Raw genomic sequence first — 72,089 nt, 5'->3', positions numbered from 1 at the left:
TCTTTTGTAGTTTTTTTTTTAAAATAAAGGGGATAAGGGCAGTTTGGAGTTTTAAAATAAATGTTGGGTGCAAATCACAATTGATCTGGTGCAGGGAAAATTAGCCATACATTTTTGTGTTCTAGAAAAATATTTGTTTTTGTCTTTCTTCTTCTAATTGTTGTGTGAGCTATTGTGATGACGATCGTGTTGACAATGTTGGTGGCAACAATGGTAGGGTGCATTTGTGTTTGGATTGAGGTAAGGATTTATGGGGGAGGGGAGAGAGTGAATTAGAGAGAATGTGTGAGGTTGTTTTGATTGAGGAATGATAAAGTGAATTCGTGAGTATGATTTATTGAAACTTTTTAGTGATGTGATGTAATAGTTAGGAGAGAACTTACAAATTATTTTAAAAGTGTAAAATATAAGTTTACAAATTTACCCTTGTTATTACAAAATATTTTAATAATGGATTATTGTATATTTTTTTTTAAGGTTTGAGTTAATTTTTTTAATATATAATATTCATAATTACTCTTATTTTGTAATAAAAAATATTTTTGTATTAAATTCAAATAAATTTATTAAATATATTAAAATTTATGAAAATAATATTTATTATTATATACATTTGTTATTTTATATAACTATATATGTTTTGTTGGTATTATAATTTTATTTTATTATTTTTATTATTTATAATTATATGTTGTTATTAATAGTATAATTAAATATTTTTAGAGTTATTAAATAAATTTATCTAATATTTAATTTTGTATAGTGTATAGTATATATAATTATATTAATAATTATAATAATTATATTTTTGAAATGACCAATATCATTTCATGCACTATTGCAAACTTATGTTTTAAGGGTATTAACAATGTAAAACACACTTTTATCATACATGGACATCCCTCATAATCTGTGTATATATGAGAGGAAAGAAAAATTCATATAATTCGCTCCTTTATTTGCACTTTCACCTCCAAATATGTTGATCCAAACAAGAGATCTTCTCACTCTTCCATCCACGCTCCCACTACATCAATGGATCCAAACACAACACAAGGGAGGAGTGGACAGGAACAACTTGGTCATTTCAAGGTATATGGGGTGAAGGAAGTAATTTTTAATTTACAATTTAAAGAAAATAAAAACAAATTACAATTGAAAGAAAATACAATGAAATTAGTTTCAAGAATAAAAATCAAAATCAAAATAAAATTTTACTCTAGAAATATAAACAAGTAATTTATTTTAAAAACTAATACTGATGAAAATGATTTTCATTCATTATGCACTCATCACTTATAAATAATTGTCTGCTGGGTTAAATCTTTTAAATTAATCTTGAGGTGATTCATTATCATCACTAATATTTTTATTACTTAACATTTCATGGTACTCTTTATTGTCATTAATAAGAACAACTAGCTGTTATTGGAAAATAATTAACATAATTACAATCATATTGTTTATAATTTTTAACATTAATAATATTTACTTTTCTCCCTCATCAATAATTTAGTATTTTGAGAAGAAAGTGTGAAAAAAGTTGAGGATGTTTATTGGGATATGCTAGAGTGGAGATGTGAAGAAAATTGATTGAAATATGTGAGTGATGTGATGGTTATAAGAATATTTTAATTATTTTTAATTGTAAATGATAAAAATTACAAATTTACCCTTGTATATAAAAAAAGAAAAAATGATAATTAATTTTGTGTACATTTTATTCAATTATAAATAAAAAAATAAAATAATGCAAAATTTAAATAAATAAATAAAATATAAAATGTAAATATAATTATATTATTTTTTAATTTATTTAGTTAAATTAATGTATTTAGATAATTTTAATATTATTTATGATTATTTAAATTATATATATATATATTAATGCTCCAATAAAGGTAATGGAGCCAAAATTTGATTTATACATAATATAAATTAAATGTTAAAAGAATTGCATTCAAAATAATATCATTCTCTAAATAAGTACCATTAAAACTATGATAAAAATCTTAATATTAAATAGCTCTCAATGTTCAACGTGAAAAATAACAATAAAAAATATATATTTTTCTACTGTCAAAATACTAATTTCAAATAAAAACAAAATATTTTTTAATAGAAAAATAAATGTTAAAAAATACTTTTGTAAATAAAAGAATCTAAAAAAATAAAGGAATATTCTAAAAAGGGAAAAGAAAATTGAATGTTTTATGACTAATATGAAAAAAAACTCCTATAATCAATAAAAAAATAATAATTATATTAATTTGGTCGAGATTTAAAATGGATTTTAATTCAGATAAATTCATTCAAATGGATTCTCAATAGTAAAAATATGTAATTTATTTATTTAATTTTAAATAATATAATATAAATTTATTATTATCTTAATATTTCTATTTTAAATTAATGTACATAATTAATTTTCATGAAAGTAATTATATTATTTTTATTACTAATAAGATTTTCAAAACAATACAAATTATTATAAAAAAAAAAATAAGCAACACAATAACATAATAGATTATTTTTATAGTTAAAAACCTAACATAATAAATTATTCAAATACATAATCGATTACCCTCACTTTTACACAGAGTGCATAATCGATTATGGTTGAAAAAAATAACAGATAATCGATTATCCACTGTTTTTAACAGCATAATCGATTATGTACTCGATTCTTTTTCAGTCATAATCGATTATATGCTATACAAAACCAAGACAATGCTAACCTGAGACCAAACAACCACTACGAAACTCACTCCCCTACCACTTTGATGCATCACGAACTTCTCCAATCCTAGTGAACCACTACGAAACTCATTGTTCACTGTTGTGGTGTTGTGCATGGCATCCAGGCTCACGTGAAAGATAGCAAAAAGCAATGGTAACAATGTAAATGACACTATCCTACATGACTTTTATTACAAAAGTGGACTTTAAGCCTAACTCAACCCCATAAAACCGGCTCAATGGGGTGAGGTTTGCACCCATTTATATATTATGAAATGTCCTTATCTCTAGTCGATGTGGGATCTCCAACACACCCCCCTCACGCCGAGAGTGATAGATAGAAGCTCGTGCGTGGGACTTTATATTATGGGTGGTCCGATAGCGGGTGGCACGATAGGCCAAACAAATACTCGCTAGGATAGGCTCGAAAACATGCTCTGATACCATGTTACGAAGTGGACTTTAAGCCTAACTCAACCCCATAAAACCGGCTCATAGGGTTGAGGTTTGCACCCACTTATATACAATGAAAGGCTCTAATCTCTAATCGATGTGGGATCTCCAACACACCCCCCTCACGCCGAGACTACCAACTCGTGCGTGGGACTATATATTTTGGGTGGTCCGATAGCGGCCCGATAGCGGGTGGCCTGATAAGCCCAACAATTACTCGCTAGGATAGGCTCGAAATGACTCTGATACCATATTACAAAGTGGACTTTAAGCCTAACTCAACCCCATAAAACCGGCTCATAGGGTTGAGGTTTGCACCCACTTATATACTATGAAAGGCTCTCATCTCTAGTCGATGTGGGATCTCCAACACACCCCCCTCACGCCGAGACTGCCAACTCGTGCGTGGGACTATATATTATGGGTGGTCCGATAGCGGCCCGATAGCGGGTGGCACGATAGGCCCAAAACAAACACTCGCTAGGATAGGCTCGAAATGGCTCTGATACCATGTTAAGAAAGAGTGGCTCTGATACCATATTACAAAAGTGGAATTTAAGCCTAACTCAACCCCATAAAACCGGCTCAATGGGGTGAGGTTTGCACCCATTTATATATTATGAAATGTCCTTATCTCTAGTCGATGTGAGATCTCCAACACACCCCCCTCACGCCGAGACTACCAACTCGTGCGTGGGACTATATATTTTGGGTGGTCCGATAGCGGCCCGATAGCGGGTGACCTGATAAGCCCAACAATTACTCGCTAGGATAGACTCGAAATGACTCTGATACCATATTACAAAGTGGACTTTAAGCCTAACTCAACCCCATAAAACCGGCTCATAGGGTTGAGGTTTGCACCCACTTATATACTATGAAAGGCTCTCATCTCTAGTCGATGTGGGATCTCCAACAACTTTCTTCTTAATCTCCCCCACTTTCTCTTTCCTCTTCAGAGCAACAAAAGCACTCTCTACTTTCCCTTCACTCACACTCTCAACCTCACCCTTCAATAGAAGCAAACTGGGGTGGCACCAACAATCTGTCTACGGCTACAGTGCCACCCCCAGAAGCAAACAGGCACTAAGGCTTTGTTTGGATTAGGGAGTGGAAAGGAGGGAGTGAATTTGTGATGATTTGAAGGAAAAGTGTAAAAAAAGTTAGGGTGTTTGGATTAAGGTAAATAGAATGAAAAGTGTGGGGAAAATTTATAAAAGTTCGTAAATGATGTGATAAATATGATTAAAATTATATATTTTTTAATTGATAAAAATGTAAGTTTACAAATTTATTCTTATATTTAAAAATGGTTAAAAATTAATTTGATATATTTATTTATAAATTATAATTATTTTTAATTAAAATATTATTTAAATATTTATAATTATAAATATTTGTTAATTTTTTTATATTAAATAAAATTATTATTTTTATCTTTACTTTTTTTTAATTAATATAATTATTATATAAATTTATTTTTATTATTATTTATATTTATAATTTATTATATATAGTATTGATTAATTATGTTTTTTATAATAATTATTTTTTTATATTTAAATGATAATTATATTTTAAATAAAAATAAAAATAATTTAAGTTTAAAATAAAAGGGTAAAAAAGTAAATTCAAATTTATATATATATATATATATATATATATATATATATATATATATTTATAACTTTCTTTGCACCGTTGCAAAGAAAATTTTGGTTGAAAATTTTATTTTGATTCGTGTGTTATTTTGTTTTTATTAAGTGACTTTTTTCACTTTTCATTTTTAACAGTAATTCTTCGTCTTTCTTCACCTGAAAAGAAACACAGTTTAAGAGATAATAAAACTATGAGACGATAAAACTTGTAACCGACTTCATTCTCATAATAACCAATGAAATTTTAAATCTGCATAATATAAATCTCTTATCCTTTACAACATGAACAAACATTGGATAAAAACTCTCAAGTGAACCAATATCTATATGGATGGCAAGAGCAACTATTTTTGTGGAAACATGCTAACAAACCCTTATAATTTCTTCAATTATAGCTTTAAAGTTCCTTTAAAATTTTCATATATATATATATATATATATTATTACAAAACTTTGTCACTTTTGTTTCTGATCAATGACAATATAATTGAAATTGTAACTCAAACAATTCATGTTGCTAAACCAATAAATTTTTGTTATACCAAATAATAATAATTAAATATAAATTACGACAGACAACAGTAAATTTGGTTTGCATGTTTTCAATTGAACAACCCTTAAAATGGTTTATCACCTCGCGCTAAGCCGTTGACTGAAAAAGTTAACGTATATATCCATTCAATATTATAATAATAATAATATTATTATTATTATTAAATTTTTTTTCTTCAATATAATAAAGAAATGTGCAATATTAAATTAACGTAACAATAACAATTGAATTCATCAGTAACGCAAACAAACCGCATGTAACAGTTAGCCAATTAAAAATACTGCTAATCAAATATAACATTTCACAATAAAAGTTTAATACAGGAAGCGTTGCAATTAAATCATTATTGTTACAATAAAATTAAGTTAGTTATTACTATAATTATAATAATTAGGATAAATATGTTATTTTTAGTACTTTATATTTTAATGTTTTAGCATATTAATTAAGTTTTAAGAATATTAGATATTTTATGTTTTTCTAAAGTTTATTTTAGTTTTTTTTATTAACAGCAATGTTAACTAGGTTATTAGATTGATCTGTCTGACAACTTATTCAACCTTTTATATTTTAAAATAAAAATTATTTCTTTCAGCAAAAAGTTAATTAGGTTAGATGGCCATGTTTATTAATTTATTTCACGTTTTAATTGAAAGGATTAATAATCTTTTTAAGAACATTAAATATTATAACTAAGATGGACATGCTTATTAATTATTAGTCCATATTTTACAAGATAAAAGTCCTGTATTTATTAACTCTAGGTAAGTTCAAATAATAATAATAATAATAACGTTTATTATGAGTTAATCATACTATTAATTGGATTTAAGTATAATTTATTAGTCTGTCATATTCGAAGGTTGATTTATAGTATTAGTAACCGTCCAAATTTTATATATACAACAGTTCTAACAACAACTATTATTAATAAACAGTTTTTTACACAAAATTTATATATACATTTAACTCGACACCTGCATCATATGCAGCTTTCACAAAATATAATAGGTTAATTACATGCAAATTCCTATTGAAATATTAAGATATTAGAAAACAAAGAACTTTAAGTCTAATTTATTATGAAATTACTTATATAATTATATAATGTGTTATTTTTAATCTTCTAACACAAAAATTTAATAAACAATAAATTAATTGATGAAAGTTTTCTTATATTATTTTTTCTTTTTGAAAAAAAAATATAAAAAGTGGGAGTTAATCTTGTAATGAAGCAATTAAGATAAGAGTGTAAAATGCATATGATGATGATTGATGAGGATGAAAAGAAAAAGGGAAATGCAAGGCAGAGAGTGGAATTTTGGTTAACTGGGTCCAACTTTCTTCAACTTTAATTCATATGGATTTTTGTAATGAGCATAATAAGTCAAAAAGAAGGGTCATAATACAATCACTTTAATGAGTATCCAAAGCTTGTGAGGCACAACAGAAGCTTTTTCTCACACTGCTTACACATTAAGATCACAAAGTAATACCATCCATCATCATATATTTCTATGATGATGATCATGATCATGCAACAAATTAACATTTCAGTTTGATTATGCTTCTATTTCAAACCTTGAGCACTTGATAGAACCCATGGCTATGTCAATCTCTATTAGGTTTTCTTCTTCATTGAACTCTGCAAACAATTCCATAAGGCTTTGTTGGTTGAAAAGGGCCTCATGAGCTGATAACTCCCTCTTCTTCTGTTGCAAACTGCAGCAGTTGTTCTTCTTGTTGTTGTACTTGTTGGAGTCTTCTCTCTTCTGATTGTGCCCCACAAAGTGCCCACTTGGAAGTGCAATCTCTATGAGGCTGTCCTCATCAGAAATTGTCCCATCTGAGCACTCGGGTGTGTGATCTACTTCATCCTCCTCACAACTGGACAAGAACAACACTTCTTGCCACTCACTCTCTGAAGGGGCATCATCTTCATCATCAACATCAACATCAACATCACTAACTTGTTCTTCTTCACTTTCCTTTACATGTCTCACAGTTTCATGGTTGTGCATTGGGGTTGGGGCAACACTTTCCCTTCCATGTGGTCTCTTCTCCTCAGAAGTACAACCACTGAAACTCAAACTGAAACCACTCCACATGAAGACAAGAATGGAGAAAAGCAGTGTTAGAGATGTGAAGAAGATGAATCCAAGCAGTCTGTAACTGGAAAAAAGCAGCAAGAGAGCAAGAGGAGCCATCCTCCATGAGGTTGTGAAATTCCTGAACATGCAAAAACATGAAAGCATTTGGTATGCTACTTTGCTTTTCCACCACCCCATCAACTTCAAAAAGCCTACACTAGCTATGAGTATGACCCCCACAAAAGTGGTATTATCAGAGGAGAAAAAGCAGATAAATGAATCAATCAATAATAAAATAAATAAATAAATAAATAGTTAGTAAATAAATAAGAAAGAAGAGGTTTCACTTAGGAAGGAACATTTGTGATTGATATGCATGTTTGTTGAGATTAAGATTGAAGTAACAGAAAGAGAAATTAACTGAGGCATTAACCAAGGCTTAAGGGTTTTCAAGAGCAAGTTTCATGATGTACAGTGGAATATGTTGTTGACATCCTAAGCAAAATTAAAAAAAAGTGACAGTAAAACCAGATTTCAAAAACAGAAGGAAAAGATGAAACTAATTAACAATTGTTTTTGTTATCTTTCACAAGGCCTAGTACTGGCAAGTGGCTTAACCTACTATAGATTTACAGTTCCCAAGTGCTGCACAGAATTAAAAAAAACCAAAGTGAGTTTTTTAATTCCCACAACAGTTCAGTGGCTTACCCTGTCACTGATTCTCTTCAAAAATTGATCCAATTAGACTCACAATTTTATTATTTAATCACTGTTTAAAGGCTAGAAATAAGAGAAGCCATGTGCAGATATCTGAGCTCACCACATGGCATTTCCTCTCCAAATCCGATGCCATATTTTTTTATGAAAAGCAAAAGGATGTTCTCTATATTACAAACAAAATTACCCTAAGGGAATAGGGTTCCTTAAGCTATAAATAATTCAACCTATTCCTTCATGTTAAAGTTAAATTCATTTCAATTCATTCAGTCGTTTATTTATTTGTAAAAATGAGAATATAAACTAATTGGATTGGGTGAATGTTTCAATTCATTCATCTAATTCTTTTTTTTTATCTATAGTTTTTAAAGTCATACAAATCAAAATTTCTAATTTGTTAATGCTCAATATGAAGGGAATTCGAGTGTGATTGATTAGTAGCCTATATGATCAGAAAGAGCTCAATAAAGAAAAAGGAGAAATGCTGTTTAGTATATGAAAATTTGGTGATCATTTTCAAACTAAATTTCATAGTTTTCATTTTTTTTAAATTAATATTTGTTTGAAAAAAAAAAAATCTTCCAAGTCTCTATTTAATGTCTTAAGATTTTTAGTAAAAATGTGACATCAAAACTTGATTTATCAAAAGTCTTCGTCATATAAGATCCATCACAATATGTCTAATACTAATTTTGAGCCTCTCTTTTTCTTCTTAATCTTGACTTAAATTTTCTAAAGACCTGCATGAATAAAATTTGACTTCTAGAAATTGGAATGTCAATAAGTTTTAAAAGCTTACTACATATTTTGGCAGCTTTTTTTCTTAAACATGTCAGATAGAGAAATATAATAAAAAAAAATAGAGAGATGAAAAATTTAAAAGGATAAATTATAGTGATAAAGTTTTGGATAACGAAATTGACCAAAAACGAATATTTGTAATAAGACTCCACCAAGGGAACTAGGGAACAACTTTAGCAACTTTTACACAGAAATAAAAAAATTACTGTATTTAAAATGTTGCAATCTTTTTACATATTTTATAGATTTTTTTTGTTTGTTTTAATCAAAGTTATTTATCAGCCTATTATAAAGAGACTTGATGTTACTCACTGCCACAAACTAAGATATATGATTCCATGAAGGTCGTGGATACATTTATTAAATAGTTTTGTTCTTACACGAAATGAGTTTGATTTTCCTGGGTTGAAAAGAATGATATTCCTGAAGAGTTAAGTTTGAATCTTTAAGGATAGGTTATTGAGTTGCTAATAAATTTGAGAAGATTCACTTGAACAAAATTAATAATAGAATATATGAGTATTGAAGGAGTTAGAGAAATTAATAATGGAATATATGAGTATTAAGTGAACGAGGAAATTGAGTGAATATTTCTTTTAAAAACAATATGTATTTATAAACTTTTGGGTACTGAACTATCCAAAATATAATTGAGATAAAAATATAATTGAGATAAATAAGAGATATAGTTAGTTACTATTATAATCAATTACATTATTATATATTATTTAAATTATTTGAGTAGATAATATTTATATATTATTTTAAATATTTTAGATACGGGTAGTACATAAGACTCCAAACTCGGAATTCATAAATTTGAACATATATTTGAACTTTTAAAATGTTCAGCGTCTTAATCATATATTTGAAATTTTAAAATGTTTTCTTATCTGTATAAATTTGACCGTTGAAGCTTTGACACATATGTACTTGAATTTTTAGAACTTAGTATTGTTCATAATCTTTCTCGTGTAATACGCTTGAAAAGGAATCTCCAGATACTGAAGTCTTAATGCATCTTGATCACTTGTTTAACTTTGAATATTTTCTCTATTTGTATATCTTCATTCGTAAAAGCTTGATATTGCTTTAACCATTATTCATACAACTCAAGTACTATAGTATAATCCTTTTACCATTAGAGGCTTGAAAAAGCAACTTCTCATTTACATGTCTTTAAGTGCTATAAATTTTTTTTAAAAATATTTTGACTATTAAAATAAATAATAATCATCATTTTCACTAAACCTTATCTTCCATAATATATTTTCAAATATTTCTAAATCTATACAAGATTTAAACATTGAGAAATATTCCGACTTTAACCTAGATTTATTTCCTTAATATATTTTTGAAAAACGATTTAAGATAGTGATTAAATGTGTCTCTTTTTTTCGAAAACATTTTAGTTTAACATTATCATTTCGAAAACTTTCTAATATTATTTTAATCTTAATCTTTAAGGCATATCAATACTAATTTTTTTTAATAATCATATAGAATATATTTCATTAAAAAATCATTAAAACAATCAAGATTCACAATTTTTTAGGATTTTTTAGGATGCTTTGTTTTATTTTTAGAAATACGAAAACTTTTCATAAGTAATCAATAAGTTATTTTAATTGAAAACTTTGATTTGTATAAATTAATCTTATCTAATAAAGTCTGAAAATGTTCAAGCAATGTTAGAAAGTATTTTAGGAACATAGAAATCAAGTTTAGACACTCCTTGATGCGTTGAATGTCTAACGCGTAGAAGATGAAGTGTTTGTCTAATATGTAGAAAACAAAGTAACTCTAGCATGTTCATTAACATTATTTTGTCTAACTTGTCTTGTGCTTTGGAGTTGTCTAGTATGTTATGTTCCCAAATATCATCTGGCGATACTGTCTAGAACGTCTTTGCACTAGATCGTCTAGCGCGTCTATGCATAATTGGACTGTCTAATGGACCAGTGCTTTATAGTTTGACTATTATTTTCTTAATAGAGAGACTGTCTAATAACTTTTTTTAAATTTGTTTTAATTAAAGTTCTTTATCAACATATTATATGAGACTTGATGTCACTCACCAACACAAACTAAGATATATAATTCCATCAAGATCGTGGATAGATTTATTAAATAGTTTCGTTCTTACTTAAAATGAGTGTGGTTTTTCTAAGGCGAAAATACTGATATTTTTGGAAAGTCAAGTTCGAATATTTGAGGATTAGTTACCAAGTTTCTGATGAAGACTAAGGAGAAATTCAGCTATAGAAGATTCTCGAATGGTCAAGTTAGTAAGAGCTAGAGAAATTGTAGAATATGAGTATTGAAGTGAATGATTGAATTGAGTGAGTGTTTCCTTTGGGAACAATATGTATTTGTAGATTTTTAGACTTAGGATGAAATATCCAAAAGATAATTAAGGTAAGTAAGAGGTATAATTGGTTAGATAGTACTTGTGATTCAATCAGTTATAACCAATTATGTTATCATATATTTATTCAAGTTGATTGGATTATAGATAATATTTTATATATTATCTCTTAATATCTCGACCCCCAAACTCACAAAATCTATAAATGAGGTGCAAATGGACAAATCTAGTAGATGAACTATGAGTATAATTTTATTTACACTTAGTAGATTATTAAATTATAATAATGAATAAATTCATTGTTTTAATTCAGATTCATATAATTGAGTTTATTCGGGTCTTAATTTTTTTTTGTGTGTTTTTTATATTAGACTGTCTGAAGGAAGAGTCTACCTTTGTAAATGAGCAAAATATGCAAAAGTCCAATAAAACATACAATGTGTCAGAAACAGAATTGAAAACATTTTTTTTTTTCAAAATACAAGGAAAAAAAATCCGAGAGTTTTGGAAAGTTAGAAATTGAGAAACTATTAACAAAATTATAAACCAAAATATTTTCTCAAGATAATTGGAGCAGAAAAACCTATAAAAAGACACAAGCCTCAAGGAGAAGAGAGGAAGCTTCACAGGATTTTCTTAATTTCTTTTCTTCTTTTGTTTTTCCTCTGCACGGAAGACTAAATCTTTTTGGTTCATTCATCTGTAATTCCCCATTGAGTTCTCAGGTTTTGATCAATAAAAGTTGTTTTTTTTTTCCAATTCTCTATAGCAGTTCTTTTTATCTTCTAATCTCCTGGATAACTGTTTTTTGTGAGAGGTTGTACTTGAACACATGATTAATTGAGAATCTTTCTTATCTTAAACTTTGGTTTCTTAATTGGTTCGTATTGTTCTAATTAATTTCTTGGGTGCATGATTCAAGAGAGAGGAAGATAAACATTCATATAGAGTATACACATGGAACAAAGTGGATACCGATTAAACCAGTAACACATGTTTTATTGGTGAGTTTCAAGTTGAATCAAATTGACGTATGGAAGATTGAGAAAAGAATTCAATGAAGAATTCAATGACACATCTTTAGAGAACCTATGAAGAATTCAATGACGAAAGAACTTGGGATCAACTAGTTTTATTAATTGTTTTAATCTCTTTTATATTTTATGTTAAACAATCTCAATTCTTTTTTTTTTATCTTTATTGTTATTTCTAACTTTTCTTACCTGCAAATAAATTTTAAACACTAATTTATCGATTTCACTATTGAATTCGTTGGAAGATGACTTGGTGTTATCTAACCATTTCTATACTATTATTTCTATAGCATTAGACAAATCTATATTGGAATTACATCAAAACAACAACAATGAACGAGTTTTAGTCACAAGCCATTGAAGAAGATTTCAGAGTCTTGAATTGCAGGTGGTGGCACCAAAATTTGCTTCCTCAAACTCAAAGGTGCCATAGAAGAAACTAATCCCTCAATGGCATGCTATGAAGTCGGCAGTGTCTTTGTTTTTTGGATTTTTGAGAGTCTGCCAAAGTCTTTTCATAGAGTCCAGACGGTTTTCTAATTCTCTGTTGGTTTCAACCCAACCTAACTGATACCAAATTCTAATGATCAATTTGATATGGTAAACATTCACTTTAAATCCAACAGATTATGAGGGTAGAAAGTATGAATTACAATACATGACCCTAGGAACAAGGGTGTTATACAAACACAACAATAACCCTTGACCAAAGAGTTTTGTTTTCTACAACTCAACCTGCAACTATTTCCTTTCCGGAACTTCTCAGAAAATCGTCCGTTAACTTATTTCGAATTGAAAATGTATAAGCAAACAACAAGGGGTAAGTTACCTCTTAGACGACAATACACGTTGGCAATGACGGAATGAAGGCTCGTTGGAGAAAAAACTACGGAGGCATGGAGGTGTGGTGCGTTACTGTGAATAGTGAAATCTAACTTACATCATTTAATTGAAAGTCTCTAATATAAAAATTCATAATCTCTGTTAATATTTTCATTTTCATTTTATTTTAGCAGATTTCACAAAATTGTTTAATGAAATGTAAAACTGTAGCATATGACCGCTAATGAACAGATGACTCAAGATTGGATGTGCTATCTTCTGAAAAAATAGGCACAAAACTCTTATATTCATTTATTTTCCGCACATCTCAGGGTCATTATCTAGTTATTTCTTAATTAGTCAAGGGAGTAAAGGAAGAAAAATGTAAAAAAATAGCCAGCCACATATTCATTACATTGCATTTGACTATGTTTGCAGAATTCCTTTTTGCACAAGCATATCATAGACTCTGTCAACCTTGCTTGGCTCTACCTTGAAGAATTTGTGTGCATCAGATTTCTTGGTCACACTACCCTTCGAAATTTCTAATGACATGGTCTGCTGCATGTTAAGATAGTGTGACGGTAGTATTCTGATCTCATTACAAAGCTTTTTTTCCTGCGCGTTAATCATTTTCAGAAAACCAATAAGATGGAAGACTACTTTCTGACCACTAAGGATGACAGACTAATTCGTTTTACCACTCCTTCATCAATATAAATGCAATTTTGATACCCTTTTAATCCTTCATCAGAAGTTTCTGTCCTCCTAATATTTTTCTCCATGATTTCCATCTAACAGATTTTAGAAAATTCGTAATTTTAGTCCAATCCACAATTTTGCATACTTTTATTTCTTTTATCTTTAACAGTTTAATTAAATTATATCTTGATCTTATCTTAAAGAAATATACGAGGTCTAGAGTTTAATTAGAATATAATAAAAGAAATAAAATACGTTCAAAATAGAGGATTGGATCAAAATTGTGAATGTTCTAAAATATGAAAACAAAAATGATGAAAAAATATAGAGACTAAAATCACATATCAAGAATTAAAAGGGATCAAAATTACAGTTCTGTCAAAATTGTAAAAATAAAAAACCAATGGATGCTGAAAGAAACGGAACAGTAACTTAAATAGAGAAATGAAATGCTATCATACAAGGAGAGAATTCTCACCGATTCAGATAGAAATTCAGCCCCTGCAAATGCGCTAATATCCCACTCTTCTAGCGACCTTGTGATGGCTTGTATGGCAGTAGATGAATCATTGGAATCCGCATGTAAAGCTGCAGTCCCCTTTTGAAGACCCCGTGGGCTAATGTCAAGTTCTCCTTTGAGATTATTTGGCCTCTGTAATGTCTTACCACTTGTTCCAATATGACCACTTTCTTTACAGGAACTTGATTCAGCTTCCTTTGTCCTCTTTTCTTTGATAAATCGATAAGCATCACCAGCAGTTACACAGCCAGCAATTCGAGCTTCCTACATGATATTTCAAATGGAAATGACATCATAGTACAACACTTTAAGTCTTTAACCAAAATTAGTATAATTCGATCAAGGCTAAAAATCTGGAAACATCTCCCATTCTAAGTCACGAGCAGAAAACCACTCATTCTTTGGAACTCCATCAACACAGCTCCCTAAATTAACCAAAACATGTATCGTAGTCCATATTACCCCTCTCATGCATGTGCAGAAATCCCAGTTGACGAGTAGGGAGTAGTGCTAGTGAGTGCTTTACTGCATATGACCAATAGAGGTTTCTTGAATTTTAACCTTCCATAATGTGAATGAATATTGTTAAATGTAATCAAATACATAGGACTTAGCCCATCTCTTTGTATTTTTTTTGTATTTGAGACATATATATATATATATATATATATATATATATATACACACATATATATGTATGTAATGTTCGTATACTGTAATCAACATAGATTATTATTTGACTCTTCATCATATATCTGAACATGATATTTAGAGCCTAAATTAAATTTGTGCATTTTCAGTGGACCATATGTTCATTGGTGTAAATATTTTTTTGGAAATTAAGTCTCATTCCGATTTCTGGCCTCCTTCGCCACTCCTTTGGCTCTTTTCTGTCTTTTCACTGTTTCTGCCATTGCTATTGCATCACCACCACCGTCCAGTTCACCTTTGCCAAACGATCACTGCACTACTAGTCCTGCATCCAACAGAGTAGCGATATGCCCTCACGCTCATCATCTTCAGACGCATACTTAACCTCCTAGCTTTGCCGACCACTATGCATGGTGGCATGTCCGACCTCCTTCCGGCCGTGTTGTCCTTGTTACCGATCTGGTTTTACTTTTGTGATTGGAGCTCATTTGACGTTCCTCACCTATTTGGGGATGTTTTCTCTCTCCTCCAGTGAACCATAACTTCCCCTAGTGGTGCTCGGTCCTATTCTTCCATTTTTACTAATTACATCAATGCTCCCCTCCCCATTAACACGTTAGACGAAACCAATTATGATACTTGGGCTTTTTTATCTTAAGTTTTGGCTTAAGGGCCAAAATTATGTTGACTAACTCTAATGGCAGCCTCTAGTGATGAAAAAGATCGCCCTAACTGATCTTAGGTTCATCATAAATCCTGCAGCATCTTCAATTCGACTATCAATCTTTTACTCAGACAAATATTTTGTGCTCATGAAACATGTTCTAGCGTTTGGGAACAGGCTCGACTCGACTACTTTACACAAAAAATAACACTCAATGTCTCTTTAGTGTTTGTCAAAATCTCTTGAAAGTCGTTGCTCCCAGACATTGGGATGGTTTTCTGGTTGAATATTTGGGCAAAGTTTATGATCTCCTACATGACTTTAATGAATTGTTGCCTTCCGCTTCTACTCCTGCTCAAGAATTAGAACAACACCAGACTTTCTGTGTTGATGGCTCTTTATATGGATTTCTAGAAAAGTATTTCATAGTTCGTGATCAAGTTTTGGGATCCACAAATGTGATGACCTCTTCTAGAAAATTATTTTTTTAATAACAATCACACCAATTACATTTTCATCACCTCTGTTTGTAATAATTAAAACCTTTAAAATAAAGAAATAAAAATATGTTGAAGGAAGATTTTGAAGATATTTTTTCCTTATTAATATAAAGATATTGAGAATATTTTTATCCAAATAACATGCTATTTACAACCGAAAACTACTATCATTTGATTTTCACAATAAATGATAGGAGTTGATGACTGACTTTAAGTTCAGATAACAAAGATTGCACCTAGTGTATTTGTGTAGCTACAGCTGCCAGGCTTCTAAGCTCAGTTTCAACATTAGAGTGAGCTACCGGTGTTTGCATATTAGATCAACATGAAATTAATTTGAAACAAGACAGATACATGCCCCTGAGGTGGACCGTTGGTCATCACAGTAAGCATGCAGTGTAAAGGAAGTATGAGAAGTTGTTGGGTAAAGAAGCAGACCAAAATCAAGAGTACCCTTTAGATATCTACGTTACGTTTTCACTTGACTTTGGTCAATATCAGGTCGTGTGATGATAACATATTGGAGATTGTGTTTCATTACTATTTGAAGAACATATGTTGGTGTTTATACAAAAGAGTACTAGCTTGCTCTGCAAGCTTTGCTAACTAGACAATAGCTAACTGAACTACAGATCTAACCAACTGACAGCTCAGCATAACTGACTTCAGTTAGTAACATCAAATGCTGACTAGGCACTTACATTACTAAGTGCTTACAAGAGCTAGCATAGTTATACTTTATCAGTCCTCACTTTAGAACAGTTTTTGTATGAGAAATGTCAAATCTCATCATTTTGAACATCAAGGTGGTAAGTATTGAATTAACGGAAGACCGAGGGATAAAACTATATATTAAAGTAAAAGGATATCTATGCATTAAAATTGCTTTCACTCAAATTCATTTTAGGGATATACCACTAGAAAAGAAAGTAACTACAATATCTCTAGATAAAGATGGTGAGACCATCATAACGTGTAGAAGAATGTAATACCTGTAAATCCTGTATTCTTTTGACAAGCCTGTGTTCTTCAATTATATTTTTTAGAAAATCCTGATGCTCTTCCTTTGAGTGAAACCGCATGAAGACCTTGTAATGTTGACAAATTTGAAGCTCTTCAGGCAAGAGGGATTTCTCAAAAGGATCAGGATAAAGTAACTCCCTTTCAAGAATAAAATGCTTTCTTCGCTTCCGTTCATCTAACCTGCACAGAATATCATTCTTATGTAGGGGTGTTCAGAAAAAGCAGTTCTGTTAAACCAAACCATCAATATAAACCATTTTAGAAAAGCCAAATTAATCAAACTGATTTTGAACCCCAAATTCTCATTTTTCAAACTACCTTTTAGTGGATTGCTTCAAGTAAAAGGTTTGGTTGAAGAAAAACCAGTTTTGTGCCAAGCGAAGAACTTGTTGATGCCATCATCAGCAAAAGTGAAGAAGGAACCTAAGAACCATAGTATGTTCTTTATGACCTTGGGCCTGTATTGCTTGCCACAAGAGTATGCTGCTACCTGTGACCAGACTTTGGGATAACTAAAAATCCTACTATGACTTTCGCATCATCTACACTCTTTTGTATTCTTCAGAAAATAAACACGGAGACACATATTTAATTTAAAGGTGAAAACACTGCCTTGGTATCACAAAGTAATAATTCTAGAAACTTCATCTAAAATGCGAACATTGCCACCACATTGGATATACAATTGATAGGTGTTGGAAGTTGGATGGGGAACCCCCTCATCCACACAATATTGCCCAAGCATCTCCAACAACATTTAAAGACTATCAAATGGTGTGCAACATGCCTATCCACTAGTAACACTACCTCGGTGGCAGACATTGGTATTTCATCTGCTTGTATCTCTCAATCTCATTCTCTTGGTCCCTAGAGCAACTGATCATATATTTGCTAATTGTTTTCTTTTCTCCTCCTTTACTTGTGCCAATTTGCCTTGTATAACTGCTACCAATGGTTCACAAACACAAGCTTGCAGCATTGGTACTACCCAGCCCCTCTCATCCATTATAGTTGACTTTGTTCTTTATGTCCCTAATAGCCATTTTAATTTACTATTTGTTACCTGATTAATTCAATCTCATGATATTATCCTCACCTTCACTAAAAAACACCTAATCCCATGTTGATACTGCTTTTGGTTTTAAATATTTTGTTACCTATATTGATAATTATTTTAGATGTACTTGAACTTGGTTAATGAAGAATCTATATTTCAAATGTTTCTTAATGGAATCAAAACACAATTTGGTATATCCATACGTGCTTTTCGTAGTGACAGTGCTCGTGAATATCTATCTAACCAATTTCACAAGTTCATGACATTTAATGGTATTCTTCATCAAACTTCATATCCTCATACTTCTCAACAAAATACATCTTATTGAAACTACTCGGACACTTCTTCAGAGTCATCTTCCTCACCCTTTTCAGGAGATACTATCCTTGTAGCATGTTATCTCATTAATTGAATACCACCATTTGTCCTTGATGATCGGGTATCCCACTTTGCCCTTTTACCTCATTCCCCTCTACATACTTCCTCCACATGTTTTTGGTACCACATGTTTTATACATAACTTCACACCTGATCAAGAAATTTTTTCTCCTGAGCCATTCAAATATGTCTTTGTGGGATATCATAGCTCTCAAAAAGGGGATTAATATTTCTCTCTTGATCTTCATTGGTATTTTATGTCTATTGACGTCTTTCTTTGAGCTTGTTCCATATTATACAATTGTTCATTCTAATGACAACACAAGTAATTGCTTTCCCACTACCATCAATCTTCCTTCATGACTACAAGATAACTTTGCCATAACTCAAGATGTTTCTCCTGCACACTTTCAAACAAATCAATGTTGTTCACAGTTAGTTGATATTCCAGTACAAGACCCATCTTTGACGAATAATGATAAAGTGGAGGCTATGTCTTATTCTTCCTCGATACCATCTTCCCAACTAGATCTATTCACATCTAAAAATGATTGGCCCATTACTAATAAAAAAGTTATACGTTCTACCGTAACCTTTCTCTCCATTACACGAACCTTAATAGACTTGTTTGTCCTCATTATCTTCTATTCTAGTTTCTAAGTCTCCAAGTAAAGTTTTATCTCACCCAGAGTGATGACAAGCGATGATTGATGAGATGTGTGCCCTTCAAAGTAGTGGTATTTGAGAGTTGGTTCCTCTTCTAGCTGGCAAATCAATTGTTAGGTGTCGATAGTTGCATACTCTTAAAACAGGATCTAACGGTAACATTGATCACTATAAAGCTCGAGTGGTTGGCAAAGAATACACACAAATCTATAAGAAAAATTATACTGACACTTTCTCTCTTGTTTCCGAAATAACATCTATTCAACTTCCCTTTTCCATTGCAACTTGTCAAAACGATGTTGCTCATTACGAGAAGATTTTATTTCATCCTTGCTCTAATTTTATTCTTTATTATAGTAGTATCTTGCTATCAATACTAAGACTATGTATTTAAAATCAATCTCATAATTACGAGATTTGTTTTCACAGAATTGGCTCTCTATATTTCCTAAAATAACCAACAGGTTCGTGTATTAATTTTTCTTGTATAAAATACACACATAGGGTTGTTTATTTATAAATGAAAATAATAATAGAATAACATAAATTATGGGCTAAGCTGGTTACATTCAACACTCCCCCTTAAGCTGGTGCATATAAATAGTATGTAACCAAGCTTGTTATAAATATAATCAATTCTAGGTCAGCACAAAGATTTCGTGAAAATATCTGCTAACTCATCATTCAAATTAACAAACTTAGTCTTGATGTCTCCAAATACAATCTTTTCTTGAATGAAATGACAATCAATCGCAATGTTTGGTCCTTTCATGAAAGACGAGATTGGAGTTAATATGAAGGGCAACCTGATTATTACATGAGTGTGAATGACTTCTCCAAATTGCAATTCTTTAAGTAACAATTTAAACCAAATAAGCTCACAAGTAGCTTAGGCCATAACTCTATATTCTACTTTAGCACTAGATATTGCCACAACATTTTGTTTCTTACTCTTCCAAGAAATCAAATTATCACTAATAGAAACACAATATCCGAAAGTGGATCTTCTATTATAATTATTGTAACCATATAACAAACCTTTTCTAGAAGAACCTTTAATATACTTCAATATACAAATAATTACATTCCAATGATTAACACGTGGAGGAATTGACTCACCACACTAATTGAAAATGGAGTATCAGGACAAGAAACAGTAAGATAATTCAATTTTCCAACTAATCTTTTGTACTTCTATATTTTGCGAAGATGACATACCAATCCAAAAGACTCTCCCTAAGCAACAAAATCAAGAGACTGCTCCATATAAATTTCTTCCTGCAAATCCCCACTAAGAAAAACATTTTTGACATGTGGTTGATAAGGAGGCCATCTTTGAAGAGTTGTCATGGATACGAATAAGCAAACAAATGCCATCTTTGCCACTAGAGAAAACATATCACCATAGTCCAAACGAAAAAAATTGTGTATAACCTTTAGCCACAAGATGATCAATAGTACCATAAGGACCAACTTTGATAGCAAAAACCCACCTGCAACTAAAAACAGATTTCCCAGAAGATAAAGGAATAAGTTCCCAAGTTCCCCTGGTCTGAAAAACACTTATTTCATCAAGTATTACCTGAATCAACCAGGATGAGCTAAGTCATCACCTACAGACTTTGGAATGGATACAAAAGCAGACAAAAGGCAGGTATAAAAAGGTTGAGAATATTGTATCCCTTAAAAGAAAGAATTTGTGTGAAGCATACATAAGAGGGAAACTAATCCTATATTAATTTTCTTTATTCTTAAGGGTATCTAGAGCACAAGGTTAAGGTTCAATACCTTTCGATGAACCCATTGTTCACCGGTGTTTTCTAGCCACGTCACCGCTGTCGACACCATCATTCGACTCGCCTTGGCTAGGCAACCATCACGGAGATCCCAACGATCCGAGCTCGATGCGCTTCTCCTTGTGTTGGCATCATCGCTGCTTTCCGTCATGTGTCTGATATTGTTTCTGGCAGCCATTACCATCATTGCAACTACCATCCTAATCAGAGCTCATTTGATTATTTTATTTTCTCTCTCCTTTTCATCTATGGCTTCTTCCACTGCCACTATGCTTAATTAATCTATTTATACTAACTGTTGGGCCTATCGTGCCACCCGCTATCGGACCACCCAAAATATATAGTCTCACGCACGAGTTGGCAGTCTCGGCGTGAGGGAGGGTGTGTTGGAGATTCCACATCGACTAGAGATTAGAGCCTTTCATTGTATATAAGTGGGTGCAAACCTCAACCCTATGAGCCGGTTTTATGGGGTTGAGTTAGGCTTAAAGTCCACTTCGTAATATGGTATCAGAGCCATTTCGAGCCTATCCAAGCGAGTGTTTGTGTTGGGCCTATCGTGCCACCCGCTATCGGGCCGCTATCGGACCACCCATAATATATAGTCCCACGCACGAGTTGGTAGTCTCGGCGTGAGGTGGGTGTGTTGGAGATCCCACATCGACTAGAGATTAGAGCCTTTCATTTTATATAAGTGAGTGCAAACCTCACCCCATTGAGCCGGTTTTATGGGGTTGAGTTAGGCTTAAAAGTCCACTTCGTAATACTAACCATTGAAAAATTGGATGGAACTAGTTATGACACTTAGCCTCAGATATTAAATTATGGTTTAAGAGTCAAGATTATGTTAATCATCTTACCCTGGGTGTTCCCAATGTTGCTGAAAATAAGATTTTCGTTGGTTGAAAATTGATGCTCAATTATGTATTGTTATCAAATCTACCATTAACTCATCTTTAAAACAAATTTTTCGTGCTCATGAGATGCGTTCAGAAGTTTGGGAACAGATAAAATTATTAAACATCAAATTGGATAACAATGTATAATTGGTATATATTAATTTTCCTTGTTCTCAAACTTCTGAACACGTCTCATAAGCACAAAAAAATTGTTTTCGAGATGACTGAAGGGCACATTTGATAACAATGCATAATTGAGCATCAATTATCAACCAACGGAAAACCTCATTCTCATCGAACACACGGGGTAAAATGATTAACATAGCCTTGACTCATAAACCATAATTTAATATGAGACCCAAGTGTCATAATTAGTTCCATCCAATTGTCAATGAAGAGATGAAGAGTTACATAATTAGTATAAATAGAGATCAGGCATGGTGGTAGCGCAAGAAGTCATAGATGAAGAGGAGAGAAAAAATAAAAAAAAATTCTATAAAAAATCAAATGAGTTCCGATTAGGATGACGAGGGCAGATCCAGAAAGAGGACAACATGACGATTGTGACGATGGTAATCACCGCCGAAAATAGTGTCAAAAGCATCGTCGCGCAGCGACAATGACACATTAAAGGGATGCGCGTTAGAGTGTGTTGAAGCTTTGATTGCTGGATCTCTGTCGCGCGGTGGTCGCCTTGGCAAGAAGAGTTGAACAATGGTGTCACCGGCCCAATCGATGGCAACAACAATGGAGCATTGGTAATGGTGGCTGGAAAACACCGGTGAACAGTGGGTTCACCGGACAAAATTGAACCCTAATCCTATGCTCGAGATACCATATCAAGAATAGAAAAATAAATATAGGATTAATTTTCGTTATGTAAAATAAATATAGGGTTGTTTATTTATAGATGGAAATAATAACAGAAACTATGGGCTAAGATTCAACAAGTTCAATGGCCTCATTATTGTAATATAGTGGATTCATATATTATTCTTTCTGGATTTGAGATGGTATCAGAGCTCTTGATTTTTGGGAGTCTCAGACAATGTCTATACACCCTAAAACGCAGCCTTCACCCCTTGAACCATGTTGCAGCATTCATCGCTGCTCCACTGTGATCACTACTGCAGCCTTTATATCGACATAATCCACCAATATGGCTGAGATCATGAATGGAATTTGGGGATAGATACCAGACTTCTAGAGAATTGTAGAATGTCCAGCCCACAAGTATGTGCTCTCTAACATATTATGGTGAGTATCCATTTTCTTTTGGTCTTAATACTTCAGATACACATTTTTCTCACTATTGGATACTAGACTCTGGAGCCACTCATAATATGACCCCATTACCCAAATAGTTCTCCACATATTCTCCGTGTCCTAGCAACAAGAAAATTTCAACGGTAGATGGAAATCTTATAACTACAGCAAGACAAGGATAGGTCCAATTAAGCCCATCCATAACCTTAAAAAATGTCCTTCATGTCCCTATATTATTTGGGACAAATAATGTCCAAGGATTTTATTTTTGTACAAAAAATCACAAAAGATCTTTCATGTAATGTGATTTTTCATAGCAACTCTTGAATTTTACGGGACAAAAACTCAAGGAGGACGATTGAACATGCTAGAGAGTGGAATGACCTTTATTACATGGAGGACCCTAATCAACAATAGCCTTATTGGCTATGACATCCTTCATTTCAAGTTGTAAAATTGCTTTTCCCTTCCTTGTTTAAGAATTTAAAGGTGGAGAGTCTCTACTATGAGGTGTGTCAATTTGCTAAACACCAGGATGCCAACTTTCCCATTAGCAATAAAGGGAGTCTTGTCCCTTTTTATCTTGTTCATACTGATGTATAGGGTCCTGCTAATTTCCCTAACATCTCATGAGTTAAATGGTTTATAACTCTTAGTAAGTGGATTTATGCCCAATTTAACCGCACAAGATGCACTTGTAAGGTGAGGATTGAATCATACTCATCTTACAATTTGACTTTATTCCTAGTTGATGTGGGATCTACTGCATACTCTCTCACACAAAAGAATGAACATTTAGAGCAAGAGATTAAATATTTATTGGTGGTCTAACCAAAGCCCAATAACGGTGACATAATATTTTCAAAGAACTTGACTGGGATAGGTTATACCACCTTAGAAGTTTGGTTTATATCTAACTCAGTCTCACAAAATCAGCTTGTAAGGTGAGAATTGTACCCCAATTACATATTATAATATGGCCTTATTCCTAGTCGACGTGAGATCTCCAATAATTTGTTTTTATTTAGTTTGTCACAATGATTAAGAATCAATTTGGAGTCAATATTAAGAGAATTAGATATGATAATATCAAGGACTACTTTAATCTTTAGTTGAACTCTTTTTGCCAAGAAGTGGGGATAATCCACGAGTCTTCATGTGTTAACACACCTCAACAAAATGGGATTGGTGAAAGGAAAAATAGGCACTTAGAATAAACTAGAGCTATACTTTTTCAATATCCTGTTCCTAAGAAATTTTGGGAGAAACCCTTCTTAATGTCACTTATCTCATCAATAGATTACCCTCTAAAATTTCAGGACAAGGAGTCTCATGAAAGTCCTATTCTCATTCTACCCATACCTAGACCCTACAAATAAACTGCAACCTAGAATCTTTGGTTGTGTATCCTTTGTGCATGTTCATAGTAATGGAAAGGGAAAACTAGATCCTAGGGGTGTCAAATCTGTTTTTTTTAGGATACTAAACCACAAAAAGGGATATAAATGTTATCACCCGCCATCCAAAATATTGTGTCAAGAGATGTCACCTTCAATGAACAAGGGATCTAGTTCACGAATTCCCATCTTCAGGGGGAGAATATAAGAGGAAGATGAGTCTCTTAAGCTCCAAAATATGACATTTGAACCTGCACATGAACCTCCCGAACCTAAGAAACTGTACCTAAAACATTTGAACCTGCATCTGGACCTCCTAGACCTATAGAAACTGTACTTGAACCACTTGAATCTGCACCACAATTTGGACCTAAACCTGCATCTAAACCTGGTGAAGGTGGAAAATTTGGGGAAAATATGGTTTATTCAAGGAGAGAAAAAGCCATTTCAGAATTTGTCCATGTCCAAGAATCCAGCCTAGCATCATTACTTGGGGTAACTATTTCTAATCCTACAAATTCTGATAATTCTAATGAGTTTGTTTATGAAAATTCAGAAGTACAACTAGACCAAAACCTAGACCTTCCCATTGCCATTAGAAAGGGAACCAAAACATGCACCTAACAACCACTTTACCATCTACCAAATTTCCTATCCTTTGAAAATTTGATGTGAAGAATGATTGGGATTTGTAGCAATTCGATATGAAGAGGGCATTCCTACGACCTTGATGGAGAAATATAAATGGAGTTGAAGGACAAGTTGCTACTAGAACTGGTTGCAAGTTAAGAAAGGCTTTGTATGGGGTGAAACAATCCTCAAGAGCATGGTTTGGTAGATTCACGAAGGATGACACGTATTATGAAGTGGACTTTAAGCCTAACTCAACCTCATAAAACCGGCTTATAAGGTGAGGTTTGCACCCACTAAAATACTATGAAATGTCCTAATCTCTAGTCGATGTGGGATCTCCAACACACCCTCGTCACGTCGAGGCTACCAACTCATGCATGAGACTATATATTATGGGTGGTCCGATAACGGCCGATAGCGGGTGGCCTGATAAGCCCAACAAATAATCGCTAAGATAGGCTCGAAACCGGCTTATAAGGTGAGGTTTGCACCCACTTATACACTATGAAATGTCCTAATCTCTAGTTGATGTGGGATTTTCAACAAGTTTGCGTTACAAACAATGTTAAGGGGATCACACTCTATTCATCAAATCTTCAGTTTCAGGGGGAGTAACAATATTATTGGTGTATGTTGATGATATCATAGTAATTGGGGATGACAAAAAGGAGCAACAAATGTTAAGTTGATGCCTTGCCACATAATTTGAGATTAAGACATTAGGAAGATTTGGAAATTGTAGTGGCTAGTTCCAAAAAAGGAATCTTCATATCTCAACAAAAGTATATTATTGACTTGCTTAAAGAAACGGAGAAGGCAGCCTACAAACCAACTAGTTGGGAAGTGAAGAGGATGATATTGCAATGGACAAAGAAATGTATCAAAGACTTGTTGGCAGACTTATTTACTTACCTCATACTAGGCTAGACATTGCTTTTGTTATGAGTATAGTATGCCAATTTATGCACCAACCAAAGGAGACTCTACAAACTGCTCTTAGAATTGTTCAATATTTAAAAGGGACTATATGAAGAGGGATTTTATTTAAACGAAACAAAAGTGTAAGTCTTGAAGCATATACGAATGCAAACTCAGTTGTGGATAGGAGATTAACTACTGGATGTCGCACCTTCCTTGGTGGAAACCTAGTGACTTGGAAGAGCAAAAAACAAAATGGGGTAGGCAGATTAAATGCTAAGTAGAATTTCGAGCAATGGCCCAAGGATTATGTGACCTTCTATGGTTGAAGATTATATTGGAAGACTTGAAGCTAAAGTGGGATGAACTTATGAGGTTATATTGCGATAACAATTTTCTATTAGTATGGCCCACAACCCACTCCAACATGATATAACTAAACATATTGTGGTGGATAGACATTTTATTAAGGAAAAGCTGGACAATGGCTTGATTTGCAACCCATATGTGTCCACTCAAAATCAAAATGGAGACATACTCACCAAATGGTAGAACTGCATTAACTTTGAAGGAACTATATCCAAGTTGGGAATGGAGAACACTTACTCACCAGTTTGAGGGGGAGTGTCAAAACCATGTTGCTCATTATGTAGTTAGGAAGATTTTATTTTATCCTTACTATAATTTTATTCTTTATTACAGTAGTATCTTCCTATTAATACTAGGATTATGTATTCAAAATCAATCCTATGATTACCAGGATTTGTTTCCTAGAATTATCTCTCTACATTTCCTAAAAAAACTAATAGGCTTATGTATTGATAGATCCAATGGCCTCATTATTGTAATATAGTAGAAATATATTATACTTTTAAATCTAAGACAACTATTCGGCATTGGACTCTTTCAGCTTACCATAAAAAATGCATTTCTACATGATGACCTTGATGAAGAAGTCTACATGGAACAACTTCCTGAATTTTTTTGCTAAGAAAAAGTTATCTAATACAATAAGTCATCTACGCAAGTCCCTATATGGCCTCAAGCATTCACCCCATACATGATTTGAGCGTTTTCAGACTCTCATCCAACAATTTGGAATGATACAAAATGATGTAGATCATTCTCGGTTCTATTGCCATTCACCTAAGGATGTACCTGTATTGTACAACTGAAACAATATCTTGCTCAAAAGTTTCAAACAAAAGATCTTGGACACTTGAAGTATTTCCTTAGTAATAGAAGTGACACAATCCAAGGATGGTTTGGTCATATCTAAAAAAATGCTCTCGACATTCTAGAAAAAACAGGGATGATAAATGCTAAGCTAGTAGACATATCAATGGATCCAAGTGTCAAACTTGTACTTGACCAAGGAGAATCTCATATTGATGTTGGGAGATACAAAAGGCTAGTTGGTAAGCTAACTCATACATCACCTTTGTAGGGAGTGCAGTAAGTCAATTTTTAAACTCTCCTTGTTAAGACCATTGGGATACTTTCATACGGATCCTAAAGTATATTGAGAAGGCTCCTGGAAAAGGCCTCATTTATGAAAATAAAGGAAATACTCAAATTATTTGGTATTTTGATACTAATTGGGTAGGGACACCAATCAATGGACGCTCCACTTCAAGGTATTGTGTTCTTGTTTGAGGAAATTTTGTATCATGGAAAAATAAGAAACCAAATTTTGCGACAAGGTCAAGTCCAAAAGCATAATATAGGGTAATGGCATTAGTCACTTGTACGCTAATATGGCTAAAATAACTCCTCAAAGAGTTTAAATTTTAAGAAAGTTTCCAAATGTACCTTTTATGAGAAAACCCTGGCAACATTACATATTGCCTATAATCATATCTTTTATAAGAGGACCAAACATGTTGAGGTGGATTATCATTTCATAAGAGAAAAATTAGAGTCTAGAGACATCACCACTAGATTTATCAACTCTAATTAACAATTGGCTGACCTATTCACCATTTCTTTAAGAGGACTGAAGATTGTTATATTTGCCAGATACGATCTATATGCTCCAACTTGAGAGGGACTGTTATAATTGTAGAATTAAGAAACCAGTCTTATAAAATTAGGAATATTGTTATGATTATAGGAATACATAGCTAATCCTATAAAATCAAGAATATCTAGATTATTTATGTATTATTAGGAAATTTTTATTTATTCTAGTATATTTGTTATTAAAGGATATCAAATCTCTTTTTTTATTGTATTGATTCATTTTTCTTAATATAAATAAAGCACACATGTTGTCTTAAGAACATTTAATTCCAGCTTAATGTTTATGTCTTCCCTAAAGAATTTAACACACTACTTAGTGAACTTATTATCCCTCATTATGTTCCAGTTGTTTATTGCGACAATCTCAATGTAGTTAATCTTTCTCATAATCCCATTCTACATGCTAAAAGCATAAGGAACTTGATATTTTCTTCGTTCAAGATAGCATTTTCCAAGCAAATGATTGTTCAACATATTGTTGGCCATGATAAGTGGGAAGACATACTTACTAAGCCTTTATCTCCAACAAGATTTCTTTTGGTTAGATCCAAGCACGCCCTGGTTGATCTACAAAATATATCTTACCCACCTTGAGCTTGTAGGGGTGTTAGAGATATGTCTTTTTTCTATTTACTGTTAGTTCTAACTGACTTTTCTGCGTTTCCTTCATAACAGTTTCTGTAATTCTCTAATCTATATAGAAGTTTCTGCAACAGAGAACTACAACTCTTCTTTTGTATGTGCACGTTCATCTTTAGTATTAGTTCTTCATTATAATCACATGTATGAAGTAAGCTTGGTTTTCCAATTTTATTCATGATGATTGGAAATTACTTTGGCATTTCAATGAAGAGACTTAGCCAGGAAATGAAAAACAATATTTCGATCATGACATTACACCAATTTGTCAAAAAGAGAGCATAATTCATTAATCTTGTATCAAAACACCCCAACAAAATGAAATTGCTGAAAGAAAAAAATGGAAATCTCTTAGATCAAACTAGAGCACATTGTTCCAAAAATACAGTCCATAAAATTTTTGAAGGTATTCTAGCTGCAACAAACTTTATTAATTGGTTACCCTCTAGAATCATGGCATTCAAGAGTCCTATGGAAATTGAGATGTTTTAATTGTTCTCTCGAAATAGTACTTGTTAATTATTATCTTCATAATCATTCTTGCTAAAAATAAATCAATATGCTAAGTGGAAAAAAATACTAAAGCACATTCAGAAAATTTCCTTAGTGAGATGAGATTGCATTCATATTCCTAAAAACGAACACCTAAGTAAGAAATAGATAAAATAGAAACCAATGAAGATGCAATATTCAACTCATAATCAGGTAATCTTGGGGTAAAGATTAGAGACTATTTTGGATGGCTTGACAATTTTAAAATTTGCACAAACAGAATAATGTCTGATCTTTTTTATAATGAAAGAATTTTATTATGATAGATGTGAAAGTAAAAATATAGATATAATTTAATAATTACATAGAATTGTTCCAAGAGTACAATTTCTTCCAAGAGTAAAACTTAGGAATAATTTAATAAAACCTATATGGTTTTGCTTTATACATAAAAGTGAGAAGCTTTCTTCTTTCACAAAAAACAGTAGGTACTCGGATGTACCTTTTTAAATAGATATGGAGCACGTGCAGTTTCATTTGATGTTCAGCTTCAGTATCAGTGTTCCTAAATTCCATATCAGCCAACACTAGCTCAGCATCATTGTCGTATTCAACATCAAATTCCTCTCTCTTAAAACTGTATCCACTCAACTCTGTAATAGAAGGCCTATCTTCCCCTGATAATTTAGGTTTCTTCTCTCCAACGCTCCGATCTGCTTGAGACTCTCCTAAATGAAATGCAGTTTTCCACATATCAATGAAAGAATTATATTTATTAATTTCCCATCTGAGCAAGCAGCTGACAAGACAAACTATTTCTTTTAAACTATGAAGCATTTAAATATCATAGGACATAAGTACTGGAAATATGTAGGTTAAGATGAACATGGATTACTATTAGTTGGGCTCCATATTAAATAGGCCAATGTCAAAAAGAATATTAGTGAGAGATTAGATCTGAACTCAATTTGGTTAATATAATATTTGCCTCAAAAGGGTTAACAGACTAACACCACTAATGAGTGATACACAGAATATATAAACACATGCATATCTCAACCCTTTTATACCTGCCTTTCGTCTATTTCTTATGTATCCATTCCAAAATTTGTAGGTGATGCCTTAGCTCATCTTGGTTGGCGTCAGGCCATGCTTGATGAAATGAATGCGCTTCAGAATAATGGAACTTGGGAACTTGTTCCATTACCATCTAGGAAATCTGTTGTTAGTTGCAGGGGGACTTTTGCTATCAAAGTTGGTCCTAATGGTACTATTGATCGTCTCAAAGTTCGTCTTGTGGCTAAGGATTATACCCAAATTTTTGGTTTAGACTATGGTGATTCTTTTTCTCCAGTGGCAAAGATGGCTTCTATTCGCTTATTCATAGTTATGGCTACTCTTCAAGAATGGCCTCTTAATCAACTGGATGTCAAAAATGCTTTTCTTAATAGGGATTTGCAAGAATAAATTTATATGGAGCAACCTCCCGGTTTTGTTGCTCAAGAGGAGTCTTCTGGATTGGTATGTCGTCTTCGCAAATCCTTCTATGGCCTCAAGAAGTCTCCTAGGGCTTGGTTTGGAAAATTTAACAATGTTGTTCAATAGTTTGGTATGACTCGCAGTGAAGCAGATCATTCAATTTTTTATCGTCACTCGAGTGCTGGGTGTATCTATCTTGTAGTATATGTTGATGACATTGTTCTTACTGGAGAGCATGGGAACTTTGATGTTTCAAATCCATGATGAAGCTTGAAGTTGTGTTGCTTTTGGTTTGGGTTTAAATTAGAGTGTTTAGAATCTATGTAAAGATCAATTCATGACCCTTGCACAAAGCTTGCCAATCAGTTTTAAAAAGAAAAGTATTTTTCTAAGCAAAGAGAAAGACAACCGGTTGAATTATCGAAATAAACGGTTGTTTGTCACTTGGCTTGTTTAAAGGTTTTAAAACTGGTTTTGACTTGGTTATGTAACTACCTAATGAATTCAACCGGTTAAAACGAATTTTCAATCGGTTGATTGTAACATTGCCTAATAGTTTTTTGAAAACCTGTTAATCTGTTTTGGGTGTGATCAAAATTGCTTTGGCGCATAAATGCTGCTTTGAACGGCTAGTTTTTTAAGTGCTATAAATATAGCATTTCTTTCAAAACAAAATACACAAGTTCTTACACAGTTTGAAATCAAACAAAAGGAGATTGAGATTAGTTTTAAAAGAAGTTTTTCTAAATTTGCAAGATTGTTGTTTAGCTTTGCACTGGAACAAGATCTGATCATAGGACTTCCTGGTTTCTGTAATCTCAGGTGTTTTCTATTCCTTTCATGATTCTTGTAATTGTGCTTTCATAAACTTGTAAGTGTGTGTGAAATCCTGCAAAGTCAGAGGGTGTTCTGACTTGAGGTGTGTGGATGCAAAGAGGGTGAGTGGGTCTTGTGGTTTTCAAGGTCACCTCTTTGTGGTTGTGTTGTTGTAATCTGTAAGTGATTACTAGTGGAACCCAGTGGTTGTTCTGGGAACTGGATGTAGCTCAAGGTTGAGTGAACCAGTATAAAATTGGTTGTGTAAATCTCTCTCTCACACTCCTTATAACTGTTTGTTTTAATTCTGCTTTTGCTGCTGATATAAACAATCGATTAAAACGTAATTTCAATCGGTTAAAATTCCGTAAACAATTTCTATATCATTGTTTGATTGATTTCCTTAACTACTTATCTGTGATTGTTTGATAAAGGTTCATTCTTATTCAATCTTTGCGAAAATCTTTGATAAACAATTCACCCCCATCTTATTTAAGCCATCAATTCTTACACTTACAGGCAGTGATCCCTATGGCATCTCACAAGTAAAACAACACATTTGTCAACATTTTCAGACCAAAGATCATGGAAAACTCGGATATTTCTTGGGGATTGAGGTAGCACAATCCAATACTGGTATTGTTATCTCTCAAAGAAAATACGCATTGGATATTTTGGAGGAAATTGGGTTGATGAATTCGAAATATGTTGATACTCCCATGGATCCCAATGTCAAGCTTTTACCCAATCAGGGGGAGCCTCTTTCAAATCTTGAGAAGTACAGGAGATTAGTTGGAAAATTGAACTATCTCACTACTACTCATCCTGATATTTCCTTTGCAGTCAGTGTGATGAGTCAATTTCTTAATTTTCCATGTGAAGATCATTGGAATGCAGTCATTCGTATAGTGAAGTACATTAAAGGCTCCCCTGGAAAAGGTTTGTTATATGGTCATAATAACCATACAAAAGTCGTTTGTTATTCAGATGATGATTGTGAGCTTACATGGCTTAAATAGTTACTTAAAGAATTACAATTTGGAGAGGTCACTCAAATGACACTTATATGTGATAATCAGGTTGCTCTTCATATTAACTCAAATTCAATTTTTCATGAAATGACCAAACATATTGAGATTGATTGTCATTTCATTCAAGAAAAGATTATATCGGGAAATATCAAGACTGAGTTTGTTAATTCAAATAAACAATTAGTAGATATTTTTACTAAACCCTTACGAGGGCCTAAGATTGATTACATTTGTAACAAGCTGGGGAGCTTGAGGGGGAGTGTTAGACATTATTAGATATAATTAGATATTATTAGATATTATGGGATATTGTTAGATATTTCATATTTATGTAATGGACTTAGCCTATATGTTTCTTTTCCTATATAAACATAACCTTATGTGTTCAATATACACAAGGGATTTACCCTATTCTTTCTTTTCCTTTAATAGACTAAAATCTGGTTTGTTGTGTTGAGGATGTCATTTATCTAAAAAAATGTCTTCCCAAATTGGAGTTTCCCACTATGCAAGATAAGTGGATTTCGTTGCATCCTTCCTTTGGTCTCATCTGCGGTGTGATGATAAGTTGAAAAGGGAATTTAAACATTCAAATAACCTTGGACTTTCATTATTTTGGAGAACTGACCAAGAATAGTAAGGAAATGGAGCAAGAAAAATTTTCCATCGTCATGAAAAGTTTTGGTATTCCCGTTATCTCAAAGGTGGTAACTCGGGAACCAATATATTTAGGTCATGTTGATTGTAGTTCAAAAAAGTCACTGATAGATTGGGCTCTGCCATAAGCGCATCGCTAAATTCATAAAGTTCATACTAATAAATATGATCAACTCAAGCATTCTGGTTTTGATATTTTCAAACATCTGAAAGTCATTGTTATTGAGAAGCTGTTCTACATAAATGTTATAAAGACCTGTGGCAGTGTATCAAAAAAACAAGTTGAATGTAGTTGTCTTTTGCAGGGCAACAATTTTAACACCACTAAAGAATCAGATTATCATTCCTTGTTCATGGAGCTTTCTAGTTTATTATTAGATAGGACTTCTGAATTCCACTTGGAAAATTTCCTTCATATGCTAACCATGGCAGAATCTAGTTCCTCTAGAGCAAATAGAATTTTTAATTTTGATTAGCAAAAAAGTACCTAAACTTCCAGTTCAAGAACCTGTTTGGACTTTGTCTTTTGTTTCTTCACTTGCAGAGTCTGATAATTTGTAACCTTCAGATCATGTCCGATTAGCAAATGAACGGATCATTCCAAGAAGGAAGACTGGAGAATGCCCAAACTGGCCACCTGCTGATTGGAAAACTGCACCAGATTTCAGTTATGCACGGGCCAATGGTTTCAAGACCAAACCTGCTCAGATTAGCAGCTTTTCTGAAATGAAGGATAATAATTCTGGAAGCATAATTTCCCCACCATTTTGCGGTGAACAAGAATCATTTACTGTTGACTGGACTATTAAAGAAGATCCACAAGCAGGTTCAGTGGGGCAGTGTTGCATAATAATGTGAACTTTGAAGATTGTTGGAGATCCCACATCGACTAGAGATGAGGACAATTCATTGTATATAAGTGGGTGCAAACCTCACCCCATGAGCCGGTTTTATGGGGTTGAGTTAGGCTTAAAGTCCACTTCTTAATATGGTATCAGAGACATTTCAAGCCTATCCTAGCGAGTGTTTGTGTTGGGCCTATCGTGCCACCCGCTATCGGGTCGCTATCGGACCACCCATAATATATAGTCCCACGCACGAGTTAGCAGTCTCGACGTGACGGGGGTGTGTTGGAGATCCCACATCGACTAGAGATTAGAGCCTTTCATTGTATATAAGTGGGTGCAAACCTCAACCTCATGAGTCGGTTTTATGGGGTTGAGTTAGGCTTAAAGTCCACTTCGTAATATGGTATCAGAGCCAATTCGAGCCTATCCTAGCGAGTGTTTGTTGGGTTTACCAGGCCACCCGCTATCGGGCCGTTATCGGACTACCCATAATATGTTATCCCACGCACGAGCTGTCATTCTCGGCGTGAGGGGGGGTGTTGGTGATCCCACATCGACTAGAGATGAGGACAATTCATTGTATATAAGTGGGTGCAAACCTCACCCCCATGAGCCGGTTTTATGGGGTTGAGTTAGGCTTAAAGTCTAATTCTTAATAAAGATCAAACTTGCCAGCCCTCTACTATTAGTATCCATGTTGATTATGATCCTATTGGTTTGGGTGAAACTATAGATGAATCTCTGGATGAAGCTCATTTTAGTTTGCCGGCCTTTTGCAAGAGAGAACGACTACAAACTAGTACCTTTGATGCTACTCAAGTGAAAGTTACTGGTAGATTAGGTGAATTTCTTGCATGCAAATACTTCAAAGTTGGTAAGACTAGACTTCCATATGATTTAGTCATTGGGGGAAGATAACAATGAAGAGTTCATAGAAGTCAAAACAACCAGATCTCCAAAAAAAATATTGGTTCAACATATCTCTGAGAGACTGCTAGTTTCCAAACGATAGAAGCAAATCTTATATCATTGCATTTGTTGCATTGATGGGAAATAATGTTGCAATTGGTTGATATGATGCCATGACAGCAGAAGTTGTCGTTCTCTATTGTCGCATAGCCTCCGTTCTTGTATTATATATTGGGTGGATAAACTTGGTGAACCCAATATTAATGACTTGCAAATTCATATTGTGGGAAATCTCACGTTGACTAGAAATAAGGACATTTCATAATATATAAATGGGTGCAAACCTCACTTTATAAGCAGGTTTTATAAAATTGAGTTAGGCTTGAGGTATACTTCTTAATATGGTATCAGAGTCATTTAGAGTCTATCCTAGCGAGAGTTTGTTGGGCTAATCAGGTCACCCGTTATCGGATTGTTATCGAACCACTCATTATATAGTCTCACACATGAGTTGGCAGCATCGGCGTGAGGGGGGTGTATTGAAGATCCCACATCGACTACAGATAAGAACATTTCATAGTTTAGAAGTGGGTGCAAACATCTCCTTATAAGTCGGTTTTATAAGGTTGAGTTAGGCTTAAAATCCATTTCTTAATACATTACATATCATCTGCATTGTGGCTTGCTAGAGAGATTCAATTGGATATCCCTTAACACGATATGTTCACTCGAGTTGTACACAAGATTTTGCTGCTACATGGATATGTTTCATTCTATTCATGGAGGATTCCTAAGGCAACAGTGTGGGAATACAACAGAAGAATTTTTGCATCTTTTCATATTCCAAGATTCAGTTTCATTCAGGTCTTTTATATTTTCAAAGAATTTCCGTGCAGCTTCAGCTATTTGTATGTGTGTGTATCTAACATTTATGCCACTAACGTGTATGCCATTAACATTTATGTATAATTTTCGGAAGCTCAAGGTCCATGCCGCCAAACATGTAAATACAAACTTGTTTCCATTTTGTTTGTAACATGATAGCCCAAATTTGTTTTCAATGATTTACCTAATTTTTTAGATATGCAATAAAACTGAATTGTCTTGTGGCCTCAATTGTCTTGTGATGTGACAAAGGTCAAGTGGGTCATGTCAATCAAATCATAACACTTGAATTGCTACTCTCTTAAGTAGAAAGAGTTGAACCCTAGCTATCAGCTATAACTTTTGGTCTAGTAGTATGTCGTTGATACAAAAATTGGTATCAAGTTTCTTCAGCTTATAACTTTAACTTTCAAACCCAAAGAAATGTTGCGGGTGTATAAAATTTTATTGTCCCATAGTTTGGTGAGGTTTGGATTTGTTGAGAAATTATGTCCAACCCCAAATTAGGAATGTCAAATATTTTCCTATTTGTTGAGAGTTTGGTGACATCAAATTGGTTCTAGAATAACTCAATCCTCAAATAATGATCAATTTATTCTAGAAACAAAAACTCCTGAGTGTGTTGATCTAAAAATTATCACTCAATGCACAAATTATAGAATAATAATCATTTAAGAAAAATGATCTTTAAAAATACTTTTAAAATATGGAGTTTAGATTTAGTCATTCAAAATTCCTAAACTAGCCGATGTTTACGTTCTTTCAAGAGAAAGTAACATACCAAAAGAAATAATAACTCAATGCTAAATGAAGAGGCAGTATTTCACACAGCATTCTTCAAAAAAACATACCTTCAACCTTGACTTCATCATTACTTTGGCTCAAGTTGGAAGCCTTCTTAATTGTACTTGAGTAAGATTTGCCACATGCTGAACCCATATCATGCATACAAGTTATACCCAATAAAAATTTCAGTACAAAAATGATGAAAACAGACTTTTCTCACACCATATGTTAGTACCTGAGGTTAACCTGGAGATTGCTTGATTATTGATTTCTTCCTTCTTTGTTTCTTCATAGCTGAGATGTTACGCCAAAGAATTAGCAGATTCATAAATGATTGATTCAAATAATCACAGTTAAAGGGTGAATTGTACCTTACTACATCAGAGAAGGGAGCTTCTTCTTTCAGCATAAGCTCAGCAGTTGGAGAAAATTCTGCAGGAATAACATGTAATGGGTTTTAAAATGTAGAACAATAATAGGAACTTGGGTATTTTGGGTGTGTTTATGTCCCACATTGAGTATATGAGATGCTCAGTGGAGTATTTAAGTATTTGATTCTCTTCCTCAACTACTAGCTTTTAAGGGTGGTGGATTCCCCAAGTGCTAGGATGTTAGTAAAAGAACTTAATTTTCAAAAATTACCAAACACATGTAATGGGCATTACTACAAAGAAAAAGAGAGAAATCTCTTTTGAAGGTTTCCCCTTCACAAAAGGTTCCTCCTCCTGCTCCTCCTATTTAAGCTAAGTCCTTTCCAACTAAAATCATGGAACTAGTTGTATATGTTCAGAACAGAGAAACAAAGAAGGCATATGATCAATTTCGTGTGTTTAGATCTCAACTGAGCTAGTTAATTTATAGGGGAGAAAACCTAATTATAGTATTCAGTTATCCCATTTTAGGCTAATAATATATATACAGAATCATCTAATTGATCCTAATATCATCAGGTACTATATCTGTAGGATTCTAACATATTTACAAGATTCTAAATGAATACATGTTTGTAATTGCACTTCTATTAATTAGATTTAAACTTTAGATAATATATTATATGTACTTGTAATTATCAAAAAGTGTTTTCTTCTCCTCTATTATGAATTTTAGCCTGCTGCCACAGGTTGCTCTGCTATCTTTTATGGCAGCATACTCATTGCTCCCTTTTTGATATGTGTGTGTATAACATAATATATAATATACAGTTGGGTGACAAAGTGAGCAACTCAGACTCGTCATCTGAATATCTCATGTTGGAATCAAAACAAGTACAATTCCCATTCTGCTCTCTATTTCCGTCCACCGCTCTCCATCAGAACCTGCTGCCATTGGCCATCCCTGTCTGCCACCACTGATGTCCACCACCAACACCAGCCATTAATTTTTTTCCACCAATTATTTTCCAGTAAACTCACAGTTAGGTGTTATCTTTTTTCGGTCATTGATGAGCAGGAGTCTTCACTCTTCTCCTTTGGTCCTTTGTTTAAAGGTGACTTTTTTTTTACAATTTTCGTGACCAAGAAACATGTCTTCACTCTTCTCCTTTGGTCCAATTCTGTCTATTTCTATAACACCTAACATTACTATTGAAAACTCAAAGGAAAGAACTACTTGTCATGGTCCGCATCAATAATGCTTTGGTTTCTTGGTCAAGGACACTACGACAACCTAGAGAAAGAGGTAAGTGAAACATTATCTTATTGGAGATCCCACATCAACTAGAAATATGGCTAAATTATAGCATGGGTGCAAACCTCACCTTATTAAGCCAAATTTTTTAGGTTGAGTTACGCTTAAAGTCCAGTTTCTAAGAAATCTATGATAAAGCTCAGAGCCTGAAACCCAATTATAGTCCTCCATATCCAAATCAGAAGTTTATAATTGAATTTAAAGAACCAAATCTTGGATGCTATGCTTTCACATCTTATTTGTTGCCAACTTAGTTGTGGTTATCTTTTTAGAGTTGTTTGGAGTGCACCAATTCTTGTCTCACTACCACAATCTCAATCGCCATTGTCGCCAACAGAGTATCCATTCTAACTAGCAACCACACCAAGTTGTGCACCGCCACCTAGAGTCACACCGCACTGAAGCAGCCATGAGCGTCTGCACGCAAGTTTCACGAGCCACTGTTTGTCAGCATCCGAGTTGCCTATAGGTGACAGTTTCAAATCTATTTAGACCTTTTGCCTCAATTTTTGTATCTCCTTCGAAGGAGTATTGTTCACATTTCCTTTTTTATTTGTTGGTTTCTAACCTGTTTGGTAATTAAAAAAAGGAATTTCTTGGCATAGCAACCAATTCCTTATCCACTACAATTTCTCCATCAAGTAATGTCAATCTTCTGCACTTGCCCAAAGATAATCGTCTCAACATTTGAAACTACCTTCAATGGGCTCATATCATCCAAGACACATTGAAGGGAATACATAGGCTTAATCATATTGAAAGGGAGGTTGTATCTTAGGATAATCCTAATCCTAATTTTCACATTTGAGACAATTATAGCTCACGTATCATAAAGTTCCTTTGGGGCCATGACTATACATATCAATCGAAAATACATGTTCTACTCAAGTGCACAAGAAATTTGAGAATATCTTGGAAATACTTACTCTATGAAATAGGATATCTCTACTTGCTATGAGTTAGAAAGTAAGATATTTGGTGCAAAACAGGTGATACAATCCAAGTAGCCAAGAAGATGACCAAGGACTCGAGACAATTTACACTGTGAGTAGTCATCTCAGCAATCAAGTCAAGACCCCACCAAAGATCAGACGGACCTTACCAAAAGAAGAATTGGGCATAGACCAGAATACCAAATGTTCTTTCTTCTGGTCTTTTTAAAAGACAAAAACATGTTTGTAAATAAATGAGCTCACTTTGGGGGTCCAAATAGCAAAATACGCTAGAGTAGGTTCACATAGCATAAAAGGGAGTGTACTTAGCGAAATGGGTTTGTACCAAGCCCACTTTTTCAAGACAAGGCACCTAGACTTAGGGTTTTTAACCTACCTTCTAGAAGCTTTGCCTAAAGGTGCAGTTTTGACCATGGTCAACACCCTAGGTAGCCCCTCTCCCTTGCCATTTCTACCCTTCACCCATCTTGCCCACCAAGGCACCCCATCCTATAAATAGGGTGTCTTGCGTCATGTATTTTCAACTTGAAATTGGAAGTAAAGAAACTCTGCTTGAGTGAATTTGTGAGTCTGAGTACTCTGAGTTATTTGGGTTTTATCTGGGTGGGTAAATCCCAAGTGGCAGCGCTGGGTCTTATCTTGGGTGGGTAATATCTCAAGTGACGGCTCTTGCATCACTCATCTTGGAGACCATCTACTCCAAGTGGCGTGACTTCCTTTCTCCCATAAGTTCTCTTCATCTCTTCACCTTTTCAATTCCTTTTTGCGCCTTCCATTCCCCTTCCTCTATATTCCTTCATGTTGTCTTTAAATTGTTGGTTCTCTTTAATTGTTCCTTATCTCTAATTCCGCTGCATCATTTGTCACCTTATAATTGTCTTTTCTTTTTGCCCTTTTGAAGTGAACCTTCACACTTACTTAACCACTTGATTAAGTTCGTGTCCAATGAGAATGTTCTTAGGGTTCTCACCTTAAATTGCTAATTCAAAAATCTCAAATAAAGAGCAACCAATAAAATGTGCAATCCTAAAATCAACTCACATCAACAAGAAATTCTCTCTATTGCAGAGTATTATGGAATCCTAATGGGTCTGTGGATTGAACTAAACCAATATCAAAATTTGACATTTGAAAATTGTAATAACGCTTATCCTAGTGAGTTTTATGGGCCCACTGGTCCAGAAGCTTCTCAAGCTCAAGCATTTACTTTTCTAGTTAGAGACCAACGTCTTGGAGCTAATGTAGGATCTGCTCAAGGACCTACAGGTTTAGGTAAATATCTAATGTGTTCCCCGACTGGCGAAGTTATTCTTTTGCTCAAGTTATTGAACGATCTCAAGATTTTAAGTTCTTCTCAAGATTCGCAGGGCCATTTTATGAGGGAATTGCCTTGCTTTCTAGAAAGGCACTCACTTAAGAACATTGGTGCTCCTATTGTAAGAAACTTGGGCACACTAAAGAAAATTGCTTAGAGCTACATGGAAAGGAGAAGGGCCCAATCGCTTAATGAAATTGAAGGGTCAATCCTCAAAAAGGCAAATCAATAAATTTTTTATTCTAAAAGTATTGGCAAGGCTTTTTCAACTACAATGTAGAGAGAATACCTACCCTTCAAGCTGAAACTGAACACCTAAACACTCTCATGGATTCTCTCAATAAGCCTTCTTCCAGTACTTGCTCTCTAACCATGACTAGTAAGGACTCCAACTCTTCTTTTATTGTTTCTAACACTGCATGTGAGGATTCTTAAGATTGTTGGTGCTCTTTCAATGTTTTTAAAACACTAATCTCAAAATCACAAGACCTGACATTTCTTTTGCAGTAGGTTTTGTTAGTCAATTTATGCAAGCTCCCCATATTGATAAACAGAATGTTGTGATTGGTATTCTAATTTATATTAAGAGAGTTATAGGCCCGCATATGTTATATGAAAAAGAAATACCCAAATCTTTGGGGGTATAGTGAGGTTGATTGGGCAAGATGTCCTATAAATAGGAGATCTACTACTAGGAATTGTATACCCATTGGAGGTAATATTATCTCATGGAAGAGTAAGAAACAAATTGTTGTTGCACAATCTAATGCAAAAGCAAAGTATAGAATTATGAAAAATCATTAGTGAATTGATATGGATTAAACAACTTCTTCAAGAGTTAAGATTTTGTGTGACAACCATTCACATCACCTCTAAGTGTTCTGTGAAAGAACCAAACAAATAAAGATTGACTATTGTTTTATTCGAGAGAAGATTCTGGCCAAGGAAATTTCAACTAATTATGTCAACTTGAATGATCAACTTGCTTCAGCTTGAAGGGAAGTACTAGATTAAAACTTTAGATAATATATTATATGAACTTGTAATTGTAAAATGTTGTCTTCTCCCAATTATGAATTGTAGCACGTCGCCATCTGCACACACTATTTGCTTTGCTTTATTTTCTATCAATGTACTCATTGCTCCTTTCTACACACACATATATACTTGAGTGCCAAAGTGCTGTAAAAAAACAAAAACAAACTTGGGTGCCAAAGTGAGAAACTCAAACTTTCTTCTCAATATCTCTATTATATATTATATCTATGTGTTGCATAATTAGGAGATAATTATTCCATAATTAAGTGCAGATTTCATTCTCTATTTATTAGGACCGATTTGTTATCTTTAAGTGATTTGATTTGTATAGCTTTAATGACCTATTATTTCTTTCCTTAATTAGGTTGTAAACAATCTATAAATTGAGACTGTAATAACATTTGTAAAGTCATCTCAGAAATACATTTCATTTATTTTTTTCAACTTGGTATCAGAGCTCTCAATCTGGATGCTTCTGCAATTTTTATTTTTTTTTGGACAGCCTTCATTGCTGCAATTATTTTTTTAAGTAGCCTTCATTGCTACAATTATTTTTTTGGCCGTCTTCAATGATGCAACTATTTTTTTTCTCTCTCTACTAGCCACCACCTTGTACCGTTGACTACCATTGCCAACCGTTGACCACCGCCGCCGTAAACCGCTGCCAGAAAAAAATTTCGACAATTTTTTTTTGTGAACAAAACCAAATTTTGCCAATCTGCAAAAGCTTAGTTGATTTTGAGCTCTCATAGACTCCCTTAGTAAGACATCTAGCTATTGTTCCTTAACTATGAGTGGTAAGAGTTCTCATTTCTTATCCTTTAATGCTTCTAGTACTGAAAATATGTAGATTATAGACTTTGGTGCTACTGATCATATGACACCTCATTCCTCTTATTTTTCATCCTACACTACTTTATCTGTTAACCAACATATTACTGTTGCTAATGGTTCCAATACCCCCTGTGATAACATCCACCTTCAACCTTCCTTTCCTTTAAAAAATGTGTTTCATGTTCCCAAACTATCTAATAACCTCTTGTCTATTCAAAAGGTTACCCAAGATTTAAATTGTGTAGTGGTATTTTTTCATTCCTATTGTGTTTTTCAAGATCTTGCCACTGGGAAGACTATTGGAATTGTTAAAGAGCAAGGCGGATTATATTATTTACACCATGAAGAAAATAAAAAGTGTGCTAGACTACAACCACACACTTCTAATCTTCAAAAAGGCCCTGAATCTTGGTCATCCTCTCAGATATGGCTTCAACACAGACGTCTTGGTCATCCTCTATTTAGTACCCTAAAATCCTTATTTCCTGTTTTATTTACAAAAGTGTCTGCTGAGTCTTTTCATTGTGATGTTTGTTAGTTTGCTAAACACCATCGGACAACTTTTCTTCCCAAAGGTAATAAAAGTCTTAAACCTTTTGATCTTATTCACTCAGATGTATGGGGACCTTCACCTATTCCTAATATCTCGGGTGCAAAATGGTTTGTATCATTTATTGATGACTGTACTCAGGTTACCTGGATATTCCTCATGAAAGATAAGTCTGAAGTTTGTCACCTGTTTGTAAATTTTTACATAATGGTTCAAACACAATTTGAAAGTTCAATTAAGAGATTGTGTTTTGATAATGGAAGAGAATATGTGAACCAAAACCTTTCCAAGTTCCTTAAAGAAAATGGAGTTGTTCATGAATTAACTTGTGTGGACACTCCTTAACAAAATGGGGTTGCTGAAAGGAAAAATCGTCATCTCTTTGAGGTTACTAGAGCTTTACTTTTCCAAACGTATGTTCCTTGATCTTATTGGGGGGAGTTGTCTTGATTACTACTTATTTGATTAATAGATTACCCTCTCGGGTTCTCTAGAGGGTGTTACTCCTATTCAGCTTATGACCACATTCTATCCTTCTATTCCCATTTTAACTAGTATTCAAAATCGTGTCTTTGGTTGTCGTGCTTTTGTCCATGTTCATAGTCCTTATCGGGGGTAAGTTAGATCATCGGGCCATCAAATGTGTCTTCATCAGTTATGCCCCCAAAAAAACGGGTACAAATGTTATCACCCTCAATATCGTAAATTTTATGTTTCCAAGGATGTCACCCTCCATGAAACAGAGTCTTTCTTTCCTAGTTCTCAGCTTCAGGAGAGTATTCAAGAAGCTGAGGTCCTTGAGTTGTCACCTTTTCCTTTGTTGCAGGATTTCATTCTTAAGGAGAATGACAAAGACCCTGCGCCAGAATCATTACCAGAGAAGAATAATAAGGACAAATTTGTTGGGAAACAATATCAGCAAACAAGAACCCGTCCTGGTCTTATAACAACTTCAATTGTCCGAACTGGAGGTAAGAACTCATACGCGTGAGATTCTTGAGGACACCTTAAATCCTGTTTTTGAACCTAACCTAGATGATTTACCCATTGCCTTGAGAAAAGAAAAACGATCTTGTGCCAAATATCCTATATTCCAATTTGTGTCTACAAAAAAACTTTCTGTGCAACACCACCGAAGTTTTCTCTCAGCTATTGATTCTATTAGAATCCCTACATCAGTCCAAGAAACCTTAAAAGATGAGAACTGGATTCAAGCCATGAATGAAGAAATGAGTGCATTAGAAAGGAATGAGACTTGGGAGATTGTAGAGAGACAAAAAGATAAGAAGGCAGTGGGTTATAGGTAGATATACACAATTAAGTATAAGTCTGATGACACACTAGATCTGTATAAAGCAAGGTTGGTTGCACAAGGGTATACTCAAACCTATGGGATTGATTATGGGGAGACTTTTTGATATGATTCCAATAGCAAGATATAGATGATTCTTTGACATTTTATGGAATCAACTTGAGTTGGAGAATGAATAGGCACTTTTATAAATGGATCAATGTTCTATGTTTCAAGAACTCACCAAAACTTGCACCAAACACCAAACTCACATGGAAGACCCATTTCTTGCCAATTGAACCGATTAAAAGAGGTAAGAAAGCAAATGAACCGTTTACATTGCTTAGGAAATGAAATGCACCGAACAAATCAATAGGAAATGAAGAAGAACCAATTGAATCCAGCAAAAGAGAAGATGAAACGAACAAATCATGAGCTAAAGCAAAAGCACCGAATGAAATTGCTAGAAAAGAACCTAAGACATGTTTTAGAGTTCATATGAGCATGAAAATGAAAGGAGAAGATGGAGAAGAAAGAAGACTTATGTGGTTGAAGTTCTTGGTTGATGAACACGCCACTTGAAGTATGAATGCTCCAAGATAAGTGTGAATTGTCGCCACTTGAGGGAACCAAGGCTCTCAAGATGAGACTAGGAAGAGGAGAAGACAAGTTCACACTACACTCAATCACCAATTTGGGAGAGTTTTGATACTACAAATTCCAATTCTGAATTATGAAGGACCCAAGCCCTCCTTTTATAGGAGCAAGGGCCGGTCATGAGCTACAATAGCTTGTACCCTAAGCTACTCAAGAGTCTCCTAAGCTAACGCCTCTCCTAAGCTAATGCCTAAGCTTCTAGAATTTTCTAAGCTAAAGCCTAAAGATGCTTTACAAAAGAGATATCTAATGTTTCCCTCTAAGCACCTTCCTAAAGACTATGTATTTAAACATTATACAAGAGACACTATAAAAAGAGAAAACAATCTACCACTACTTCCTAATTCCTTAAACTTGCTCCTTGTAAGCCTATAAGGTAAGCTAATGACTTCTTGAGCTTCTTCAACTTCGGCCTCTACCTCCTCTTGTCCTTGATCTTTGGCCTATATTTCTTCTTGATCTTGATCTCCATCACTTTTGCTTTAGTGGCAAAAATGAATATAATTAAGATTATTCTCTCCCTGGCAGCGCATTTTGATTGGGAGATGCATCAATTTGATGTTAAAAATGCCTTCTTGTATGTTAGCTTGGAAGAAGAAGTATACATAGAGATTCCACCTAGTTATGGTGCTATTAATGAAGGGAATAAGGTGTAGAAACTTAAGAACACCCTATATGGTCTTAAACAATCACCTTGTGTTTGGTTTGGAAGGTTTACTCAAGCTATGGTACCTTTGGGGTACTGACAAAGCCAACGTGACCATACTCTGTTTATAAAACATTCTCAAAATGGTAAACTTACTCTACTTTTGGTCTATGTAGATGATATGATTATTACAGGTGATGATGAAATTGAAAAACAAACTTTGAGGGAGAGACTGACTGCTAAATTTGAGATGAAGGATCTTGGAAAGTTGAAGTACTTCCTTGGGATAGAGGTTGCTTACTCTAGACAGGGCATCTTTATTTCTCAAAGAAAATACATCCTTGATCTTCTCAAAGATACTGGTAAGTTGGGTTGCAAGACCACTGAAGTGCCAATAGAGCAAAATCATAGGATTGGGAATGATGAGGAAAATCCAAAGGTGGAGAAAACACAATATCAAAGACTTGTGGGAAAACTCATTTATCTATCACACACTAGGCCAGACATAGCTTATGTAGTTAGTGTGGTTAGCCAATTCATGCATGATCCAAGAGAAATACACTTGCAAGCAGTAAATAGAATTATTCAATACTTAAAAGCCTCTCCAGGGAAAGGATTGCTATTCAAAAAAGGGGAAAACATATCCATGAAAATATATACCGATGTTGACTATGCAGGATCAATTGTTGATAGGAGATCCACCACAAGATATTGCAAGTTCCTGGGTGGAAATCTAGTGACATGGAGGAGCAAGAAACAAAATGTAGTTGCAAGATCAAGTGCATAAGCAGAATTTAGAGTCAAGGCTCAAGGAGTTTGTGAACTATTGTGGATGAAGATCATACTCGATGACCTCAAAATAAAATATGAAGCTCGTATGGGTTTGGTGTGTGATAATAAGTCCGTCATCAGTATTGCACACAATCCAGTTCAACATGACCGAACAAAGCACGTAGAGATAGACCGACATTTCATTAAGGAGAAGTTGGATAATGGTCTTATAGCTACCGAGTACATCCCTTCAAGACTTCAATTAGCATATATGTTTACTAAGGGACTTCCCACAAAACAGTTCAAAGATCTTACTTGCAAGTTGGGAATGATAGATATACATTCACCAACTTGAGAGGGAGTGTTGCATAATTAGGAGACAATTATTCCGTAATTAAGTGCAGATTTCATTCTCTATTTGTTAGGACATATTTGGTATCTTTTAGTGATTTAATTTGATTTGTATAGCTTTAATTACCTATTATTTCTTGCTTTCATTACCTATCATTTATTTCCTTAATTAGGTTGTAAACCGTCTATAAATTGAGACTGTAATCACATTTGTAAAGACAACTCAGAAATACATTTCATTTATTTCTTTCAACTCTATGACTTCCTAAATCCTATCAATTCAACTAGTTGGTTACATATTATGCATGTAAAGTCATGGAATGAAACAAACTAATCAAGTCTTGCATGCAAAATCTCCTAATGTTATGATTTTTAGTTCTTGAGAAACAAACCTTTTTTGGCTTCATGTACCTTAACCATGGCAAAGAGTTCGTCTCTGCTCTTTCCCATAACATGAGACAAATCCTGGGTGTGCATATGAACAATTATACTATGCATTCAAATGATGGTTGCATGTATTATATTAATGACATGGTTCTCAAATTGTCTTACAGGGAGAGGAAAACATGGTGAATTCATATATACAGCATTATAGTGGTCAATACATTGAGATTTGCTTTTTGTTCCAACATATTCTGCAACTTCATTCCCATTCCCGAATCCATACATCTCAATGGCCTATGAGAAAAATTCATTTAGAAACACAATTTTAGATAACATGTGATAAGTAATATAAAAAGACAAAAATCATTTAGGATACAATATTTAACATATAGCAAAAGAAAAAAAATAACACAGGAGTTTTCCCCGTACTAAAATCTCATACCTCTAAAAGTAACATCTCTTCATCTGCATTCCAATCTGGACATATAAGTGGAAAAGATAGATTATCCTGTACCAAAAAGAAAATGCTTTAAAACTTAAATTAATACGTCAATATACTAACATTGAACATGGATGCACATATGTTGGAACCTTCATACACAAGGAATTTTTATTACTTTTATCACAAGAATATTATTATGGTAGCATGCATATCAAGAAAGCTGAGAACTCCCATTCAGTTTTTATCATCTGGTAAGACCATAAAGTGAAGACAAAGGAAAGAAATATCATGTGCATTCAGAAAAATTATTCAAAGGAAAAAAATTGCTATCGTCATTTATGCAATAATGCAAAAAATTTACAAATAAAAGTTATCATCATTATGCAATTATGTCCCTGATTAAGTAACTATTCAACAAACTACTAACAATCTAGTTTGTCAAGCAACAAACTACTACCTTTCTTTTGATGAAAGAAAATTTTATTATAAGGAAAGACAAGCACCATACGGAAGGAAGAAGCTTTTGTGAATCATTCATAAGAGTCTATGTGATTGAATATTTGCTTAATAATGTGTTGGATGGAGAATTTTTAGAGTATAATTCATTTTTATAGAGAATTTGAATAGCTTTATGACAAAATATGTTGTTTGATAGAAAACTTTAAAGCTCAATATATATGAATTGTCTTATCGTAACAAAGCATTTGAAAATGAAACAATTTAAATTAAAAAAATCAAATTAATGTACTTTTATATTTCCTTGAAATTGTGAAATTCACTATCCAAACACACTTTAAGTGTTTTAACTTTTGTTGTGAGCAATAGATTAGCCTTTACCCACTGTAGTTAGTGATGTCAATTGCAGTTTGTTATCCTAGCTGTTTTTTGGTTCATCTTAGCTGTCTTAAAAACAGTTAATATAACTGTTAATTCTGTTACAAGCAGTTAATATAACGGTTAATTCTGTTACAAGCAGTTAATATAACAGTTAATTCTGTTACAAGCAGTTAGCATGTACAATATAGAGATTCAGAAAATAAACAACAGAAAAACACGTTAGCCTTTGAAAAAAAAATAATAGAGTATAATGGATTGTACATTAGCTAAGTGTTATAGCTTCTTATGTGAGCAATAGATTAGTCTCTGCCCTGCCAACTGTAGTTAGTTATGTCAGCTGCAGTTTCTTAACATAGCAGTCATTTCAGGTATTATAGTTGACTTTTCTGATATCATAACTGTCAACTCTGTTACTAGCAGTTACCATAACTGCTTCTAATCTCTGTACCATAAATACTTGTTGAGAGACTCAGAAAATCAATGACAGAAGAACTCTTTAATCTTTAGTTCTTAGTTTCTCTGATTTTACAATTCATAGCCAATATCTTAGAGAAAAAAATATGAAGATGCAAATTCTATGACAGTAGTAAATAAGAAAAGTAACAATGTGTAGAAGGCTTACCATAATCCGATACGGATGATTGCATTTGTGGGGTGTCACCTCAGCACCAACAGAGAAGCACTCTATGCAGAGGTCAAAATCTTGACACACAGCACACTTGATGCGAATCCTCCCCGAAATATCTTTGTTGCAATAATTACAGTGATAAAGAGATACCTTGCTATTAGCTATTCCTTGGCCTACCACATTTAGAAAAAAGTGTCAAAGAATACGCAAATGGACCTTTTGGAAAAGAGGGCAGCCATGAGATGTGATCATAACAAAATCACCTGTAGGTAAAGTTTCTGAATTTTCGGTGCTCAGAGCAGCCTTTTTTCTCTTTAATCTAAAAAAGAAAGCAACGAAAGAAACAACATTACAACAAAAATATGTAGCAGCTAGTAGGAAGCATTCAAGAAGAATTTCAATGTATCCATGGGCATGCCCACAAACAAAATCTACAACGAAATAAAATCATTCTAGTACCAAAAAAGATATACATTTATCTTTTATGTCAGGAAAAAAACTGACAATGTATAGAACTCCTAGTAGTGGCCTGAATCACACACAAAACAGAGAAAATTCTCTTTGATCAATAAAGATTGTATGTAGTCCCTGCAAACTCAAACCCTGATCCTGTACACCCAAATCCTCTCCATCACCAATTAAACAATGCACTGTTTATATTGTTAGAACACATGAAATGACACCTCCTCCTAAGTCCAGTGAATCAAGTCTCTGAAAAACTCGAAACCCTCGATTATTTTAAGTAGAGCATTGTACCTTAACGCTTGACTGAATTCACAGTAACAAAGTCCACACGTCAAAATTGAAACAAAAAAAAAACGCGAGTATAGCATTAAAGAGAGTTGAAAAGCACGTTCCATAGCACGACATTGTAAACCCTATCTTTGTAGATAATTTCCCTAGTCACCAAGCTCGATTAATTTCACAGTGAACAAGGTGGAAAGGCGAAAATGGAAAGAAAAACGCTTATAGTAATCGGAAAAGGAAAGCAACCTGAGGTTGGGGTCATCGTCGGCGGGGCCCGACGCCGACGCCGCACGGCAGCGACCCATTTCTTGACGCCACTTACTGCCGCTAAAAGGAACGGTCCTCCAATACGGAAGGAAATAGGTGAAAATTTGAAGAAAAGATTGAAAGAACAAAATGGACAAAGTAAAGAGTTAAACTACTATAACTAAAAAAACAGAATACAGAAGTCATTTTAATTTTTCTTTACTTTTTTTTTCCTCTCCTGTATATGGTCTCCTTTATGTGAAAGTGTAAGGGTGTAATTTTTTTCTAATAAAAAGGTTGGGTTTTTTATATATGAAAATTTGAGGAGGTGGATATATAAGAATTTGGGAAGAAAGTGTAAACAAGGTCATTCTCATTAGATTGTGATATATTAGGGTGGAAGTTGAAAAATTTAATTGAAAATTGTAAATGAAGTGAAGATTGTCAGATAGTTTTAAATTTCTTTTTAAATGTATAAAATATAAGATTATAAATTTATCTTTTGTCTTTTAAAATATGAGTTTTCTAGTACTATATTAAATAATTATTTTTAAATAAAATACTACTTATTTAATGAAAAATACTCATATGTAAAATTATGAAAATAATAAACTGTTATATAAAAATAAATAATTTAAAAGTTATAATAAGAAAATAATTTTATATTAAATAATATTATTATATTTATAATAATAATTATTATTATATAATTTGTTTATTATAAATAACTATATATGTTTGTGTTATATTAAAATTTTATTTTATTATTAATTTTATTAATTATTATTATTTTATTATATTATTAAATATTTGTGTTAGTTAAATTTATGTAATAATTAATATTTGTATTTAGATTATTTTAATATTATTTTATTTGTATTATATTGTGTTAAATATATTAACTATACAATGAAAAGAAAAAGAAAAAAAAAAGTAGTTTATCACTTTCAAGACAAAAGCGAGACTAAAATGAAAAAACACATTATGTAACTTTCAAGGTTCTTTATGTTTAAGGGAGAATTTGGAAAACATTGTTCAAGCTAATCCCTTTTTTTAGGATGGCAAAGTGGGGCAGGTCATGCTGGCTGGCCCGCGGCCCGCAAGTAAAAAACGCGGGGCAGGCTAACCTTTTCAACCCGCTAACCCGCGGCCCATGCGGGCCAGCAACGGGGCGGGACGGGCTGGCCCGCTAACCCGCAAGAAAAAAAAAATGTCATTATTTTAATGTGTGTAGATGACGGGAAAGATTATAATTATGAAAAAATGGATGAAATTTCTTCTAAGGCGACATCCAATGTTATTGAAATGGAAGAATGTCAATAATGTTTATGTTTAATGTTTTTTAATTAATGTTTATGTTTATGTTTTATGTTTTGGAATTAGGTATGTTTAATGTTTTGGAAGTGGAAGAATAGTGATATTTGATATTTATCTTAATGTTTAATTTTTTGATGTTTGACTATGTTTGAAAAGGAAGAAATTTTTTTTTTGGATTTGATAGTAACAAATATATAGGTTTAATTTGACAATTTTTTAAGAACAAAATGTAAAAAAAATAATATTTAATTTAAAAAAAAAACGCGGGCCAGCTCTTATGTGCGGGTCGGGAATTCTAACCCGCAATAACTTTGCGGGGTGGGCCAAGTGCGGGGCGGGCTGGCCCGCTTTGCCACCCCTACCTCTCTTCCTCTTCTACACACATCATTGGATATCACTCGATCTAAATGAAAGATATTAGTTAACTTTTGTACCGGACAGGAACTCGGAACTCGGTCCTCGGTCTTGGACCGGCTACTACTCGGTTCTCGGGGCAGAGGTCAGCTCGGCCATGGACTTAGAGTCAAGGTAGCGGTGTTGGGCCTGTTTGGTTAATGGGCCTAGTTTTCTTATGATGTGCTATGATTTAAATTCAAGTTGCATGTGTTTAAATATAAAATATAAAGAGATATTTTATAAAGATATAATATAAAATATAAAGAGATATTTTATTTATTTGCTGCACATAAAATATTTGTTGTTAACCCTAAAAATATAGGGAGGTGTATGTATAACAGAGTGTGGCCTGCAGTTTAGCACCTAAAGGTCATTGGTGCATGTGGCAGGTGATTTTCTGTTAGAGATATAAGATAATGTGCTTATTGTCAGTTAATATTTGCTTATCTCAAGTGCATTTGCTGCATGTGTGGTTATAAAAAGGGGTTGAAACCCTAGGTGAAGGTAGGATGTTTCTAACGCTTGGCTAACACTTTACTAAGCATTATATTAGATACTTCTTGTTTCTTATAAGTCCTGTACTGACTTGATCGTCGGAGTGCAATCGGACGTTAGGGCGCCCTCTGTCTCAACAGGAACAACATCCAGATATTAAGGAAAGCACGAGTTCTACCACGATACAGACGGAGTCCGAGCTCGCCTGCATAAGTCACCGGCGACCAAGTCAACTGGCAAGAACACACACAAATAATATGATTCCCTTCAAACCAACATAACCAACAAATTATAGTTAAAAGATAAAGATAAGAACTTATAGTATAAAAATTAGTTATTATTTTTTATTCTTTTCAAGCTTAAAATGTAAATAAAACATGATAATGAACTCATACATTCATGTTTACATACAGATTTTTTTCATATTATGATTCTCACACACATTCATACAATCAAGAAGGAATAGGCATTTACCTTGATCCATAAGTGATCTACTTGAACAATTACTTTATCTCCTTTGTCCCAATCTATGTCTTAGCAATTCCGTTCATGTCACACACTTTCGTGATGGTTAACAGTGAGACTACTATTATTTGCAGAAAGAGAACCCTATTGACCTTAATTCCCAATCTCCATCAGATGTAGGTTTTTCATTAGGTATCATTAGATATTTATTCTCATGTTAACCAACAAACCCTTTAATTCTATTATTATTATTAAATCATATTCGGGTATAAAACCCAAACTCTAAGTCATGTAAGTCACTTTATAATACTTTCATGATTTAATAATTACATAAATGCGCATTTAAAAGGCCTTACATAAATTGGTTCTATCATTAATCAAAATCAAGGATACAGAAAGAATAAGAGTCATGGCGGTTACATGTCATTTCAATCGACACATTTCCTTCCATGTACTACTATATCATCCTTTCTTCTTAATATGACTTTATAATGAGAAATCCATAATAGGTTCAAACATAATGTCATTTTCATCAATAACAACATAATTTGTTTTCCACAACATAATTTACATGCATATACATAAAGTAGAAAACATAAATTTCAGAAACTTTATTTATTCAATGAGCTCAGAGTGTCAAATAAGCATTAATAACAACATTCATCATTCATTGGTAGACATAATGCCATATTTACAACATGACCAGTAAATATTTTGGGCGGTAACCCTTTTGTTAAAGGGTCAGCAATCATAAGATCAGTGTTGATATGTTCTATTGACACTTTATGTTTCTGAACTTCTTCTTTAACGTCAAAATATTTCAATTTCATATGTTTAGCACCTTTGGAATACTTGTCGTTTTTAGAAAAGAAGACGGTTGCGGAGTTATCATAATAAATTCTCAGCGGCTTGGCAATACTGTCAACTATTCCAAGTCCTGAAACAAAATTCCGCAACCAATTAGCCTGAACTGTGGCCTCAAAGCATGCCATAAATTCAGCCTTCATGGTGGATGCAACAATGACTGTCTACTTCGCACTTTTCCATGAAATTGCTCCTCCGGCTAAAAGATACACATAACCAAATGTAGACTTTCGTGTATCCATGCAGCCAACAAATCTGAATTTGTATATCCAATCACCTCAAGATGATCAGATCTTTTATAAGTAAGCATGTGATCCTTCGTTCCTTTCAAGTATCTTAAAACTTTCTTTACAGCTTTCCAATGATCCAATCCTGGATTACTCTGGTATCTTCCAAGCATACCAACTGCAAAACTAATATCTGGTCGTGTACAAGTTTGAGCATACATTAAACTCCCAACAATGGATGCATAAGGTATATTATCCATCTGTTTCCGTTCCAAATCATTCTTTGGACATTGCATGAGACTAAATTTGTCTCCTTTCTGTATTGGAACATGAGATGTTGAACATTTATCCATTCTGAATCTCTCTAAAACTTTATTTATATATGTTTTATGAGACAAACCTAACAGTCCTTGTGATCTATCACGGAATATTTCTATTCCTATCACATAGTATGCATCACCCATATCTTTCATCTCAAAGTTATTAGAGAGAAACTTCTTAGTCTCACTTAATATACCAATATCATTAGTTGCAAGCAAGATATCATCAACATACAGAATCAAGAATATAAACTTGCTCCCACTGACCTTCAAGTATATACATCGATCAACGATGTTTTCCTTAAATCCAAAGGACACAATAATATCATTGAACTTAAGATACCATTGCCTAGAAGCCTGTTTAAGCCCGTATATGGATTTCTTAAGTTTACACACCATGTGTTCCTTTCCTTCTTCAATGAACCCCACTGGTTGGTCCATATAAACATCCTCTTCTAAGTCCCCATTCAAAAAGGCAGTTTTGACATCCATCTGATGCAACTCAAGATCATAATGAGCTACTAATGCCATGATAATTCTAAAGGAATCTTTCTTAGAAACAGGTGAAAATGTTTCCTTATAATCAATGTCATCCTTTTGAGTAAAACCTTTGGTAACAAGTCGGGCCTTGTAATGTTCAATATTGCCATGAGAGTCACGTTTAGTCTTAAAGACTCATTTACACCCGACTCTTTTGCATCCTTTTGGCAATTCTATAAGGTCTCGTACATCATTTTGTGCCATTGATTTAAGCTCATCTTTCATGGCATCTAACCACTTATCAGAATTATCATCATTGATGGCGTCTGAAAATGAAACCGGATCATTATCAATACCTAAGTCATTTTCTGACTCTTGTAGATAAACCACATAATCATTCGAAATAGCATACTTTTTTTCTCTTTAAGATCTTCTTAATACTATTTCTTGTGGTTGTTCTACTACAGGTTCATTGTTAACTTCATGTCATTAATTTGTTGTTTTTCTTCATCGTTGAGTGGTTCAACAACATTAGGAACAACAATACTTGAAGTTGAAGTACTAGTTAAAGGAACTTGTACTCTGACTTCCTTAATCTCCACATTTTGTGAAGTATCACTCCCACTGTTTTCACCATTTTCAATGAACCGTGCATTTCCATATTCAACAATTCTTGTGCTATGGGTAGGACAGTAAAACATATACCCTTTTGACTTTACTGGATAACCAATGAAATATCCACTGATTGTTCTTACATCCAATTTCTTTTCTTGCGGATTGTATATTCTAACTTCTGCCTAACATCCCCAAACATGCAGGTGTCTCAAAGTGGGTTTCCTTCCTGTCCATAATTCAAAAGGTGTCTTTTGAAATGCCTTACTAGGAATCATGTTCAACAAATACATGGCAGATTTTAAAGCATACATCCACAATGAAACATGTACAGTTGACTTACTTAACATGCTCATAACCATATCCATTAAGGTTCGATTACGCCTTTCTGAAACACCATTTTGTTGTGGTGTACCTGGCATTGTGTATTGAGCACAAATACCACGTCTCTCAAAGAACTTAACAAACAGACAAGGGTGTTGTCCACTTTCATCATACTTTCCATAATATTCACCACCTCTGTCTGACCTGACAATTTTCACCTTTCTGTCTAATTGCCTTTCCATTTCATTTATATAAACTTCCAAGGCATTCACTGCTTGCGATTTTTCATGCAGTAAATACACATAACCATAACGTGAAAAATCATCAATAGAGGTGATAAAATACCTTTCTTTATTGAAAGAACTTGCATCAAAAGGTCCACATACATCAATGTGTATAATTTCAAGAAGCTGAGTACTTCCTGTGGCTCATTTCTTTGTGTGTTTTGTTTGTTTGCCTTTAATACAATCCACACATACATTCAGATCAGTAAAATCCAAACTTGGAAGTATTTCATTCTTTACTAATCTTTCCATCCTTTCTTTGGAAATATGTCCCAAACGTTTGTGCCACAAGAAAGCAGAACATTCATTCACTAAACTACGTTTAGTGCCAACATTATGATGCGAGATCATAAGAGTTTCAGCATATAAATTATCAAGATTCAATCTATATAATCCATCATAAAGAGTACCAGATCCAATCAAATAGGTACGCTGATATAAACTGAAACAACCATTCCCAAATTTAAAAGAGTATCCGGCAACATCAAGTTTAGACAATGAAACTAAATTCCTAGATATACTAGGTACATAAAAAGTATCCATCAAGTCTAAATAAAATTCAGTGTCGAGGATTAAACGATAAGTCCCGACTAATTCCACTGGAACCTTCTCTCTATTTCCCATGAAGACAAACTTTTCATTTGGCTTTATGGTTCGGGTTAAAAGGAATCCCTGCATCATATTAGGAACATGAGTTGTGCATCCAGAATCAATCCACCAAGAATTATGTGGAACTTCAATTAAGTTTGATTTAAAACATACATAATAAGCATTATGCCTACCCTTCTTTTCGAATCAAACCTTACGTTTCAGACAATCCTTTTGGAAATGTCCAGCTTTCTTGCAGAAATGACATTTGTCATTCTTCTTCTGGAGCTTGGTAGATGACTCATTTATCTTCAGTGGTCCTTTACCCTTTTCATGTTTCTTGAAGAATTTCTTTCCAGCTCCCTGATTGTTCACATAATGTATGGAGTGGTTTCCTCGATTCTTCAATATAGTCTCTTCCTGAACTAACATGCTATGCAATTCATGCATATTCCACTTATCTTTCATAGTGTTATAGTTCATCTGGAAAGGACCATACTCAGACGGTAAAGAGTTCAAAATGAATTGTACGAGAAAATTATCATCCACTGCCATTCCTAGAGACTTGAGTCTTGCCGCAATATTAGTCATTTCAATGACATGTTTGATGGAAGAGGCCCAAGCACAAGCCCACATGCAAGCCCACCAAAGGGTAGATTTGGGCCAACCATAGAGTTATGGCCAAGAGGATCCAAGAAGACGTTCTTTTACATGTTCAAATGCCATAAACTCTAGTGTAGAGTAGACTTTAATTTCTTGTCAAAATTAGCATAGGAACTTTATTTGTAATTTTCTTAGAATTAATTTTGGCACCTAAAACACCAACCAAGTTAAACTTAGAGTTACTAAAAAAACCTCTAAATTTACCAAGGCCGGTCTAGAAAGCCCATGGAGGGGGTGAGCATAAAAACTAGACACACCCCTCCCCATGTGCTCATTTGTGCACCCATGTGCCATGTGCACCCATGTGCTTCACATTTACATTTCATTTGGCTAGCATTAGGGTTGCATTATGGTCCTCCTTAGCCTATAAAAGGAGGAGCCTACACCTTGTATTTTCAAGTTTATTGTGAGTAAAGTTATGCTGCCATTTTGTGCCAAGCTTTGCTTCTCCCTAGAATTCTAGGCTCTAAACTTCATCTCCTTCACTTCTCCTTGGGTTGGCCGAACCTCCCTAGCTTCATACACATCATGCACCTTCAAGATCAACACCACTCTTAGGAGGATCTTGCTCACACACCTTCATAGCTTCCGCACCCCTTTTCCTTACATGATTCAAGAAGACCTTTGCCATCAATGTTCGTGCATAGTACGAGATCCATCAAATTTCATGGTAATTAATGTACTCATTAATGTCCCAACAAGAGACTTATTAGTTGTTTGAGAGTGCTCTTCCACAGACTTCATGAATTCATTTGCATTCTCAGTTTTGGGAAGAGCAGACTTGATATTGCTTGCTATGCTCATTCGCATAAACATCAGGCTAAGTCTGTTTGACTTTTCCCAAGCCATATAATGAGCTTTCTCCTCATTGCTACTGCCATCAGTAATATCAGCATGTTTCTCGATTCGAATGGCCAAATCAAGATCCAATACACCTAAGTAAAATTGGACTTTTTCACTCTAGTCATAAAAATTTAGACCATTAAAGACTGGAACAGACGTAGCTTGCGAATGTAAGGCTCTTGGAACAGATACTGCAATCACACATATTTAACATTAATACTTCGAGTCATAAACTAAACATACAATACAAATTCAGAAAACATTCTATGTATACTAATGTTCTCCTTTGGGAGATTCATTAATACACAAAACATAATGATGCTAATAGTATTAACTTTATTTGGCAAAATATATGCATTAACTAGAAACACTTGTTATCTTTGGATATACAAGCAAAACTAATAACACATACTCACTACCAACAATCATATCCACTAATTATAAGGACAACTAATCAACTTTTGGGTGATCCAAAAAATGTCTTATAATAATAAATTTCCATTTACCCATATTTAAATAATTTAGCATCCATTTTATAGCTAATTGAAATAAAATTTATCAGTAATCTGAAATTAAATATAACTTAAAGATTTGATCACTTTGGTGATTAACAAATCTATCATACAAATAATTCCAGAAATTATATCATTAATTGAAATAAAATTCATCCATAATTTAGAATTAAATAAAACATAAAAATTTGATCACTTTGGTGATTACAAATCTATCATACAAATAATTCCAAAAATTATATCATTAATTGAAATAAAATTCATCCATAATTTGGAATTAAATAAAACATAAAGATTTGATCACTTTGGTGATTACAAATCTATCATACAAATAATTCCAAAAATTATATCATTAATTGAAATAAAATTCATCCATAATTTGGAATTAAATAAAACATAAATATTTGATCACTTTGGTAATTACAAATCTATCATACAAATAATTCAGAAATTTTAATTTAAAAAATTAATACATAAAGCGGAAAAAATTAATTTTCCATTCCTCACTTTCAATCAATTAATTAAACTTTAATTTAATACAAATTAAATTACATTCCAACATAATAAAATTTCATTAAAACTTTAATTAAACTTTAATTTAATGAAAATTAAATTATTATAACATAATAAAATTTCTTTAAAACTTTAATTTAATGAAAATTAATTTAATGCAAATTAAATTACATTATAACATAAGGTGGAATTAATTAATTTTAATTAAACTCTAATTTAATGCAAACTAAATTACATTATAACATAAGGTGAAATTAATTAATTTTAATTAAACTCAAATTTACTGTAAATTAAATTATATTATAACATAAGGTGGAATTAATTAATTTTAATTAAACTCTAATTTAATGCAAATTAAATTACATTATAACATAATAAAATTTCTTTAAAATTACATTATAACATAATTAATTCATACATGCATAATTTTATTTTTATTTTCTGTAATTTCCCGTAACACAAAATGCAACCAAATTACTTTACATGATATTATTCACAATCATAGTGCATCCAATAATGACGTAAGGTGCAATGAAGAATATAACAAAATTTGAATTAAAATTTAAATTAAATTTTAATGAAATCATTAATAAAATAAATTTAACATAATGGGCCATTCCAAACGGATCCACGATTTTAGCTCCTTTCACATTTCTCATGAAACCCTAATCCATAAAACTGGACCTCCACACAATGAACCAGCGGTGCCTTAAGGATCGGCGTGACCGGAGTTTTGCCGGTGGTAGTGCACGATGGAGTAGGATCACAGCAGCTCTCCCTGTCATAACCATCACAACCACCAACGACACACCCTAAGCCACGAACCACCGCTCACGGTCCATGAACTACAACCACCGCCCGTGCCGCGCAACCTCCTTGCCGCGTCGCACAACCACCTCGTCACCGCGCTCCACCGCTCCGCGTGCAGGTCAGAAAGCGCAGTCGCATCGCGCGCGCCACTACACCGCACGTGCCACCAAGCTGCCAGCGCACTGCGCGCGTCACTAGCATCGCTGCTGTTATTGATGGCATTCTCAAGGAGCTCTTCTTGGATGTTGGTGAATATGGTGCGGAAGCTAATGGTGAAAGTGGGCAAGGTCCTCCTAGGAGTTGTGGTGACCTTGAAGGTGCATGAAGTGTATGGAAAGAGGGAGGTTCGGCCAGCCCCCTTGGTAGATGGTGAAGAGAAGATTAGGTCCTAGAAACTAGGCAAAGGCAATGTATGACACTAAATTGGCAGTATAACATTACTCTCATTAATCTTGAAAATACAAGTGATGGGCTTCTCCTTTTATAGGCTAAGGAGGCCGTAAATGTTAAGCTAAGATAAGATGAAATGCTAGCCAAATGAAATGGAAATGTGAGGCACATGGGCACATGGAGCACATGGTCGTTCCTAGTGGAGATCCTTTTAGAAAACGTGAGCAATCTAGGTTAAATCAAAAGGAGACAAGTTTATGCTTTCTAACACTACACTAACTACTAAGCTACCCCTAATGGGCCTCCATGTAGCATGTACAAGTTCTTCTCCCTTCCATCCGTTGCTTGACCCAAATGTGCGTGGAGATGCTTGGCCATGGACCTAGTGATAGGTCCTAGACGACCTAGGCTTCCTCCTAGACGCTCCCTTTCTAGTCGCCCTTCATCTTGTGCTAGACGCTTCCCACTTGGCTCTAGACGCTCCCCACATGGGTCTAGACGGTCTAGACTTGGCTCTTGTCTTCCATAGGGTGGTGAGCTTAGCCCTCCTCCATCATCCCCTCCCCCTTGGAAAGGATTTGTCCTCAAATCCAGTTCGTCCTCGTCGTCATTGGTACCTACAAATGGAGAAAGATCAATTACATTAAAAGTATCATGTACTCCATATTCAAGAGGTAAGTCCAATTTGTATGCATTGTTATTGACTCTCTTGAGGATTTGAAAGGGTCCATCACCTCGGGGACTTAGTTTGGACTTCCTTTGAGTTGGAAATCAGTCTTTGCGAAGGTGAAGCCAAACTAAGTCTCCTTCCTCAAAAATTATTTCTTTCTTCCCTTTATTGTTGTATTTTGTGTACTTTTCATTTTGTTGTTGTATTTGGAGTTTAATCTTTTCATGCATTTTCTTCACAAAATCGGCTTTGATTACTCCTTCCTTATGCACAAATTCTTGTGGATTAGGAAGAGGTAACAAATCCATAGGTGTGAGAGGATTAAATCCATATACTACTTCAAAAGGAGAAGCATTAGTAGTCTTGTGGACTTCTCGATTGTAAGCAAACTCAATGTGGGGAAGATACTCATCCCAAGATTTATGGTTTCCCTTCACGATGGCCCTAAGCCTAGTCCCAAGAGATCTATTGACTACTTCGGTTTGGCCATCCGTTTGAGGATGACAAGAAGTTGAAAATTGTAGTCTTGTTCCAAGTTTGCCCCAAAGAGTTTTCCAAAAGTGGCTTATGAACTTGGGATCTCTATCGGATACTATACTTCTAGGTAGACCATGAAGTCTCACCACTTCTCTAAAGAAGAGTCTAGAAATATTTTGAGCATCATCTACCTTCTGGCAAGGAATAAAATGGGACATTTTGCTAAAACGGTCCACTACCACAAAGATAGAGTCATGGCCTCTTGCAATCCTAGGGAGTCCTAAAATGAAGTCCATGCTAATGTCTTCCCAAGGAGCATTTGCAATCGGCAAGGGGGTGTAGAGTCCATGAGGCATTGTTCTAGACTTTGCTTTTAAACATGCTATGCATCTAGAACAATGTCTTTGGACCTCTTTTCTCATGTGTGGCCAACAAAAATTTTCTTTCAAAAGGTCTAGAGTCTTATCAACTCCGAAATGGCCCACGAGTCCCCCCTCATGTGATTCCTTGACAAGGAGTTTCCTATGTGTGCCTTGGGGAATGCAAAGTTTTCCTTCCTTAAAGAGATATCCCTCGGCCACATAGTAACCTCCTTGTGCCCTATGTTGACATTGGGCATAGATGGATGAAAGTTCTTGATCCTCTTGGTAAAGCTCTCTTATGTGATCAAATCCAAGAATTTGGGCACCCAATTTTGAAAAGAGTGTATGCCGCCTTGAAAGAGCATCGGCCACTATATTGGTGCTTCCTTTCTTGTATTTGATTACATAAGGAAATTGTTCAAGAAATTCCATCCATTTAGCATGTCTCTTGTTGAGCTTGTGTTGGCCCTTTAAATATTTTAAAGACTCGTGATCACTATGGATGACAAATTCTTTGGACACAAGATAGTGTTCCCAAGTCTTTAGGGCTCGCACAAGAGCATAGAGCTCTTTGTCATAGGTGGGGTAGTTGAGGGTGGCACCATGAAGTTTTTCACTAAAATATGCAATGGGGTGTCCACCTTGCAACAATATATCTCTTATGCCTACTCCCGATGCATCACATTCTATCTCAAAAGTTTTGGAAAAATTTGGAAGAGCTAGAATTGGTGCATTGGTGAATTGAGCCTTTAGCCTTTGGAAGGCTTGCTCATGCTTATCATTCCAACAAAATGCAACATCTTTTTTTACAAGTTCATTCAAAGGAGAAGCTAGGTTTGAAAAATTAGGCACAAACCTTCTATAGAAGCTAGCTAACCCATGAAAACTCCTTACATCACTTACATTTTGTGGAGTGGGCCACTCTCGGATGGCTTTGATCTTCTCGGGGTCAACAGGCACCCCCCTTTGGTTAACTATGAAACCTAGAAAAACTACACTATCTACACAAAAGGTGCACTTATCCCTATTGGCAAAAAGACTATTGTTCCTAAGCACTAGAAGAACTTCCCTAAGGTGACTTAGATGGTCTTCTAGGGTCTTGCTATACACTAGGATATCATCAAAATAAACTACTACATATTTACCTATACAATCTCTCAAGGTATGATTCATGAGCCTCATGAATGTACTAGGGGCATTAGTGAGCCCAAAGGGCATCACCAACCACTCATATAATCCAAACTTGGTCTTAAAAGCGGTTTTCCATTCATCACCCTCTTTGATTCTAATTTGGTGATACCCACTTTTAAGGTCAATTTTAGAGAATATGGTTGACCCATGTAGTTCATCAAGCATGTCATCAAGCCTTGGGATTGGATGCCTATACTTGATGGTGATGTTGTTAATTGCTCTACAATCACAACACATGCGCCATTTTCCATCTTTTTTGGGCACCAACAAGACAGGTACAACACAAGGGCTTAGGCTCTTTTGAACCCAACCCTTCTCCAACAAGTCTTGAACTTGTGACTCTATCTCCTTGGTTTCCTCGGGGTTAGTTCTATAAGCGGGCCTATTTGGTAGGCTTGCCCCCAGAATGAAGTCAATTTGATGTTATATACCTCTAATGGGAGGGAGTCCAATGGGTCCCTCATTAGAGAATATATCTTCAAATTCACTTAAAAGTTTTTCTACTTGAGGAGGTAGACTCATGAGTTCATTACTTGTGGTAGTGCATGCAAGTGTTCCTTTACAAAAGACTAGGCTTGGTTGTTCAACAAGAAGCAAATTTTCCAAAACGTTTTCAAAAGGCTTTTCTTGTTGAGCAACCTTGTGGGAAGGAACACTATTCTCCCACGCCTTCCTATCCTTAAGGATTTTCTCTTTTTCTAGCACTCTTTTTTTTTTCCTCATCCCTCTTATGTTTCATTTGTATTTGGTCTTTTACCACTTGAGAATGTGATAAAGGACTAAGTACAAACTTCTTATGCTTATAGGTGAAGGAAATCTCGTTAGTGAGACCATCATGTAAGGTTTTTTTGTCAAATTGCCATGGTCTCCCTAATAAGATGTGGCAAGCTTCCATTGGTACTACATCACATAAAACCTTGTCTTTGTAGTTCCCTATGGAAAACTTGACTTCCACTTGCTTATCTACACTTAGTTCCCCATTTTCATTAATCCATTGTAATTTGTAAGGTTTTGGGTGAGGAACTACTTGTAGATTAAGCTTATCAACCATTCTAGCACTACAACAATTACAACTAGATCCACTATCCACAATGAGGGAACGTATATTTTCTAAAACATTGCATCTTGTATGAAATATGTTCTCCCTTTGTGTTTCTATGGATGTGCTAGGGTGATTGTTGAGGGTTCTCCTAATCATTAGCAATTCTCCCTCTAGTGGAGCTACCCTCTCATCCTCTCCCCCTTCCTCTCTCTCACTAGGCTCATCCTCGCCACTAGTGTATTCATCTACACCCTTTAAAAACAAAGTCCTTTGGTTTGGGCATTGTGCTTGCACATGCCCTCTTCCATAGCACTTAAAACACTTAACATCTCTAGCTCGGATGGGTGGGGTGGAGGTTTCTTTTGCTAAGGGCTTGGTAGTTTCTTTTGGTTTTTCTCTTGATGTGCTACCCTCCCTTCTATATTCTTTCTTGGGATAGAAGCTAGAGTAGGAACTCACCCTTTGACTTGAAGTTTTGCGCAAAATTTGTTGTTCAACTTTAATGCAATGTTGAACCAAGTCATTCAAGTCTTGGTAGGGAAGAAGTTCTACCCTATCTCTTATCTCAAGAGAAAGGCCACTAAGGAATCTTGCTATGGTGGTGTCCTCCTCTTCCCTAATGGATGCTCTCATCATGTAGAGCTCCATTTTCTGCCTATACTCCTCTACACTCATATTTTTTTGTTGGAGTCTTTGGAGCTTGTCCATTAACTCCCTATGGTAGTATGAGGGTATATGTCGACGTCTTAGGGCTCCCCTAATGATGGAAAAACGATCTTCTTCTAGTAATGATCTTTGTAATTTCTTCTTTGGATGAATGATGAAGGAGATATGATGAGCGGAAGCATTAAAGAAACTCAAGAGGAGTTTCCATGGATTGAAGTGGAGTAGGAATTTGTGAGAGTGAGAGGTGAGGCCAACTCAAGGAAAGAGTCTAGGCTAAGTCTTGAAGGAGACTAACCTAGGGAGAACTTAAGAACAAGTAGAATGGCCAAAATTAGGCAACATTTCATTACTAATTCCAAGTTGAAGAAATACATGTATAAGAGACTCCTATTTATAGGATAAAGTCTCTCAAAAGCTCTCAAATGAGAGTGTGACAAGTGTCACCACCTTATTGGTGCAAATCCTCTCCATTAAGGAGAAGACATGTGGAGACTCATGTCTTCCTTGCCTACATTTCTATTTGCACCCTTCTTTTACTATTTTACACATTACTTTGTTTTCTATTTACATCTTTCTCTACTTTGGCCCAAAATACAAGGCCCAAAACTTCCTAACTACTCTATACAATTTTTACAAGGCTAAGAAGAAGAAAAAGACTTTATAAACTCTTCATTAAAGCTCGATCTTCGTCTATCTTCTTGGCCGAAAGTTTTGAGGCTGGACGGTTTCCATCACCTAAGGTCATTCCAATACTCAATGGGAGGTTCCCTATGAAGACGTCTTTCTCTTTCAATAAAGGTCCACCAATACACGACATTCCCTTGGAAGCTAAGGGTGGCTAAGGGTACCTTACGTTCTTCACTCACCTTATGGCAAGCAAAGAGTTGTTCTACTTTCATCTCCCAATCTAGGTAGATTTCTACATTCTCCTTACCATGGAAGTGAGGTAGGTCTACTCTAACCTCCTTTGGGCCCTCTTGCTCCCTTTGCCTATTTCTTCTAGGGAGTGGTTGGTAATAGTCATTGATTCTAAGGCTTCCCTCCCCTAGAGACTCATTACTTTTAGAATGGGATGTATGAGTATGAGTTTTTTATTTTATTTTTTAGACTTCTCTTCCTTGGCTTTTAGTCAACTCATTGATTTTAGTCTCATTCTCCAATTGTCTAAAAGAAATCATTTGCACAGCTTGTGAAACTTCTTTCAAAAGAGTTTTCAAAGATTTTACTTCACTTTCAATAGACTTTGCAGAATGAGAAGAAGAAGACATGACTAGAGCTTTGTGTGTAGAAGTATTTTACTTTGAGAAAATTTAGGGAAGTCAAAGAAGGTAGTCTTCCAGGTAAGGGAGGTGAGTCACAGTGGACTACTTAAATACCAAGCCTTGCCTTAGCCAAAGACTATCCCTTAATGCTTCACACAAAGCTTTCTCTTGGTAAACCACTTAAAACACAATTAAGTTGGAGAAATCAAAATTTTAATGCAAGAAAACAATGCAAACTAACTAATTAACCAAGCAAAAATTAACAAAGCTTTAAGCAATACAAGATAATTAAAAACGTAACTATCTAAAGCAAAGAGATGCAATTAAAACAATTAACAATTGCTAAACTAGATAGTTCTACACTAATCGGCCCTAGGTGAGGCTTCTTGGACACTTGGAGCCCTTGAAGACACACTCACCGTCTAATTACGTAATGAAGAAGTAATTAACAAAAGTTAAGTTGCAAAGGAAATAAGTGAACTCCCTTTGTTGATTTTTTTTTCTATTGGCACTTCCTTGGTTGTCTCCTCTTGTTGGGCCTTCCAATGTATGTGGTGTTTTTGGTGGGTGTTTGTTTCTGCCCTTGCCTTTGTTCCTCTTGGAATTAGGGAATTAATTCTCCAATCCAGCACCTATCAAGCAGACTAGACCTCACTCAAGTCAATTTCCACTCAAATAAGCACCAATTGATAATCAATCCACCACCAAGTTTAGAAGCCAAAGAATTAAAGCAAGAAACAAATTAATTGGAAAAACAGTACCACACAAAAGGAATTAAAATGTGACAACTAGAAAGAGTTCCAAAGAAATATTAGACAAGCAAATAAAAGGTACTCAAAGAAAGGTAGGCACACAAAATGGATCCTAGGAATAGCACTAGATTTGATTTCAAAATCAAAAACAGCACCACTGAAATAATTGTTGTGGGCCAGAGAGCGTGATTTTCCCTGATTTATGCTGAGCTGCCCTTTTAATATTTGCTTCTGAAAATTTATATGCAAACAATTCAAGATCTTAACTGAATTCTGGCGTTGGTTTCACTCCAAACGCATGAACCATTGTTTTTTAATAATTTTTCTAAAATCAGTGTTCAGTTACGCCAGTTGTAGTGCCAGATTTGCACACTGTTTTTAAAATATTTATATTTTTTTCTATTTGTTTTTTTGAACTGATTCTTTTTTTGTCTTTTCTGTAACACCTTAATCTTGCATAATCCAGAGGATCAGAAATTTCCTATGTGGGAAAATAATTTTCTTAAGCAAAACAGCCAGCACAGAGTTATGCAAAACAGGGGATTCTGTAAATCTGGAAAAAACAGCAAGATATACCAAAAGAAAAACACAATGGAATTGGTGAAATGGAATTTGTGTAGATCTAAACACAAATATGAACTCAAGCTAAAAATAAAAAGGCACCAAAAGATAAAAAACACAGCAGATTCAAAACAAGCAAAAATACCAAAATCAAGAAACAAATAAGCCAAACAAAGTACTACTATGATTTGATGACATTTTGGAAGAACATGACTAGACAAAACACATATAGATTCAGAAATTAAAAGACTCAAATGGACACAAAATGAACCAAATAAAATTGCAATAAGGACTCAAATACCTAAAATAAAAAACAACAACACAAGTATATGGAATCCTACCAAAAATTGCACAAAGATTGCTCAAAAACAATTGAACAAGATGCACCGATTGGAATTTCCAAACAGCACACCAATTCAGAGCAAAAATTAAAAAACAGCAAGACAATATGGAATATGAAGAACAACACGGATTAAAGAAGAACTCAAAAACAAAATGACCAAGAAATACTCATCTTTGAAGAACCTTTGCTCATGATACCAAATGATGGCATTCTCAAGGAGCTCTTCTTGGATGTTGGTGAATATGGTGTGGAAGCTAATGGTGAAAGTGGGCAAGGTCCTCCTAGGAGTTGTGGTGACCTTGAAGGTGCATGAAGTGTATGGAAAGAGGGAGGTTCGGCCAGCCCCCTTGGTAGATGGTGAAGAGAAGATTAGGTCCTAGAAACTAGGCAAAGGCAATGTATGGCACTAAATTGGCAGCATAACATTACTCTCATTAATCTTGAAAATACAAGTGATGGGCTTCTCCTTTTATAGGCTAAGGAGGCCGTAAATGTTAAGCTAAGATAAGATGAAATGCTAGCCAAATGAAATGGAAATGTGAGGCACATGGGCACATGGAGCACATGGCCGTTCCTAGTGGAGATCCTTCTAGAAAACGTGAGCAATCTAGGTTAAATCAAAAGGAGACAAGTTTATGCTTTCTAACACTACACTAACTACTAAGCTACCCCTAATGGGCCTCCATGTAGCATGTACAAGTTCTTCTCCCTTCCATCTGTTGCTTGACCCAAATGTGCGTGGAGATGCTTGGCCATGGACCTAGTGATAGGTCCTAGACGGTCTAGGCTTCCTCCTAGACGCTCCCTTTCTAGTCGCCCTTCATCTTGTGCTAGACGCTTCCCACTTGGCTCTAGACGCTCCCCACATGGGTCTAGACGGTCTAGACTTGGCTCTTGTCTTCCATAGGGTTGTGAGTTTGGCCCTCCTCCATCAGTTATGGTGGTGACGAAAAAACGCAGGATGGCAGCGGCAAAGGCTTGCGGTCCCACTAATAGGTTTATAGGGTTTAACGTAGTTAATGACGTTGGGTGCAGATTAGGGTTCCGTTAAAGGAAACCTTAATCCATAAACACTAATTTTAAAATTAGGGTTATTCAATAGGGATATAAAGGAATGAAAACTTTAATCTATAAACCCTTATTTTAAATAAAGATTCTTAAATTATGAACATTTTAAAATTACGGTTCTTTTGATTTTGGAAAAGCATTAATGGAGAATCACAAAAAATGAGCAACGAGACTCTGATAATACATGTAAATAAAACATGATAATGAACTCATACATTCATGTTCACATACAGATCTTTTCATATTATGATTATCACACACATTCATACAATCAGGAAGGAATAAGCATTTACCTTGATCCATGAGTGATCTACTTGAACAATTACTTTATCTCCTTTGTCCCAATTTATGTCTTAGTGATCCTGCCGGTTGACCAGAACGCAAGAGCCTCGCCTCGTCAAAGGTATTCTTCCTCTGGATCGGCTTTGCACCACGCTAGCTTCCGTCCTTCACACCTCGATTCACCTCAAGAACCTGCAAAAGACAGAGTGGCACCGCTGCGGCCGATCGCGCTCCGACGCTCAAGTCAGTGACGGAACCACCAAAACTCTAAGAGAGAAAACTAAGAACTCAAGGAACCGTGCAAAAACTCTCTCAGTCACTCAAGTATTCTCCAAGCGTAAAGAAGTGTTCTAAACGCGCGTACCTCAGAAGTTCGTTAAAATCTCTTATATACCTGTGCACTTTCTCTCTCCTGACGGTTACACATCTGAACACGTGGCTCGCATCCAGCTGTACTCGTGTCACCATCTGGAGCGTCCTCTGCTTGAGCGTCACTTCTTACTCTTCAGGCTGTTCGAGTAAATTACCCACGCAAGGAGTAACTCGGTGTATAGCTGCCTTGGAGCGCGATCTCTTCTGTGTGGCGAGTACGGGGTGTCACCATGCACACCTTCCCTGTGGTCTCGCCGGCCGCCATCATGATCTGCTTCACTTGCTTCACCTGCTTCACCGTGCATGTCCTGGTAAGCTGTTCCCTGACCTCAACCTCTGGCTAGCTAGGGAATAATCATCTTATAATTTCATCCTTCGCACTCGTCCCCTTTGAAAGCCTTGAACCAGCTTTCCTGATCTTTCGGCGATGTCATCCTCTCGGCGATCTTTGATCACTTGGTCGCCTGGGTTCGCATCCGACGACTACGACACAAACCTGGTGACCGCCGGTTTAGATATGCTAGAGATCGGAGCACGCCAACTTAACGATTGGCGACTACACGAGCTCCCCGACTTCCTCCCCTTCTGTCAGCCAGGTGTTCCGTTCAACACGCCTATATTATCGCTTGCTGCCACGTCATCACTTCCGACTACCTGGGCGGTACACAATCCCCCTAGTCTTAAGCGAAGACTTGTCCAGCGAAAAGACTAAGAGGTCACATCACTGTCGATCTACGTGGCGCTGGCACGGAATTCCAAACGTTCGTACCCTCTGCTTTTCTGACGCTCCACCAAACCCCTTTTTCCAATCGCTCGACACGTGGCTTCATCAACGGTCATCTTCAGCTGTCGTTTGCGCTTCCGAAAACGTTCGAAAAACCCCTAAAACCCTTTGCACTTCCTACTGTTCCATCATCTTTCTGCATTCTCAAAAGTTCTAAGTATTTTATCTGCATCCCACGACGCTCCTCAACTCTCTCAATCTCCAACTCTCTTCAACGCTCAACCGATCATCAAAAGGTACCCCTTTTACTTCTTCTGTTGATGTTTGCTGCATTTTAACCGATTCGCATCATCCATTATCTGTCTAGTGCATACGTTGTGGGTTGTTTTCTCCTTTTCTCCCCTCTCGTAACTTAGGGCTTCGTCTTCCATTACGTTCGTCCCAACGAACTCCTGTTCGTTCGTTCTCCTTTCTTCGTCCTCAATCGAGTCGTTCTCTGTAACCTTTGTTCATCCCTTTCATTTTCCTTTGCAGTTTTTGTGATGGCTCATACAAAATCCACCGCGAACCCTCCTTCTTCGTCGCGAAACCCTCCACCCCAAGCGCGTAGGGTTGCTCCTGGGGCAAATCCTCCACCAGCGCGTAACCCACCACGAGCATCTGGCGCTCCTTCTTCCCAGGCTGAGAGGCCTGCAACTTCTCACGCCAATCCCGCTCAGGCAACTCCGCCAGTCGCCGGAGGCGCTTCCCTACCTCCAAAAGACTACAAGGAACTCTACCCTTGGGCCACCTCAGCTTTGTTGAAAGAAACTTCTTCAATAAACACGGAGTTGAGCGTGCACCGACTAAGGAAAGGCGACCAATCCGAGCTCACATTCCATAAGGAGCATGACAGCAAAATGGCCGTGCTGCCCTGCTTCCCGGGTGAGCCGATCTGCGCGGACGATAAAGTGAACAACGGCGAGCTGTTCTGCTTCATCTACGCGACGTTCTTCAAGAAGGTGAAGCTCAGACTTCCCTTCACTCGCTTCGAGAGAGAGCTGTTAACCGAGCTCGATATCGCCCCCGTCCAGCTTCATCCCAACAGCTGGGCGTTCGTAAGGGCGTTCCAAATTATGTGCGCACACTTGGGACTACCAGCTTCAGTTGACGTTTTCGTCTTCCTGTTCGAAGCTAAGAATCCAGGAGACCGCCTCTGGATTAACCTGAATGGGATTGCTGGGAGGTCAATCCTCTCAATCTTCCAGCAATCTTACAAAGATTGGAAAGGAAAATTCGTGAAGGTGTGTGCCAACGACCAAGATCCCTCCCTGCTCGACGGCTTCCCCTTGTACTAGGTACACAAGGGGAACAAAGACGCCAAAGAAAGCTTTAGGAGGCCCAGAAGTCCAGACACCATGGGCGAGCTAGACAAAGATCTCTGCCAGACGGTTTCATCAAGGCGCGCTAAGTGTGGATGATTACTTTAAACAACTAGACACGCTTTTAATTCGAGTTAATATGGATGAGAGTGAGGAAGCTAAGATAGCTAGGTTTGTGAGTGGCCTTCGAAGGGACATTCAAGATGTGGTAGAGTTACAAGAATATTCTTCTTTGGAAAATGTGGTGCACCTTGCTAGCAAAATTGAAAATCAACTTGCAAGGAAAAATGCTTTCAAAAATTCTTCTAAGGATAACTACTACCACTCTTCTTGGAAAAATAAAAATAACTCTTTTTCAAATATCCCTTCAAAGGACTCTACTTTCAAACCTAGAGAGTCTAAGCCTTCCACTTCTAATTCTCGGCCTAAATCACCACATAATTCGTCTAGTAAGAAGTGTTTTAAATGCTTAAGCTATGGACATATTGCTTCTAATTGCCCTTCTAAACGAGCTATGTATATGCATGATGGGGTAGATAGTAGTGAGCATGGGTCTGAATCTTCTAGACATTCCTCACCTTCTAGATCCCCAAGTGAGAGTGAAAGTG

The 72,089-nt window shown here is 34.9% G+C and overlaps 2 protein-coding genes across 2 annotated transcripts; both read right to left on the bottom strand.

Annotated features, from left to right (window-relative positions):
* Positions 1 to 13,498: 13,498 nt before the first annotated feature.
* LOC137827867 (transcriptional adapter ADA2a) lies at positions 13,499 to 50,466 on the bottom strand. Its single transcript, XM_068634222.1, has 13 exons — positions 50,246 to 50,466; positions 49,516 to 49,571; positions 49,247 to 49,425; positions 47,788 to 47,853; positions 47,514 to 47,639; positions 47,354 to 47,426; positions 37,241 to 37,301; positions 37,105 to 37,163; positions 36,935 to 37,012; positions 29,961 to 30,186; positions 17,265 to 17,475; positions 14,416 to 14,721; positions 13,499 to 13,853 (listed from the first exon to the last, which is right to left on the bottom strand). Exons 1-13 carry the CDS (start codon positions 50,302 to 50,304, stop codon positions 13,662 to 13,664), a joined length of 1,692 nt encoding a protein of 563 aa, XP_068490323.1. The 5' UTR covers positions 50,305 to 50,466; the 3' UTR covers positions 13,499 to 13,661.
* A 3,480-nt stretch (positions 50,467 to 53,946) lies between these two features.
* Positions 53,947 to 57,208, bottom strand: LOC137829170 (uncharacterized). The gene is made up of 6 exons (XM_068635965.1): positions 56,831 to 57,208; positions 56,225 to 56,701; positions 55,765 to 55,879; positions 55,059 to 55,135; positions 54,415 to 54,956; positions 53,947 to 54,037 (listed from the first exon to the last, which is right to left on the bottom strand). The coding sequence occupies exons 1-6, from the start codon at positions 57,206 to 57,208 to the stop codon at positions 53,947 to 53,949; spliced, it is 1,680 nt and encodes a 559-aa protein (XP_068492066.1).
* Positions 57,209 to 72,089: the final 14,881 nt, after the last annotated feature.

Source organism: Phaseolus vulgaris, chromosome 7, assembly GCF_000499845.2.
Source record: "Phaseolus vulgaris cultivar G19833 chromosome 7, P. vulgaris v2.0, whole genome shotgun sequence".
In the NCBI taxonomy this organism is placed as follows: Eukaryota; Viridiplantae; Streptophyta; class Magnoliopsida; order Fabales; family Fabaceae; genus Phaseolus; species Phaseolus vulgaris.
The sequence above is the reverse complement of the archived record's forward strand: the minus strand, read 5'-3'. Positions and strand labels throughout refer to the sequence as shown.

Excerpts from the sequence above, each read along its gene's own strand:
- LOC137827867 (XM_068634222.1), bottom strand. The coding sequence starts at position 50,304 with ATGGGTCGCTGCCGTGCGGCGTCGGCGTCGGGCCCCGCCGACGATGAC. Across the intron at positions 49,426-49,515 it reads TTCAGAAACTTTACCTACAG|GCCAAGGAATAGCTAATAGC; the intron begins GTGATTTTGTTA and ends TAAATGTGGTAG. Across the intron at positions 37,164-37,240 it reads CCCTTCTCTGATGTAGTAAG|CTATGAAGAAACAAAGAAGG; the intron begins GTACAATTCACC and ends GTAACATCTCAG.
- LOC137829170 (XM_068635965.1), bottom strand. The coding sequence starts at position 57,208 with ATGACTAATATTGCGGCAAGACTCAAGTCTCTAGGAATGGCAGTGGAT. Across the intron at positions 56,702-56,830 it reads AGGATTGTCTGAAACGTAAG|GGATTCCTTTTAACCCGAAC; the intron begins GTTTGATTCGAA and ends AATATGATGCAG. Across the intron at positions 55,136-55,764 it reads TATGGTTATGAGCATGTTAA|ACGCCATCAATGATGATAAT; the intron begins GTAAGTCAACTG and ends TTTCATTTTCAG.